General features: G+C 38.9%; 1 long non-coding RNA gene across 3 annotated transcripts; it reads left to right on the top strand.

The window, feature by feature from the left end:
• Positions 1 to 8,753: 8,753 nt before the first annotated feature.
• On the top strand, positions 8,754 to 37,493 carry LOC308192161. 3 transcript variants are annotated; one of them, XR_013948597.1, is made up of 5 exons: positions 8,754 to 10,759; positions 17,629 to 17,720; positions 32,257 to 32,368; positions 36,983 to 37,037; positions 37,221 to 37,493. It is a non-coding gene; the product is annotated as an uncharacterized lncRNA (long non-coding RNA). The 3 variants fall into 3 exon arrangements; XR_013948598.1 differs by lacking the exon at positions 8,754 to 10,759 and adding an exon at positions 12,304 to 14,921; XR_013948599.1 differs by lacking the exon at positions 8,754 to 10,759 and adding an exon at positions 16,679 to 17,190.
• Positions 37,494 to 51,128: the final 13,635 nt, after the last annotated feature.

Here is a 51,128-nt window from a genome sequence, read left to right as displayed (position 1 = left end):
CTACTTCATGATCACTGCAGCCAGTATTGCCATTGATTATCACATACCCAACTAGCTCTTCCTTTTTAGTGAGTAGTATATCCAACAGTAGCTGCCCATCCTACACCTGAGCCAAGAAGTTATCCTCTTCCACAAATCCCCTTGACTGCCTGTGTCCCACCATGTTGCCATTCTGGCAGCTGTGAAGGAGGTTACAGCTCTCCTTGGGATTCAGGGTCTGTGATCCAAACACTTTTGCATGATTGAATTATTGTTACAGTGGAAATACAATGCTGAATTATGAGACTCTAGTGTAGATTATCTCAGATATAAAATTGTATAGATAAATAATCTTAGGATCATAGCATAATTCAGGTGCAAAGGGGCCTCAGGAAGTCCACCTCCATCTCAAAACAATGGCAGCTATGAGATCAGACCAGATTGTTCGGGTCTTTATACATACAGGTTTTGAAAACTCCACTGAGACTGCACAGCTTCACTGGGTTACCCGTACCTGTGCTTGACTGTCCTCACTTTCTTAAGGTTAATAACAAACAACCAAAACAAACAGACAAAGCAGCAGAAGGAACGGATATGCTTATCTTCTTTTTGCGGGTGACAATTTAATAAGTCTACTAGCAAGTGCTCATAAACCTCTTTTTTACAACTAAGAGCTCATGCAAAACCCATTTCATGAGATAGCTGTTGAAAGACAACTGTCTTCAATATATTAGCCTTCTTCATTTTAAGATGCCATCGGAAGAATCTCTGTGTCGGTGGCTTCTTTTAAGAGGTTCCCTCAATCAGATCTATAGTGAGTATTGCCTTTGCAATGCTGCACTGTATAATAAGTATTAAGAAAGTTATAAGTTCAGCCTTATTTTACTCTTATGGTTTGAGGTTACATTGCCACAGATTGATGGAGGCATTGCATCGTATGTAAAATAGAGTATTACCACATCTGTTTTTGTATCAAAGTCATATGTCTTAGAGTATCACCACAGAAATTTCATAGACTAACAGAATGATATTGTTTTGCCATCATATTAGTACCAGTTGTACTGTGACATAACTTCATACCCTCCTTTTCCCACCAGTGTTTCAAGTATGGTATTCATGCAGCAATTTGGGACATACTTTGGTAATGATGTAGGTTTATAAAGACCATAACATGGATGATTCATGCAAAACTTTTTTTTTTCTTTTTTTTTTTCTTTTTTTTTTTCTGGATGTCTTCTGGCAAAACTTCCAAAACCAACCACTAATATAACATAAATATAGAGGATACTTTTCTATTTCTAGAGGCAAATATATTTGAAGTGGGGCTTTATTTTAGTACTTTAAGGACTGCCAGCATTTTGTCATGTCCTACCATCTGGGGTCATATTCACTTGGAAAGAAAAGCGGTGTCCATTTGCAGTCGTGACTATTTGTGCTAGCTCCTACTTTCCCACACATGCAGATGTTTTGTTTTTGTTTTTAACAATGGCCATTTTAGCTCCAAGAAAGGTACGCATTTCTAGCAATAATAAGATCCAAAGAGAGAGCTCACATTTAAATGACTGAAAGTGCTCTGAGAAAGAAGGGGGAAACCCTCTTTGTAACAAAACTCTCCCCAGAGAGGAGAGGTTTGGCAAGCCAGGCAGACAGACTGAGCAGCTTCCTCTGCCTGAGGAATTCAGCCCTTTTAGTGGGAATACATAAATGCCCTCCCTGGACTGGTGCGAACACATGACATACCCCTGTGCCACTGAAAAATAACCAGTCAGGAAGTCCTGGCCTATTCTTCGGGATGTGCTGTACAGAGGATCTTTCCAAAGTAGTTTAATTCTCTTTTTTGCTTCCCATGTGCCTCAGGCTGGGCCTGCCGCTGGTCTTGAGCTCAGCTTTTAGTAAGATGGTGGGGTGAGTGAGAGAGGACATTGCATGCTAACAGCAAGAGGCATGCAGTGCCAGATGAGATGTACCTGACTGAAGTTGTGCCATTCCTTAGGTGCTCTGAAGAGGTCAGTGTCTATGACCTGTATCACCAAAACAAAATGTAAGAGAGAAGGGTGACTCAGATATGTCTCCTAAGAGAGCAAATGTCAGCTTCAGCCATGGCCACCAACAGAGGTACTGATGGGCACCAAAAGAGCTGAAGAGAGTTTGCTTAAAAGCTGTAACCACAAAAAACCTGTGCAAGGTGTCTGAGATGAGGACCTGCCATACACTGTAATGTTTGTGCATGTGCTAAGTGACTTCTCTACAGCAGGCTTTGCTGCTCTTTTGTGGAACACTTCTGTCCTGCAAATCCCCTTGTGCTTGCATAGGACCAAGTGGCAAACTTGCCAGAATGAGAGTCCAGGAACTCAGTGGTTAGGGAAGTCTCCTGAGATATGGATGTTGCTGTTTCAAGCACTGTCCCCTCCTGATTTAGGTAGAGATCTGGAAACTTTGCTATCCTGCAATACAGACAGATTTCCCAAATATCCTTCTGCTACCTTCTCTGGGAGTTTGGTGCCTTCAGACTCTTCTTGTGGAGAGGTAGGCTGTGAAATATATGACCTATGGGTCATATGGGGAATGGGGACCTAAACCTGAGTCTCCCACATCCCAGTGGAAACCTTTGCTGGTGGGCAATCAAGGTTTTTGATCTGTTTCAATGTGGCCCCATAACTGACTTCTTTTTCCACAGATATAAATCAGATATGCCAGAGCCCAAGTAGCCAGGATATTTAAGTTCCTTCTATTGAAAATTAGATTAATCAACACCCTGACTCTCAGCTATCAAATGTAAGCTTTTCCATGTAGATTTTTGTGAATATTGGCTCAACTATGATATAATCTGATTTAGAGTCTAATAAATAGGTTGTGACTGCAAACCTGGAACTGAGAACAAATCCAGGCCCTAATCACCAGGCCGCCATCTGCTCTTTATTTAAGTTACTTCGAAAACAAATGCCTCTTCCATGCTGCCTGCAGTACGTGATCTGTTTAACATAAGTAAAATAAATCAGTTAATAATTTTGCAAGTACCATCAGGACATGCCTATATAAAAATTCATGAGTACATCGTCCTTTGACATAATTTTTTCCCAGTTTCTCTCTGCCCCTCCCCTTGTTTATCAGTGACACCCAGTGCATCCCACGCAGCAGACGTCCTGCTTCACACAAGCACCAAACTCCTAGTGAGCCACTGACCTTCCAGTGAGGGGCTTAAATTTAGTTTTCCTGAGTTGCTTTTGAAAAGAGCACCCCCCCCCCCCCCCCCAGAGCACCCCAATAGCAAGAGGCAGACACCTTCAGAAGTTTATTAAGTTTATTTAGCCTTTAAGAAAGCTGGGCCACTGTCTGGTATTCCTCATTTCCTCAGAAGAACTTTCAGAGGGAATTTGTGTTGACTCCTAACTTAGGATCCTTTGGTAAGATGAGATGAGTCTGGACCCTTTGCAGGGCTTAAGTATCTAAGCTTTTGAGGATTTGAGCCTAATCTCTTTGTACAAGGAGAGAAGTCAAACCTCCCTCTTTTTTGCCTGACAAATTTTTGGATGCTATTTAAAAATAATAATCTCTGATAATGACTCATTTATAGAGATTATTACTTGCCTCTAGTTTTCTTTTAACAGAGATAGAGCTAAGAACAAAACTGGGTTATAATATTTTTATAATACAAACTTGTTTTTTATTGGATTTTTTTAAAGCCAACAAATCCAGAAAGTCTGATGCTACATTTTAATTTGGACTGCATCTATTAACAAAATTAGGTACAAATCAGAGTTTAACATCTTGAATTTATTAACATTTTTGCATTGCTTTTTACTTACTTAAGGGCCTTTTTGGCTAACCATGTAGAACTGAAATGGTGAATTAGTAATCACACAGAAACTTGCAGTATGGCACATGATTGCCCATCATCAGATAAGAAAACCAAAACCACAGAAAGAATATAATTTTTGTGAAGAGATGTTTGTCTTCACAGAAGTGCCTGTTTTGACCTGCTGCTTTGGCAGATAACCATTCATTTAAAACAAAATATAGATGAAATAGGTTCTCTTTAATCTTTCTCTAATGTCTAAACCAGCTGTTGCTACGGGAAATGTATTTCCCGTGTAACTCCTGAATATTACATGATGATCCTAACCCTTCCCTTATGCACACACATTTAGAAAAAAAAAAGTGATGTTTTTTGTGGGTCCTTCTCTTCTGGCCTCTGCTGTATTTGATCTGTTCAACCTGCAGACTTGCTGGATTATTTCTGCAGTGTTTCACTCTATAGATGATATGTCTTTTTAATGAGTCACTGGTTTGTTATCTTATGAATACTCAAATTGCATTTGAAACTACTAAATGCAAAGAAAAGCAAGTTAAATACTAATACCCACTTGGTTAAGCTGTCACACTATTGTTACATTCGCATAGATCCACCAGCCAAATTTCCCAGGTGCAGTTTCTCCATCTCTCACATAACATCAAACAAAATCTCTGCATTAAAATAATGCATACAAATATACTGGTGGTTATTAGGGAAAATAAAAAATATACTGTAAGTTCATCCAAAATAAACTATATTAAAGGTCCGATGTGAGACAGAATTTTGGATGAGCTCTAAACAACTTTTCATCATCATGGTTCTCTGAAGAGAAACACTTTCCAGTGTTGCTCCTCTTTATACATGAGCTAACCTCAGACGTTACCAAGCACCCAAACAACTGGGCTGTTTCAGGCTTGCAGTACATTAATAAATGATGATGTTTATGAAAGATATTGCAGACATTTTTCCAGGGCTGTGGAAAGCCCAATAAAGAAAATGGAAGAAAAAATTAAAAATAATAAAAATAAAATAAAAAGTTAAAAAAAGTCTCTGAGGACTTTTGGTTTTGCGGGGCCAAGGACATGCTAGCCTAATGTTCAAAGACTACTGTGAATTGAAAGGCCACTGCGGATAGTCAGTGATCTTGGTGCTAGGGAAGGGCAGATATCCTCAGAGCGAGCACGCTGGCTGCCTGAACTGGCAGCCCTGAGTTTGTTTGTTTATTTGTTATGGCTGTTGTTCTGAACAGTAGCTCAGCAGAAGGTTGCTACATGCAAATATAATTAGAAGTGCCTGAAAATCCTCTGCTGTCGAGCTGAAGGAGCAGAGGCAACGAGCAAGCAGACACAAAGGATCAGGCCGTGCACCTCGAAGGCCTCCTGTCGGAGGGGACCTCAACCTCTTTGTGCAAGGTCTCATCACTCAGCTTGGAGGAAGAAAACACATTACATCTACTGAATGGGATCGTTTGTGTATGAAAATATCAACATATCATCAACTAATAACCTCAGTTAATTACTGTGATAGGGCATCTCTGATAGGAATCGAGAATGCACAGAGAACACAAACAGCAGAACACACATATGTAAACCTACCCGTTAAATGCTGTCTGTAGTTTTCTACAGCAACAACTTCCTTCTGCGTGCTGTAGCTAATTCCCTTCAGCGCCAATGTGCTCAGGTGTGGGGACAGACGAGCTGGTGAGGAGCTGGTGGAGCTGCAGGTTGATTTTTGATGCGAGGAGGATGCCTTCAATTGCCTCGGAGCCTCCTTCTTTTTCTCCTGGCCTCCTGAAGGGCTGTGTGCTATGGTCCAAGGTCTGTGGCAACCTCATCACAGACTTCTCTGCAGATACCTTGATGCGTAGTTGCATCCTAACAGTTTTTAAAATTGTTCCTGCAAGCTTGAAGGGAGGATTTCAGAGAGACTTTAAGAGGCTTTCACTTGTTTGTTGGTCTATAGCAGTCCAGCTATATTATATGCAAGTACTTTTGATAGCTTGGTTCTTCAATGAATCTGTGCCCAACCAGGGAGAAATCAGAGTTTCCCAGGGGTACCCATACCCCTGGTGGGAGAGATTGCAATGAAACAGAATATCGTTTTTTGTTAAACACTCATGCCAGTGTATGCCCAGAATATGAATTAAGCAGACAGGATAAAATAGTTCAAGCTGTTGGATTTGGCAACTGTGCAGTTTCCAAGAATCTGGTTTACAGAGGGAATAGATACTTATGTCCTTGTACATGGCATCCATTTTGAGCATTGTGTTTGTTCTTCACTGTAATGATAATTTTACAAATGGCCCAAGAACTAAGTTTTTTTTTTTTTTTAAAAAAAAAAAGAGAAGAGAGATTTTATTACTAATTGTATAGCATGTGTGGAGTCTATATGTTTTAGAGTTGTCAACAATTTACATGAAGATCTTTACCCTGCACTTGTTCAGGACATTATCTATAAAGTCATTAAAAGGAAAAGAGCAGTGTGGGGCTGAGGAATGAATAAAAAACATTTTATATGGATTGTCTGGTGTTTGCTGTCCAGGAAACAACCTAGTCAGTATGTAAGAGATACAGGGAGAAGAGAAGCAGTGCAAGGCAGTAGTCATCTATAATCTTGTAAGACAGCTAACACATCACAGGTGACAATATTTTCAATAAGCTCTGATGCAAACAGTCGGCAAAGAAAAAAGAAAGGAGAATGCTATCACAGTATAGGAGAACAGACAGCTGGAGGGATATATAGCTTAAAGAAGTGCATTCTATGTAAAATGTGAAAGTAGGAAACAAATGCCTGAACTGAGACACGTGGTCTTTTAATTCTGTTCCTTTCCTTGATAAAAATATCAGGCTAAATTAAGCTGTGATGTAACTGCAGCAAAGTCAGTGCTGTTACACTGAGGATAAATTACTCCCATAAATCATCAAAATCAATGACAATTGTGTCTGTTCATGCCAGAAATTAATCTGGCTCATTACAAAAGCAATTCTTTGACATCCAAAGCTAAATTTAATTTCTGTTTTCTGTGCAGTGTACTGAACTTGAGCTTTGATGTGCAAAGAAGGGAATCAAAGGGAATCATACCCTTAAGCCCTGTTCTACCAGCTACATGGGCAGGAGTGTGCAGCATCCTCATTCTGCCATCTGTTTCTCTTCAGGTGTGTCCGGTTCCATCGTACCCTCCTATGTGCGCTGGAAGGAAAGGCTTTTGCAGAGCATGGAGGAAGGCATGAGATAAGGAAATTGTGCTTATTATACTGCTTCTCATACCCTGATCATGTGTGCAAATATGTGCATTTACCGCACTTGCATTTCTAGGGTGGTCAAAGAGAATTCCCTGTCCTCAGTGTAATAACAAGGAAGGTGAACGTGTAAATGATGAGGGAATAAAGGAAAGGGGTCTCACACTGTCTCAGGTTCCTCATGACGAATAAGCTATCATGAAAAAAAAATCAGCCCAGCTAAAGTGGGGAACTCTACAACTCGGTAAAGTGTTTTGATAGGTAGGTTACTCTTACTTGGACATTGCCTCATTTTGTTGTGGTGGGATCCACCTCAGAAATGAAAGCAAAGGCCCTTCCTGCTCTTCAGTCCTAGTGAGAGATACCAGATGAACAGGTCTGGAGATGGAAGACACTTCCTTATGCGGGAAATGGGATTTGAAATGTGAGTTTTCTCATATTTACCACCCAACTTTGACTTCAGGCACCTTTGAGAAAAGTCGAACTTGGCACAGCTTTTGTTCTCCTGGTGTGCACAGGGAAGAGGTGGGCATGCTCCCTGTACTCCTTCTCTCCCCACTCATTCTTTGCTTTGCAGAAGGTACTTACACATTTTCATACCTTGTTCTGGACAAGTTTCTCTTTTGTTGAAAGAGAGAGTTTAGGAGCTAATTACCAGTTTCATGTTCTAGGGTTATCCAGTATTTACCTGACATTTGTTTATAATATGGCCTGAAAAGCATCTTCCTCTCATAGCCTTACTCATTCTGCAAAGAGGGATTGACCTTAGAGACAGGATTTTCCTTGTTCCCAAATGATTTAGTACCAATCCAAAATGATTGGAAGAATGATTCCTAAACTTTCTGATGGTGACTCAACTTATAGATGTTACACCTGCTTCTCTTGCTCTGCCACCCCAAATAGTCACATTAATGACTGTTTTTATGTCAGGACTACAACCTCTGCTGCAGTTGCTGTAATTCTAAATGGGGATTCAGCTAGCCCAAAGTCGGGGAGCAAAGGGTTTTTCGTTAGGGTGAGGGGCTGTTCAGCACCCAGCCCCTCCAGGCAGCCAGCAATGGCCAGGCATCTGATTTCCATTTACGGATTTGAAGATTGCCCTCACGTGGTATACACTTGGCAGTAATTGCTGCCAGCTCGAGCCTTCAGATTGCACAGTACTGACACACTGCTGGTGCTGTCTACTTTACACGTAACTTTGAAAAACAAGATTATTGTCTTGGCAGCACAACAAACTGATATAGCCATTGCCTTCTATCAAGGACTGTAGCAGAGACAAACTGAGATTATTTAGGTAACCAATTTTTTGTCTGCATATGTAAGATTCTAGGTTAAATTAATCCATTTTGTTTCTATTAAAAACTGCACTATTTTGAAAGGCTTCATTTACATTCCGGCTGGAGTGAAGGTTTTATTTTCTAGCATTTTCCCCCCATTAATCAGAGCTAGATGCAATTTATACCACCTTCAAAGAGCCTGTAAAAAGATAACGAAAAAATGGTAATCAGATGGCAAAATCCAGAGAGAAAAATTAGACTCAAATTAATTATTTCAGTGTGCATGACTTCTATGGCATTGCCAATGTAAATCTATGCAGTAGATCACCACAACAGTGGGTAAGTTTGAGTTCTTGCTTTATATATGTTTCTATAAAAGCATGGCTATCTGGTTGCACAGTGTCTGGGATAATTGAAAAATGTCTTTAATTCAACATATACAAAATAAGCCAGATTTCTTTGCTGCTATTATTGAGATGTATATAATGAAATCATACATGAAACTTCTCTAATTTACTCTACTGTACAGATCTTCAAGATCTCATTAAGATATTTGTTTGCCATGGCCACTGTTCACTTTCTAGGCAGCCTGTCTTCACGGTGATTAAGATAATGAAAACATAACATTAAAGGTCATGCTCTATAAGGACAGATGAGTTTACAGAATATTAATTATGTTAGGATGAGATAGACACATCTTTAAAAAAACTCCATGTTTTAATTTATATAGACAAAAAGCCTTAGAGCAAAAAGGAAAAATAAAGTGATGTGTTTCTTTATTTATATCAGTTTCAACCCACATTTCTGTAATCTTCAGAAGTACACAATCAAGTCTGCTTCAGTTTCAAATTCTTATGGCAGATTTCCTGTGGGAACCGGTGAGATATAAACACTGAAATGCAAACCAATCAAGAGGCCACTCTTTTTAAAAAAGAATATCATTATGTTTAGTAAACAACCAAAACATATTTTTGTGTGTCCAGGTTTTGCAGAGAGCCTATGGGCCTGAAGCAGCTGTCAGCTATGCTTGGGCTGGCAGAGGTGTAGCAGTCCATGGAGTCAGGTGGGGCATGCTCAGGCCTCCTCTTAATATTCAGTAGCTGCAGAGAGCTCTTGGATCCACACATGTTCTACACTTCTTTATATCTTAAATGTGGGGCAGGAAGGACTGGCTGGTAACTCCCCAGCATTTCTCTCTAACTTAAATTCCAGTTAAAAGGACTTCAGTCAAATCAACTAGAGTGGGGATGCTTCAGATAAAGGCTACAAAATACCCCTGTGAACACAACTATACTTTCTGATATGGATGTTTGGTAGCTGGGTCTGTTCGAGCTTTAGAAAAATGAACTTATTTGAGTTGCTGAAAACATTATTATTATCCTTGAGAAGGAATGTTATCCCTATGTTTATTTAACAGTACTGCAACAGTCAAAACATCATGTTGCATGTATTCTGATATCACTACCCATTGACTTTGGTAATGAAATGATGACAAAGATGTGATAACATTTTCACTTAGATGTATTTTTATTTTCCTGAACGTAGGGAGATTTGGATGCATACAGTCTACAATTCTCGGCATTTTGTCTCCTAACTTCTTCCTAGCTAAAACACATGCAGTGTTGCTATCACAATTTATGTTTTTAATAATTGGAAGCAACAAACAATCCAACACGAGCTGCAAAATCAGCTATCTAAGGTATGTTTTTATATTAGAAAAAACAACAACAAAAAAAAACCACCTGTGTAAAAACCTCCTGTTATGTATGTTGTATGGTGATGGCACCAGCATAAAAATGAAAAGTGTCTTGTCTTGAAAATAACTTTTAATGGATCATTTGAAAGGGGTGAAGTATTTTTAAAAAGCCTATGTGAACCATTATGATGTCAATTTTAGAAATTAATGTGATCGTTACAGTAGCATCCATCAGGTGCTGGAAAATGTCAGGGTCTGACATTGTAAATTACCGGTTTTGTACATCTTTTGATATTAATTTTTAAATTCCTGTTTGGGTGAAGATGGCCCTTTGTAGAGAAGCAAAGCTAAGGTGAAATATGAACTTTAATCTGTGAGGGAAAATCATTTACATGTCTTGGAAGTGTTTTTTTTTTTTTTTTTTTTTTTTTTTTTTTTTTTTAAGGTTTGTTTTACCAACTGTCATGAATGCCCAGGAAATGACCACTGTGGTCCATGTGATGGACACAGAGAAGCAGATGAGCCCAAGACAGTGGCCTCTGTCAGCCCGGACAGCTGGGTAGCTTGTGCCAGCCAAAGCACTGTGGAACACTAGTCCTGTGCGGAGCACCAGTGCTACCAATTGTTTTCAACCTTCCTGCTAGGCTGAGATCTAAGACAGCCCGGGTACACAGAGAGGCAGATGATCCATAGCATGTGGTGTTCATCATTTGGGGCCAAAAAACCCGTCTGTTGGAGGGATGGAAGGGAACACCAAACTTTCCTACGGTGCAATGTAAGTTCTTTTTATTTTTATTTTTATTTTCCCCTTGCTCTTTCATGCACATTTTTCTAATCTGGATTCAAGCCTGATGTCATCTGCCTTCCCTTCCTCAGTGCATATGTGGGTTTTCACATGCGCTCATCACTTCAAGGACAAATCCTTAAACAGCAGGGAATTGGTCCAAATGGCTCATCCATTTTGGCGATGTTGATTTATCATTAGGATCAAAGCAGCTCTCTGCTTCAAGATGTTTCCCCTGCTGCTTCCCCAGCTTCCTAGGGACTTGTTTTTCCTCTCCCTGTTTCTGGATAAGTAGACCCTTCTTTTCTGTTCCTGTGGTATCTTGGTTTCGTTGCTGCAGCTGTGCTGGGTATGGCCTGAAGCCCAGGATCTCAATGGAGCTGTTTTTTCAGTGTTTCTTTTTTTCTTTTTCTTTCTTTTTTTTTTGTCCTGCCTTTTTTTTTTTTTTTTCCTTTGCTTCTACTATCACAGACTGGGTTTCTAAAGCTCTCTTTGTCCTTTTGACTAATATTAACAGAAATGTCTGGCCTATGTGCTATATCAGTGTTTCGAGAGAAAACATTTTCTTCCTCAGAGTGGTCTTACCATCTCCACATGTTTACACCGAATAGCAAAATCTGCTATGGTATATATGATATATATATATATATATGGTATATCTGCTGGGTATAGGTGCTTTTTAAAGAAACGACCAACTTCTTTCAATATCTCTTAGTGCAGCAAATTGCAGACTCTGCAATAGGTGGATCTTTTTCATGCTTGACTTCTTTAAAGCTTACCTCTCTTTTTTTCTCATCTGCAGAAATATTTCTATATCATTTGTGGAATCCAAGGAGACTGTTTTTATGAAGGATTAAAATTCCTAGCTAGCACACAGCAACTGTGTGACAGGAAACGAGCCTGGAGTGCTTTGTCTAGGTCTGCATCTGTGTGAAGACTTATCATGGATGGGTAGAATTAGGACTTCCTTGTGCAGAGGCATGGGCATCAGCCACCTTTAGAGCAACCATCTCCCATTAAGCTACAGTCCCTACAGAGCTCACTGTCTGCCCTTTGAGCAGTTTCTCAATGCTTTCCTGAGAAAGATCAACATAGGAAGCACATGAGATGTGTTTATGTCCCTTGTAAAAGGAAGACAGGATCGTTTTTGCCTCAGCTGCCAGAAGACCTTCTGCAATTTCTATGCACAGTTTTGTTTACAGGCATGGAGTCACCTAATGAAATGCCAATGGCAAAGCCTTTGGGTCTGACTGAGATTTGGGGAGCACATGTACTGCAGAAAGCAGCCTTGTACACACCTGCTCTGCAATTGTAAAGTTCTCTTTACATGCTGTCAAGGGGTTTCTCTCAAAGGGCAATTACATATATCCTACAAGTCCAAGTTAAAATACTTCTGTGAACTTGCCTTATGTTTTCTTGCTCTCTCTCTCTCTCAGCTACCTCGATAGGTTACTGTCAGAGAAATTAGTACAACACAGATGCTTAGCACTTCTAACAGATATGTCATTGCTGGAAATGAGTGCTATTTGATATCCTGTTCATGTCTCTTAGAGCTCAGATCATTTTTCTCTGAGCACGTAAAGATCTTGTCATTTACATTTCCCAGTCAGGTACAGAAGGTGAATGAGGCAGCACAGCCTGTGATGTGAGGGAAGGAGCACAGTCATGGATAACACTTTCTGTGCTGTCACTTGGGGAGCAAAAATAAAGTTCCTTCACTTAAGAGGCCAAAATATAGTTCCTCCAGACTTCACATGTTGGCAACAGTCAAAGCAGGACTGCTTCTGCAAGGACACTCTCTGGTGGGACATGAGTGAAGATGCCTCTAATGAACCCAATGCACAAATATTATGAAACCTTCTCATTCATTCACAGGTTGAGAGAGAAAAATGCTCCATATGGCACGACTACAATGAAAACAGGTTGCATATCAGTCAGTTCCTCCTCTAACTGCTTCTCATTCACTCGGTGACTTGCTTCCGACCAGCTGAACATGTAACTTACTTCATAGAATTTGGTCACCATATATGCAAAACTCATTTTTGAATCAAAACAGGAATTTCTCCAACTGTATATAGGTGGCTTATGTAGGAATAAATACTAGGATTCTATGGTCATACTGTTGTTTTCTTTCTGTAATTTATTTTATCCTTTTTCTAGTAGGTTATTTAACTGACAAAGGAATATGAATTCTGGGTTCTTGTGTCTTGACTTTATTCTGGTTATTACAGAAACATTAATACCGCTTATATCCCCCAAAGAGGAAAAACAAAATAAGTCTCAGCAATGCATTTCTAGCAAGTTCTGTGGTCTTTAAAAAGAGAGAAACAAACAGGAACAGTTACAATGCAAAAACTGTTAGAAGAATTTAAATGAAGACATCTGAATTCCTGGTATGCAGAATATGGGGAATTAAGTGCATAGCTGAAATGGATATTCCCTGACACTCAAATATCTTCTTAGGCAGTACTTTGACTAAACACACAAAAATCTTCACCCTGTAATGGCACTATGCAATATTCTCCTCTGCTACTAATTTATTTTGTCATGTTCTATGGTATGGACAAATTAAACAGCACGTCTCAGATGTCTCAAACAATTAGATTTATCTTGGTCCTTCTTGCTATCTGTCTTGCTCTTCTGTCTGACAGTATCAGTTCAACGCTCGTGAGAAGCATCCTGGAGTGGGAGTACCGTGAGCTAACCAAATCTTATGGGGTGGGAGTTGAAGCCTCCTCATGCTGTGGGTTTTCAAGAGGAAACAATGACAGTAAGGGAGGTTTTGTTGGGGCTGCAAGGACACCAGAGCATCAGACAAGACATCTGATGCCTGGGACAAAACCTCATGTATTTTCACAGGCCTGGAAGGACACCACAGTGCTCACCCGAAGAACTGCAGCCAGAGGCAGCCTTCCAAGCCTGGTGTCAGTACAAGTTGCAATAAGTGACATTTCTTTACCATTATGCACAGAGATAATCCATCCTGGAACTGTCTTCCTGCTAACCCCCTGTTAGCCCAGCCTTTCAGCACAAATCAGCAAACGTGGCCCAGATACTGCTGCTCCTTCTCCGAGATAGAAGGATGATCATAAACTACTGAGGAAATAGTTGTGTTCTCACATCAAAGTGCAAGGATTGCTTTTTATTGTTTGTTTGTTTTAGTTAAATCTAGCTCTGCATATGTGTTGGCCTTTGTGTCTCTGAAGAGACCATCGGCAAGCCCCTGCTGCAATGTGCAGGCACACCACAGACAGGTAGAAATCTTGTTATTACTTGAAAAAATGCTCACTTTAAAAAATGAATTTATAAAAGACACACCACATTAAAAGATAATTAACAGTGGTCTTAATGTATTGACTGAGTTGGGGTCCCTTTACTTTTACATGTCTCATCTAAGCCAGCTTGAGGAAGACCCTTGGTGTAGCCAAAGCCCTCTTCCCTATAGGTGTGCAGCAAAACCTTCCTAACCCATGGGCTGAAGGAAAAAGAGAAGAAAAAAGAACAACTTCAGGGCTCCTCACTGGGGAGATGCTGTTACCCCTTGCCACAGGACTTTGGCTAACTAGAATCTAGGTTTTTCTAACCAGTGGTCACTGTTGACTCAGCAAGTGTATTTGATGTCACTAACCTATATCCATAGGCACCTGGGGAAGATGCTCGGAGGCTGTGTTGTATTGCAGAGCTAATGTGCGTAGCAGGGGTGCTTGCTTCATCCACCCAGGGATCTTATGAACAGTCTGGCACTGTGAGCACCTTTCTTCTGTGTACTCCATGCATGCCCCGGGACGCAGGTGTAGTGGGATCCTATATACCGCCACCGTCTGTTTTTGGGCCAGGTCTGCAGGGAGCAGTGTGGGATCATCTCTGCCTTGTAGCACAGGCACAGCCTGGAAGTGCTGTTGCCTGGAAGCCACGCAGACTTTGCATGTTGCAGCGTGGGACCAGCCGGCGTGTTATCAGTACACAGATGTTCGGGGTACTCAAAGCTAGGCAACTGCTGCAGCAGGGACAGTGCTGGCTGGCTGTCCCAGACCATCGTGATGGTCTGACAATGGGTCTGAAGGCCACTGTGCACCCCACAGCTTCAGTGTCTGCACACAGGCGTGGAAAGAAGCTATTTTTGTTCCTACAGTCAACAGTGCTGCTCCAAAAGGTCAGTAAACACCAGTGTGGCTCAGGGCCAGTGGAGTCAGCAGGGATTCAGATAAAACAAGACAGGTTTTGAACAAGATATTGTATTTCATTGCTGTGTAACGATCCATGGCTGCATACATGAGGATAGCATGGGTTGTCAGCCAGCCTCATGCCTGATTCATTGCCAGCTCAGGAAACACAGAGCTCAGCCTTGTGAGACAGTCTTTGTCCAGTCCCATGTCCCCTGGGCCACATAAACAGAGATAAAAGTGAGCACTGGCCAGCAAGGTGCAAAGCCGAGAGGCACGGAGGAGCTCCCACACCATGCCATAGGCTGGTGTTTCTCCTGATAGTTTCTGACCTGGTAGACAAGGACACAGAAATGATTTACTGGATAAAGCTACATAGCAAGCTTTCCCAGTGAAAGCACCTGGGCGATTGCTCAGAGGCATATTCTTTTTAATAAAAACAGTCTTTACAACTTGAATACTGCTGATGGCAAAGTTAAATGAGGTCATTATTGCCACTTCAGTTGTGTAAGTTAGAAATGAACACCAAGAACATTTTTCCATACATGAATCATGGAAGTTTGTTTTCAAGGAACTGCAAAAGGACTCAGAGGTCTAGATTCAGTTCCTAAACATGCGGCAGATTTGCTGCAACATGTGAGTCGTGTCCCCTTGTATGTCGGTTCTCCTTTTCTGTGCGAAAATAGACCAATAAAACCTAGACTTTGTTTTGTACTTAGCTTAAATTAATTTTCTTGACTTTCCTTATGGTATTTTTAACACTTCAAAATAGTATTGCAAAGATTTAGAAGTCAAATCTTGCCTTGACTCTGAACAATTCGAATTTAGTCAATAATTGGCCACTATGATAGAGACTTAATCTTGAACAGAAATATCAGTAAAACTACCCCTAAAGATGAAACTTTGAAACAGACCAGTACTACATCCAGCCTAGATGTCAACTTCAAAAGAGCAACTGGTATCACTTGCACAGCTTCCTCTCCCAGTCCCTGTCTTTGAGGGAAACGCAGAGCAGTATATTTCTGTAGAAAAACTGAACAAAGAAATTACTCTGAATTAAAAAAATAAAATATTAATAAACTAAAAAAATGACTTAAACTAAGTTAAATGAAAATGGTGAGTACAAGGGGAAAAGATATAGAAGTTGAAAAATGTTTGCTTTAGAAGTTATATATAAACAGCTCACAGACAGCACACTCATGTTAGAAGAAACTTAGCAGTGGTCCAAATACATTGACTAACAGTAAACACTGAAACTGGTAGATAGTGTCAAAGAAAAAAACTGGGATTGCTGATTAATTTTTCTCAGCAGAGAAAAATTCAGAGACTTCTGAAAAGTCTGAGGGGTGTAGATATGAAACTGCCTTTGAGGAGCAGAGAAATCCCTGTGAATATGAAGCAATTAAAGAATGTGTTTATGAGAAAAGTACAAAACTGTGAAAAGTAGAAGGGGCAGTGAAATACTTAAGGATGAAAACAACCTTCCAGATTTTGAGGACAAAATTTGAAGCCAACTCAGTTGTAGAGGCCAAACTTGCCACCCAGCCTTCTTTCCTGCTGGGGATGGTAGGACTGGCTGTGAGCCTGTGGGAGACCCAGCACAGTGCATTGACCCATCTGCTTCCATGATGCCCAAATCACCACTGATGGACAGTGTTTTTTTCTACAAAATTCCTTCTTTCTCTCTGTCTGCCTGGAAAATAGGTAGCTGTTTTTTTGGGGGGCTGGTGCAGAGCGGTCATAGTGATCTGGGCTCATGGCAAGGGGTTGGCCCTGGACCTAATCAGTTTGGCTCTTGGGTGCCTGGAAGGTGGAGAATGGCTGCAGGAAACCAGGGACAGGGATGCAGCACTGCCTGACAGTGGGACAGAGAAGGAGCCTCCTGTTCTTCAGGATAGATGAAAAAATAAACAAACATTCAGAGTTTTCCCTAGCTGAAATGAGAACAGAGTCTTTCAGAAGAGCAGGGGCTGTCCAAGACTAATTAGAGATTGGGTCAGACAGCATTTGTAGGGAATGTAATGCAAAGCCACACTAGGATTCTCCTGTTTGGGGAAAGGAAAATGTGTGTGTGCATGTGTGTTAAGAGCAGAAGCAGACAGGGAACGGGGAGAGAAACAAACAGAAAACCAGGCATCTGTGTGAGAGAAAGAGAAAACATTCAGACGAATGTGCAAGTTGGAGGAAGAACAGTAGCTGGAAATAGTGATTGCCTCCCCCTTTCTGATTTTTGCTGTTTTCAGAGAAACTAGGCTTTGTGTATGTCTCTCCCTCTCTTTTTTTTTTGTTTGTTTTGTTTTTGTTTAATTTCAATGATAAAACATCATAGAAGATGCTGACAGCATCAGTTCATTAATGAAAAAAAAAATAAATCCCAGAATATCTATACTGACACCTTTCCAAATCCTTCAACAACTGTAGAGACCCAGGGTCTGGTTGCCAATATTTTATTATACGTTATAATAAGGGAAAGAAAAGTGATCCCATTATGTCAAGGTGGAGAGTATCAGTGGGTGGGTACTTGGAAAAATATGATTCTAATACTAGCTTGAAAAATCAGCACATTTGCTCTATAAGTAGTTAGACAATGAAGATGAGATCATGTGGAATGGGATGCTGGATCCAATGGTGACATTAAAACTAATATTTTTAAGTAAGATTTTGCTATATTTTTATCTCAATTTCCTTTATTTTCAGGAATACACTCAGTTTAAAAAAAGGGAAAATAGAGGAGTATCAGCATACGGAAGACTCAGAGTACCTGTTGGCTTATGAAAACAGAAAGAAAGGTAAGTCTTTCTGTCAGACCCATTTTTCAACAGTATTTATTTGCCCTGCAGTGTAACATGATGCCTATAAATTACATAGGTAAGGGAAGCCACTGTCCCAGTAAGCTCATACTCCAACTATACTCATGCTAAGCACCACCAAGGAGCTGAAAATAGGCAGTCTTCAAAGGCTTTAGAGAGGAACCTGAAGGCAGAGGGAGCATTTGTCAGATGAGTAAAAGGAAGGGTATTTAAATGTACTGAAAAGCAGAATAGAGGGTGAAGGTTGCCAGTGAGAGAAGGCACTTTCTAAAGAAAAAAGGGAGCAGAGAGTCACCAGACTCAAATAAGACAAAGGAGCAGGGGGATGCCAGTGTCATGCCCTTGGTGGCAGACAGGCAGGGAATGGGTTCAAGGAATGGTGATATCTGAAGGACTGTGCAGCGCTGAAGGTCCAGCCTGCTGCATTTTGGCTGCAGGGGGTGGTTTTATATAGAAGAATGTTGTCCTGGTTTCAGTTAGGACAGAGTTAATTTCCTAACTGAAACCAGGACAAATGTATTCAGGGAATTAACACAAAGGATGACTAAGGAGTGGGTGTGAACCCAAGGAAGTGATGTTTCAAGCTCACATTTTAGACACTGTCGGCTCCAGTGTTTACTAGTTGGCCACTCTTTTTATCTTTCTATCTATCTATCATCCATCTAAAGGAGTTTGCATCAGTCATAGCCTGTTACCCAGAGACTGGCCTTACCATTAGTTTTTGAGGGAATTGTAGAATTTACCCTCATGCAGATCTCTAGTTCGAGGCCTGCATGTCATCAAAATTATGCTGAAACCCTGTTTTGAAGAATTTGCTCATTCAAAAGTCTTCAGGCTCAGGGGCCTGCTATTTGCAGCTTGTTTGTGCTTTCTGTCTGGATGACACCTCAAGCCATAAAGTATGTTTAAACAAGTTCCCTGACCCACATCATATTTATAGTCACATTTGCGGGATTCTCTGTTTCTGTCACCAAAACTGCATTCCTATGGGTGTTTACGGGCCATGTACAGAAGGGATGGTACTCTTGTCAACCCAGATCAGCGTGAATTCAAGATAACTGCCTGCCCCTTCTTGGCATGCTTTATTTTCCCACAGTTCAGCCCAGTTCTGGTGTACGAGCACAGTACTGTGGGGTCTGGCCGCTGGCTCTCGGGGAAAGCATTGGGCTAAATATTTGCTGACAGAATAATTGTAGTCACTTTTTTTAATCATGGAAAAATCCTCCCCCCAGCTCCCAGCTTGATGCTGGGTGTTCTTAAAGTGATTTTTCAAATGTCTGTTGTTGTGACTTCAGACACACCCAGCAATTTGTGCATTGAATGGTCTCTATCGAGGGTTCATTTAGCATCAAAGTGATGTGAGCAGTGCTGCATATGTTTAGCTGCTAGCTGATTGTTTGACTAGTTCCAGCTTGTGAGCACAGGATAAATGCAGAGTTTATGAGCATCTCTTATGATCTGCTCAATTTATCTTTAAAAAGTGTGTGTGGTATGTGCACCCTGTGTCCAGTTCTACTTTTAGTTTTGGTTTTCTGCTCTAAGTTAGTAACCTCTGTGTTCTGAAACTCTAATTTTCTCTCTGCTTCTCTCTTTTCCCTTTCTGAGTGCCCTCTCCAGAAGTTATAATTTTCCTGCAGCTTGTGCAATTGCACGGTTTAGAGATTAATGAATTGTGCTACATTTGAGTCTTACCTCTTGCACTGGAATTACATTACAAACCAGCAGGATATATTTGCTACTTCTCTGCAAGCATCTTGTGAACAATCATGATCCTGCTGTGAGAGCATCTAGGGTGACTGGAGAGAAAGGTCTCCTCTTCAATTTATTTGTGAAGAACCAGGTTCCTTAAAGTAAGGTTTGTGCTCCACCCCAGAATGCGGTCACTGGTGAGGAGGAGGGGTTAATCAAACAATTTGTTAAATATATTCACATCAAAGTCTCATACAGGGGTTTATTTCCCCGGGAAGCCCTTTTTCTTTTTTTTTTTTTTCTTTTTTTTTTTTTTTTTTCAGTGAAGCAGGCTGCAGTGTATTTGCCAAACCACTCGTCCAAAGCTAACAGGAATGAGCATGGAGTTAAATCAAAGAAACAGATGTGGCTGGGTAAAGCAGGTTTCCTTTCATGTGCCAAAAAATAGGAGCATGTTCATCTGTTTTGTAGTCCGCCAATAGTGTTTTGTTTGGCTTGGTGAAAAACAGCAGTCAGACAAGCACTGTTCATAGGCATTTGTAGTCTGTGCCACTGATCGAATGCAGGGCTCTGTTCCTGAGAGCCCACTTACACGTTCAAACATCCAAGGTCCAGACTTTGTCCACTACTATCATGTCTGTAGGTCAACAGCATCCTCTCTGGCTTCCTTGGATTATGAAAGGGAGATTCCAGCAGCTTCAGAAGATATTAATGTCAGTGGCTGCACAGCGTGGAGGTGCCGACATACCATAGGCAAGATTTAAAAGGCAAAGGCCCCAGCCATACCTGTTTCTGCCGTTTCTGTTCCTCTTTTCCTGAAAACACAGTTCAGCTGGGATTTTTAAAATAACAATAATAAAAAGCTGGGATTGTTAAAATTGGATGTACAACAAGGGAAACCCATCCGATCCATATTTTTATGTGATGGCTGTCTCACTAATATGTGCAGCTCCCATTTTTGTTGGGTTTAATTCAGAACTGGCAGGGCTGGCTTGTCCCTATGGAACCACAGAGCCTGCCCACTGAATTCCTCTAAACCCTCCAAAACAAAGATACAGTAAATCATCTTTTTCCTTTGAGTATAAATCCAGCTGTTTTCTGCAGCACTGCTTTCTAAAAGGCTTGATTTCCACCAAAAAAGAATAACGGATCAATTTTGTTGATACAAGTGTTGAATCAGTGCAGTAGAGCATGCTTACGAGCCTCTTCTTTCCCTTTCTTCACTAATAACAATGCCAAATGACCAAAAAAAAAGAAAGTGCATTAATGCCTAGATTTTGGACAGGGAGTTTTAAGGAAAAGTATTTTAGTTTGGTACTATTTGGTATCCAACAGGGCAAGCTCTATACCTGAAGTTTGCTGTTACAAACCAGATTTCAACATTGCATTATCTCACATTTTCAAAAATTTCGTCAGAAAGACAAGGATGATTACCTGGACATCACATGGAGTACATGCTAGTTACAATACGGTTCTGCTATACTGTATTTTTTTGTATTATGAAGTTTTGAGGAACTGATTTGTGTTCTTCTGAGTAAACTCAGCAGAGCTGATGGGCCTTTTGAAGTCACTCAGGATTTTTCAGATGAACTGCTAGTTCACATCAACTTTGCGTAGGTTATACAGAAGAGGATGAAAGATAGAAGTAAAAATAAATCACTCATTTCCAGCTGTCATTGGTCAGCAATGAAGAACCAATTTGATTTCCCACTTCAGAAAATATAAAATATGAGACCCTCCAAATATTCATTTTGATACTTCAATCTGTTTATGGAGCTACAACGTTCTTCTTTTTACACATTTCCAATATAATCTGAACCCTTTTATTTCCACAACATTAAAAAAAAAAAAAAAGTCAGCAGAACAGTAGTCCAATTCAGAACAAAGTAGTTGTTTTCAAGGTCTGCATGCATACTTTAAATTGTTAAATATACTTACAGTTTTCCAGTCCAGCAAGCATAGGCGTGTCCTCCTCGTCCTGCCTGTTAAATTTAGTCAGATGCTCTGAAAAGGGGAGCAGATTGTTCACCACTGGCAGGTAGAGTCAGGAAATAAAAATATTGACTCAAGACATTTGCAGGACAATTAAACAGCTAATGAAAGGACTGAGGTACCTGAAACCACAGTGGTCAGGAAAGGACTGAGCACCTCAGTTTGGCAGTCCCCTGGCTCCTACTTCTGATACTGACATGCTTTGGCTGTGGATTTAATAATGGTATGGTGGCAAAGCACTGTGAGTAACAGGCAAATGCTTCTTGAAGCATTTCTCATCCAAAACAGACATTTTATCCTCTATTTTTATTCTTCCAGACAGGATGTTAACATTGCATTGCCTTTCCTTTGGACAATTTGTGGCAGAGGAGCTGAACAGCGAGTTATCCAGGCAGAGCCTGGTCCCCCTGCACAGTAGTTTCCCTGACTGCCAACCAATTCTTCCGTGGGAAACGTGGGAAGAAGTCTGGATGCAGAGGGCAGGATTAGTCTCTCCCAGGGGCCTCCTGGAAAGCAGTAGCTCCTCACTACCATCATTTTCCCAAACCAGCCAGAATAAGCAAGTGGAGCACTGCACCTTTTCCAGTGCTGCAGCCCTGGCATGCCTCATGGATGGTGGCTGGGGGTGGGAGAAGCAGAGTCACAAATCTGCCTCCTGGGCTTCTGTGGGCACAGCCCATGCCAGTGAGTGCTGGCCAGCAGGAGGGAACTGCAGCACTGGCCAAGCAGCTGCAGAGGAGCACAGGGAAGGGTCCTTCATCCCACTCGTGAGAACATTAATCAGCTCATTTCACTTTGCCATCCGGGCAGCAGTAATTAACATCCTGAGTCACCTGTTGGTCCTGGCAGCTCACGATTTTCTGATGGATATGTTGAGCTTCAAAGACCCTCAAATAGCAGCTTGCAACTACAGCATGACTTGGGTTTTCATTTAACTGAAAATTGTTATGTTTGTTGAACAGTTCTGGCTTGGTTCAGCTAGAATCCCAGTAAGTACAGGTGTCTTCATGTTTCAGAAGGACAAGCTGAATTTGAAGCATCCATGTAGGATATAGGCATAAAGGAGGGTGAGGATCCCCATTCTTAAATTCATAATGTCACTACATTTCTTGAGAGGACTAAGAAACCCATTCTTATTTATTTATTTATTTACTTTTTTTAACATATAAAGGAGAGAGATTCAAATATTATAGGCTATGGTCAGATTAGGAGGAAAAAGAGAACTTCAGGGCAACTAAATTCATCCAAAGACTCAGGATTTCTGCTTTTCCTGGGGTTAACTGATATAGGGACATTAGCTTCTGGGCTCCAAGGTTCTGTACCATGCACGGATTCCCAAATCCATCAATGACTAGCACAGAAAAACTGTGTTTTGGAAGAACTGGAAGAAGATACAATCAGGTGGGGATCATCTAGTACCCAGATTGCAATAACTCTGTCAAGACAGGGGTGGTATGACATGCCTGAAGAAAAGCAAATACAGAACAGCAAATAGACATATTTAAGAAAGCTGAGTGCTGGGCAGCAGGAGAAGTGATTCAGCTAATCCCATGAGTGGAACTGCCAGAGTTTACCTTGTTCAGCAAAGGCTAACAGGGAATACGTCAGTCCTGTGTAAATATATCAGGAGGATAAACATCAGGAAGGGAAAAGAGCTAGTTAAGTTAAAGGACAATATTGGCTCAGAAGGAAATGGTTATAAACTGGACATGAATAAATTGAAACTGGAAGACAGAAACAATTTTCTCACTATCACAGTGAGGCTCTGGAGAAGCCTGCTGGTAGGAGAAGTAGACATTAACTATTTCTCGCAGAATAGAGCCCATGAAAAGCAATATATGACACGACAGCCTATGGTAGCAGAAGGTGGGATTAATGTGCAGGACTGATGTGTTCCTAAGTGATGAGGAGTAATCACTGGAAAAAGCCTATTATCTCAGATGGAGACTGTCTTGCCCACAGCTCTTTGCTGTGAATGTTAATGCGGTGCTTACAGAGTTCTCCCTCCGACTAGAGCCCTAATTCACTCCTACTGCCATCGCCTCCCATTGAAGACTGCCCTGCAGCCCTAGCAGAAGCTGGCCTAGACAGCTTGACCCTGATTTACAAGAGAGGCTGAACCCAGGAGGGCATTAAAGTTTATTTCTGGCAGAAAGTGAATGCTCAGTGGTTTTTTTTTTTTGGGTCAGGGAACTGAGAGGGAGAATATTTCTGACCTGATCACACCTACTATACTCTGGATACTTATGGGATTGCCTGGAATTGTGCTAACATCCTTTTCATGAGACGCATGATAATTTAGTGACCTGACAGAAGATTAAGCATTATGTGACATAACTCACCAGGCTTTGTCACTTTGTGCTGCAAGGGAACCTGAGCAGTCCTGCAGGGCTTTCTAGTCCTGTTGAATGAAAAGAGCAAAGCTTACAGCAGGGTTTTCTCCTCACTTCTGTTGCTTGAAACTGTATTTCAAAACTGGAATGGCTTTAGCCAGACATTTCCTATTGATTCAGGAAAAATATCTTTCTCTCATATATTTATTTGATGAAAGATTTATTTGATAGAAAGTTCCTATAGATAAGTTTATATGTTTATATGTTTATAAGCCATGTTCAGAACAGGGGTTTATTGCCAACTGTTAGTTCTAAAAAAGGCAGTTTCCAGGGGGTTTCTTCTGTATCATAAACACAGTAAATGGTTAGCATGAGTATTGATGAATCTGCTACTTACCAGCAGAATATGCTATTTTGCATAAGGAAAAGAGCTTGCTAAGGATGACTAGGAGCAAGGGCAGTCTGTCTTAGAACCAGGACATCTCACATGGTTGTTCTAACCCTGTTTTCTATCACCTCTCATTGCAGGGGGCGAAACTTCCTAGTTTGGCCTATTTATTTTGTCTGGATATTAATCCTCATGTTGTGTGTGTAAAGAAGCATGTTGGTGACTGCTTTATGTCTGGAAGCAGGAAGTCTGATTACATTTGTAAATCATCCTTGCTACTGCAAAAGTGCCAGCTGCAGACATGTTTTGTTGCTTTTTTAATTAATCAGCATGGCTAGTGGAAGAGGCCCAAAGTAAGAGACCAGTGTTTATTTGCTTCGACATCTAGGATTCTCTTAAAATGGTTTTAGATATTAAGTGAAGAAATACAGAAATTGGGAGTGTTTGGATCTTGTATTACTTTCTTGTAATGTGTGAGTTTTATGTTATCAGACAGATAAACAATTTGTAGTGTTGGAAATTACTTCACTGATGACCCATACATAACAGTGATTTTGAGATACTAACCAGTTTCTGATGAAAATAAAAAGAATTGTTTTTGTTTTGGTTTGGATTATATCTTTTTCTGAGATCACTGAAGAGAAATAAAAATATGCTTTATCCATAATGACATGTAATTTTTTTTTTTGAGGGGGTGAATAAATAGCTTAACCGTTAATAATGAAAGAAAAGATAAAGACAACTTTAGAAAAATGTTTGAACCTACTCTAGTATTAAGTAGAGACTTGACAGCAGCTTTACATTTTTCTTTTAGAAGAGAACCTTCATGCATCATTCATAACTAGCATAAATATCTATTCAGTATGCTGCTTCTTCACATATTACCTTCAGTCTTTATCAGAATCATAGATGACTCAACTCATTCATATATTTCAGGAAAACCACAGAACTGCTCTTTTGTACTGAAAATAAAAGAGGAAAATAACTTTCAATGTCAAAGAAATAGTGTTTGCAGTGGTAAGCAGGTCTACTGGGCTGGGTGGAAGAGTTACAATAGTCTTATTGAATTCATCTCCTGAACAAAGCATTCCTACAACATTTTCTTTAAAGTAGAAATTTCCTTTCAGCATAGGTACATGCATGTGATATACTTAACCACATAGGGTCACTTACAAAACAGCCTGGATCTCCATATCCCTTTTTTTTTTTTTTTTTTTTTTAATCATTTTCTGGCTCATCCATTTGTCCCTGAAAGTTTGACAATGTAAAAGATTGAACTTCAAAAATGTTCTTGTGAGAATTATTGGGCAGAAGTTGCCTAAAAAACCAGCCATGTGACAAGTGAAAAAGCTAGCTAGGTAGAGCTGGGAAGAGGTAGGCTATACACAAAGTACCTGTAGGTACAACACCAAGCAGAGCTGGGTTTGGTGATGAGTGTCTCAGATCATCCACCTACCAGAGACCCTGATCTCTTACAGAGCTAGAGGACAGAAGTGTCCACGACACCCAGGTCATCCATGCCTTGTAGGCTGTCCAGATTTAGCTTCAGTTGTCCATGTTTTAATGCTATTTTTTGATTTGATCTTTCAGTTATATTCAAGTAAGATCAGGTTTTGGCTATTACTCCTAACTTATTAAACTTAGGACAGGAAGTGTTTACTCAAATAAAACCATCACTTAGGTCAAAGAATGAGTTAAGAAATACATGTTTCAGAATTAGGTTAGTGAAAAAATGTCTGCATCCTTTGCTGTGCCTTTGAACAAGTTGTTTTCAGTCATGTATTGCCTTCAGTTTTGTATGAGCTCTTGGGAGTTCTGCTGTAAGATTTCTTCCTTGGCCTTGTATCTCCATAATCAGGAAAGACTATGAGACTCACCTCTTGCTCATGAACACTTACTGAATCATATCACTTTGTCACATTGTACTGCAAGGAAAATGTGCTTTCATGTTAGAGGATTTCTTCAGCAGAGATTAATTTGGTCCCCTGCAAGCTGTCTTGGCAGATAACAGCGAGGTCACTCGTCTGCACTCTTTTCTACCCAAAGTAGTGGTATTTAACAAAAAAGAAAAGAGGACAAGTAAGTTACCATAAAAATGGCTGTTTCTAAACCTCGATCCCAAGAATTCTGGTTTTGGAGCTTCTGTTTTCTCTGATCTTACCTTTGTGAAGAAAGGAATATCCAACCCTAAATGAAAACATGGCCTGGACTATGAAATGCCAAACACAGCAAAAGAAATGTTTTCCTTTTCTCTGCCTCTTCCTCCAATAACAGCCCCCCATTCAACAGTGTGATTGGTTACATTTCAGAGTGCTATTCAACTATGAAAGGGATCTCAGTATTTTAAAATGGATGAAAATTTTCCACTGAAATAACATTTATGGACACTTATCGACTTTTACTGTTTGCTTTGGTTCAGCTTTAATTCAGGCAGCCCTGTACAGCTCAGTTCACCTGATAACAACAACAACAAAAAAAGAAAAAAAAAAGAGAGAGAGAGAAAAAGTGAAAATTTCCTAAATCTAGGATGTAATAAATACAACAAATGCTTTTTTGACACATGTATGTTGTTTAATATTTTATAAAGACATGAAAAAACATCCTCTGATGTTGTAGACTGATGTATATTCTCCACAACACTACTCCAATGGCTCACCCTACCTCAATTACAGAATAAAGTTTGCTATAGTAAACTAGATTTTGAATTTTGTTCCGTGAAGTTATCTCATCTACAGATTCCTGTGAGCCCTCAAGCTAAACAACCTGACAAATAGCAGCTATAGAATATGTGCAGCAAAATCCTGAAGTAGTTCCACATGCATTTAAAGACCGTGGCTTCTAAAGCAGTTGTTCTCACAAGAGGAAGAACTTTGCACGCATTTGTAAAGTCGTAGCAAACTACAGACTATGCACAGTGCTGCAACATCCATTCAAATAACCTAATACAGACATTAAACAACTGCTTTGCACAATACGTAACATAGTGATTAATAGCAATTAATGTAAAACAGATTATTAGGCTATAGTATTTTTGATTTATATGGAATGAAGTGAAGCTGTCAAGGAAAACACTGCTGACTACTTCATATCTCAGAACATATGGTAAAACTGCAGTGTAGATTTAAATTGAAGGAGAATTTTCTGGAGGACAGGTTGCATTTTAACTGCTGGAGGGAGCTAAAGAAAGAACTGCAGAGGTTGCTTTTTAGATAGATGAACAGTGTAGGAAAAAATCTGGAAAAAGAGGCCATGTAGGTTGTTTGCATATCACTCTAAAATCAAACCCTGTTATTATAGTTTATTTTATTCCACTTGTAGCTGGAAGTGGATCATGGCCTCCTGTAGATGGCAGAACTTCAGCACAGTGTCTAATGGCAAGGTGAATGAAAACAATATTTCACAGGGTGACTAATTCTCCCTGTTTTAAGATTAAATGAATGATCCTCTGGAGATATCTATCTTTCTCCTCTGATTATTGGTAAAACCTTCTGATGTCATATTTTTCTTATCTGTTTATATAACTCCAGGCACAACTGAATTCTGGTAATAGTTCAGGCTCCAAAAAAAAAATGGAAAAAAGCTGCTGCATGAGTGAGGTGGTGATAAGGCTGCCTGTCATCTGACTGAATTAACCTGGAGCTATGAGACATCGCATTAGCACCAGAACAGTCTGTACAGGAGCAGCGGGAAGCCCAGCACTATGCACACATTGTCTCCAAGCCTCATATACACCATGCCCGCTCTGTCCTGAGACACTTGGCAGGGACCTCTGGGCAGCTTGTGGAAGGCAGCTGCTGGGACTTGCTGAGTGACATCCCCCCAGCATGGCTCAGGGGAGCCAGAAACATACATCAAGCTCCCCCAAAAGAGGTTTGAACTGAAATATATATTTTTTTCTGTCCATGTATCAAGTAGAATTCAACCTCTAGTTTCTATGCACATTCTCTGGCACTCCTAATGTCTGCTTGTGGGTTTCATCTTTGTCTGGAGACGGGAACATGCTTATCCTTTTCCAATTCAGCAACAATATATGTTAAATTAGGAGCACTGTAATCATCCACCCTCCTGCCTTGTGCCAATAGCCTTTGACTAACCAACACATGGCTTCCTTCAGTGGCTCTTCAGTCACTGCACTGTTCAGACATGTAGAACAAATAATCTTTTATACTAAAATGAAGTTCAGTCAGAAAGTTAGATTAGAAAAGACTTGGATTAGATCACAAGCAGAGGTATCAGCAGAAGCTACTTCTCTTCTGATGTCTGTTCCTGTGAACTGGGAGAGTATCCTCAGACTTACTTCATTTCAAAAGAAGTGGGGTCAAATAAAGTGTCAGTGTGTGGTGGAGATGGTGGTTTGCTGGATTCTGTAGTAAGATAATGTGTTACTCAGGACACTGCGAGTAATAATGAGTTTGAATGTCTGGTTAAAACTCAGAACAAAAGAGCTCTAGTGAATTTAGGGTCCTCTTTCTGACAATGGCCAGTACTCAGTAACTAGTGAAAGCAAGGTATACAGTGATTCTTCAGTCTTTGTAGCTCAATTTGGACATTTTTTTGAAGAACTGACTAGAGTTATTACTATTATTATTATTCACTGTTGTTAGCAGTAAGATCCAGTGGCATTAGATACGTTAATGAAGAAGGGTGCAAGACAAACATGGTAGAATCAGACTCGTACCCTTGAATATGCCATTTTGTAGCCTCATGAACTGTTTTTAAATATGCTTTGAGTTTAGGTGACTGACCACAGATTTTGGGCAAAAATTTCTCTCTCCAGAAGATACACCTAAGCTGAGGCAGAGGAATAAGCTTGCTTAAGTCATGTAAGAATTGTATACAAGCCACTTCAAGTAATGTCATGAATCCTTTATTCAAAGGACTTAACTGAAAGCATCTCTGTAATGGCTAGAACAGGACTTGCCTGGACAAGGCTGAAGACTTTAAATTCTTTAGTTGTCTTCCTTACAATTAAGAAGAAAAAGATAAAGACAAGGAGAAAGGTATTATTCACCTGCAAATCTCTTTATCCCAGTTCACAAAGATGTACTGCTTCGAATCACACACGGCACCAATGTGTTCTTCAACAAATAAATAGAAATAGTTCTCTACTACAGGCTGGTCTCTGTTTTGTACAGACAGGTTATGGACTTACAGCTGCTTTATTTGAACAGAGAAAAATATATATACTTTTTGGAGGGAGGACAATGAATTTCCACAATGCTTCCAGTTGATGGAGTGATAAAAACAGCTGCCAATGTCTTATATCTTTTTGATTTTTTTTCATCAACAACCTTGCACAGGAGCTGCTGGTTTTTTTAATGGTGACAATTTACATTCACTTCACACTAGCTTAACAAAGCTATAAATGTGAAGCCATTTGCTAGCGTGGGAAATCAACCTCTTAACCTGTCCTACAAAACCATTGTGTTTTTTTTTTCTTTCAAAGAAAATTACAAGAAGAAACACATCTGCCTTGAAACCTCATAAAATGCTCATTTTGTCAAGATCAAGAAAGTATTTGACAGCTGTATATTTGCTTAAAATGTCACTCAGTAGAACATAAGTGTAGTCTAAAGGTGTTCCAGGCTTTCACAAAGGGGAAGAATTAAAAAGCTAGGGAGAAGGTTCAGAAGGAGAGAGACTGTTTGAATTTTTCCTGTTGATAAAATTGCTAAAATTTTAAAACATCGTAACACAGTTGTTTATATATTACCGTAGAAGACCTACATTGACTTTCAGATGAGAAGAAAATTTAGGGAAAAATGTCTATTTCAGCTGGCCTTGTACTGACATGCATCACAAATCAAGTAAGACACCTACACATAAATATACTTACATATATATATACACACAACTATATTCTGTTAAGTACTCTGCCCTTATATAACCTGTGATCTGCATGCAAAGAGAATGAAGAACACCAATAAACCATCATCATGCCAATTTTACATCCATTTTGAGCTGTGCAAAGCTGTCAAAAATCAAGTTTCTAACTTGTGCTGAATTCACAAATTAAAATTTAATATTTTTCCAGCTACCAGAACTGCAAAGCCCATTTAGGAAATGAGATGAAAACATATGAGCTACTTCTTATTATCTTCACTGGTGATGATAAATAACCTGTAATGAGAACTTTGACTGACAATTTTTTCAATAATATATGAGGCGGAATAACATACCAATTGCTCTTTCCTAAGTATATTGGATTTGCATTATTAACAGTGATAAAATTGTTTTTATCCATAAAAGTAAGATGGGTTGGGTGAAAGCAAACATGAATATGAAACAGAATTTTTCCTCCAGTGCATATGTGTTCAGATAGGGACAAAACCAAAGGGGCTAATGTGCTTAGGCTGCTTTGACTTTGGTATAAATCAAATTGGAATTAGAACCAGGAAATCAATATGTTGAGGTAAAGGATTAAAAAGCTGTGGATCACCAAGTGACAAAATAGCCTGGACAACTCCAAAGAGATGAAAAAGATCTGAATGTGAATATGTAGATAAGTTAAATATATAAAATATTTTAGGATATTTGTGTGTGTCTAGGAGTAGACAAATTACTTTTAAAATTTATGGAAGAACAGAGCTGGAAGCTCTCCATTAACATACCATGGGATATTGTGGGAGTTTTGAAAAATTAGGAAAAAAAGTTAATAATATGTCCTTATGTAAGGTAGATAAATGATATCACCCATATAAATAGAGAATGGACAACTTTAAATTTACCCTTGATGGACCTCTAGAAACAATAAAGCAATAAAATAATAAAGAATAAAAGCAATAAAGCAATAAGAATAAAGAATAAAGTAATAAAAAATTAAAGAGACAGCATGGATAATTAATTTCTGATTTTTTTTTTTGGAGATAAAAGTTTTTATGAGGTGATTGAAAAAGTAGTGGATAAAATGTGCTTAAAATATAAGCTCATCATTTTCCTTTATTAACTTGTGTGATCGTTTTGCTGCTGGGAAGATTTGTGGTCTCTGTCTATTCCAGTTTTGAGGTAAAGCATCTCAGCCTAAAGTTTAGGATATCTGAGAGAACTTTACAAAAGTGAAAAGAGTATGTAAAGTGTGAAGTGGTTATGGCAGCTAAGCTGATGGGTGGTAACTTAAACTGTGTTCAGTCACAGTCAAGCACATATCCCTAACGGCGGGGGGGCTCCTGAAAGAGGTTTAATTGAACCACAAATGATATTCTTCCCAAAAGCTTAGCAACACATGAAATGAATCAAAGGAATCACAAAGGTGGCTTTTGTTTCGTTAGAGGTTTGCATCTCATGGGCTCCTCTGAACAACATGCGTTTTGGCAGTGCCAAAGCAGGCTGAGGCAGATGTCTCAGATGTCTCAGGTGAGAGCTGCAGCACTGGGTGGCAGATGGATGGCAGCAGTCCTGTGACCATAGCAGTAAAAGCTCTGAACTCCCTGCTCTGAAACGCCCTGTGGAGCTGCCCTCGCGATAGCATCTCAGCTCCTTTCCCGGGGGTAAATGGCTGCAGGGCAGTCAGTCCAGGACTGCCTCCAGCATCTTCTGCAGCCACGTGGCTGACTGGTGGGTACAAAGATGTTTGCTGTTCCTCAGGGGTATGTCTGGGGGCTGAGTTAGCAAGCATATCACTGGATGGTGATGTATGGAGAAGGTAATATTCGTTGGTGTTGCTTGACTGAATCCCAAGGCTGAGTTTGATGTGAAGGCACCTGGGCTAACCTCACTGGTAGCAGACTACATTCCCAGAAGGTAGCTCAGAGCACACCTGCTACTGGAAATGCCTCAAACGTTACAAGATATGGCATCATGGTGGCATACTTCTGATCTGATAACCCCTGTAGGAGCTCATGGGAGGAGGAAAATTCTGCTGGTGTGCATAACAGCTGGGAAATGGAGGAAAATGGCTTCTCTGTACCACGACAACAGTGTTTTTGTGAAACATCTTTACATCTAGCTGTGAGCATAGTGAGAGTTGTGGATCTCTCTGTGTGGCCTCCTGAGAGGCAGAGGTAGCCTTGGAAGGCACAGTATGCTGCTACTACATACATTATACTAGTTCGCAAGCAGGAATGATCTGATGTCATCTCACTGGAAAACTTGGCTTGCTCCTACAAATGCACAGCTAGTTGGAGTGCCTGCTGCAGATGTTTGGCTACAACACCCATCCTGGGTGCATCCGTACCCAGCACACCATGGAAGAAGGGACCCAAGGAAGCGCAAAAGTCCTGAAGATGGTAAGTAGAGGAGCCCCATTTCATGAATGTTGTCATGATACTTATATCCAGAAACAATTTCAGGGGTGTAATTGAATTCCCTTAATTTCCTCATGCCCGTGCCTGCTGTGCAAGTACCTTCTGAAGTCTGATGTGGGCAGAGAGAGAACCTGCTGGGCCATGTGTGAATGTTTGCTGGGACTAGACGGTGAAGGTAGATGCAGGGTGAATGGAAAAAGTATACAAGGGAATAGCAGAGAGCAGAGGGCAGGAGATAAGATACAGCCCTACAAGCTGTTGTTTCTGTGGATGTGCAGTGACACTGTGTGTTCCTTGGGTATCTGGTGCTATTTTGATAGTGGTGACATACTATTTAACCCATACAAGAGTGATGTACTGGGCTATATATACAAATGCAGCTTTATAAAAATCAGTCTCAGGCCTTTATCTCCTTAGTATTGTTTACAGGATGCCTTTCAGGGAGAAGGATGATGGTGGTGGGCTAGTTTCCCCCTCAATGGCCAGAATGATAATTTCTGTTGTGCCTCATGTTGTCACTTCCAGATCTGCAGAACTGTTATTCTCCCCCCACCTTAGAATTTGAGGCAAATTAAAGCAAAGACAGTTTCACAGCCCAGATGTCTTTTGCTTTGCTAGTGTACAGCTGGGAGTGCATTCTTGTTGCACAGCAGCCCAGTGTGATGTTTTAGTATGTACTGTGCTACACATCCCACTGCGGTTTTGCTGGAGGACAGTCTTGAATAGAAGAAGCAAAATGTAGCGAAGTCTGCAATTTCACTAAATATGGTGACATATGAAAAACATGTCTATTTCTTTATTCTAAATTCCCTGAGGACAGAAATTTGCGGTTCTCTGCAGACTGTAGGGCAGAAATGAACTAAATTGTGTTCAGAACCAACCAAAGAGTGCTCCAGAATGAAATGGACTGAACCAAAATGATAGTACACATGGACCTGTTATGTGTTTTTCTATTGTCCGCCCTTCACAAAAGGTATAGAGACATTAAGCAGGGCACAGAGTATGGACCCTGAGTTATCCTGAGTTTGAAAAAGATGCTTGAATATTAAAGCTCTGAAGAAGCTGTTTTTTCTAAAATACTGTGAGAGATAATGTGATCACAATTTAGAAAAAGCTACACAGGGAAGTATTTTCTGAAAATAGAAAACTATTTAATTCCATAGCAGAAGGCTTATCATGCTCCTTAGGCTAGAGACTGAAGGTAGACTTGGAAGTAAAGGTGATTAAATTATCAAAAATTATATCTTGAAAAATGATGGATTCTCTGCTTTTAAATCAACATATCTGTCCTGGTCTAAATAGAGAATTATCTTTTTTTTTTTTTTTTTTTTTTCCCTATAAGGTATATTATAGTTGAAGGGGTAATTAGGGTCATTGTAGAAATAGTTGATCTAGGTTCTTTGTTCTTTTTCAGATGACAGATGAGATTAGATTATAATTGCTTTGTTTCTTTTGGTCCTTAACAGTGAAAGTAGTTTTTAACTTGATGGAATAATCAGGAAATTTCTGCTTTCACATGAACCAATAGGTGTTATTTTCTGCTGCATACTTTTTAATACAAAAATGGTAACAGAAAAATAACAACATCCCATTGTTATTGTAGATCAAATATAAACAGTGATATGATTTAAAGGTATAAAGAGTTTTGCACACATGAATGAGGAGATTACTAAAAAATAAAACAGAAGATGAAAAATGACAAGTGCAAACTGAACAGTCTTTGATATCTTTAGAATAATTTTAAGTAACTCAGCTGTTAAATAAAATATGCAGTTTTAAAATATGCTACTTTACAGAAACAGAGATTGTAATGAAAAGAAATCACAGCAAAAATAATTTGGCACCGGACTTTGCAGGGAAGAGTAGTAAATATTTTCCTAAGTCTGTGCTTTTTCTGGGATGAGGGATTCAAAATTGTGTGGGCAACAGCAAAAATACTTATGAACATTGTAAGATTGTAAATTTGACATGGCATTCTGTCCAGAGAAAATATTTCCAAGATCTCAAGGAAATGGATACAGAAATAGGAGAAGTTTTCACAGATATTTTCATGAGTTCACTCAGTTCAGGAGACATTCCTGAGGACTGGTCACAAGAACAGACTAACCTGCAAAGAACATAGAAATACAGGAAATAGGACAAAGACTAGTTGATATCATGTATAAGAGAAGTGTAAAGAAGTATTTTAAAGAGGGCAAATGGAGAAACATTTGTAAAAGCAGTGTCTGCAGCGGCTCTGACAACTTCATTTTCAGGAAAAGGAAGCTATGCTTCATTAACTGGACAGAACCATTTGAAGTTCATTATTGCTAAGACAGACAAAAGGTGAGAAAGAACATGCTCTGTATCTAAGATTTTGAGCAGAAGGACTACCATGTAACCCATGAGGCTGGCTTGTAAATATATGAACCGTGGACGTATAAACTGCTGACATATAAAACTGTGGAACAGAATAGACAGCAAACCAGACAGGAAGTTTGGCAAAACTAGGGGGTAGCCTCACACTGACTTCACAAGATGTATGAAACAAAATAAAATAAAGTAATAAAAAATAATATAAAGTAATAATAAAATAAAATTAAAAAACAAAACAAAACAACAACAAAAAAAAGCCCTTCAACTCACCCACCCTGGAAATGACCAGAGCAAGCAAACTGAGAACCAAATATTGTACTGCATGCAACTGGGGACAAACACCACTTACTCTGAGTAGTCTATACAAGAGGGAGATCTCATGAGGTGACCAGTCTGGTCTTTACAGCGTTTCACAGGGAACTTGGTATATTCACAACCTAGATATCTGGCCCAAGTAAATAAGTAATATTAAGATTGAAATCAAGATCCATAACTTAACAGCTGAGCCTAGTGAAGCCCCAGACCAGGACTGTGAGATTCTGCTTGTGGATGTTAAAAGTTATGAATATGAACCTCAATCACTATCTGTCCAGAAGCATAGTTGCTGCTTAGTATCAGGAAAATCCTTTCATCAGGAATGGAATATGTGCTTGAAATCTACATTCCCTGAGACTGTATGCATTTTAGGAACATAAAACAGCCAGGGTGCTGTGGAGGCTCACCCGTCTCTGTTATTTTTCCTTCCAGGCATGTTATAGTCAAATTTCTTTCTTGGGTATGTCTAGCATGTTGCACAATGAAGCTCAAGACTTGTTTTGCTTTTTTCAGCTTTAGTGGTCTCTACAGCTCTAGAGAATATTTGGGAGGAACAGTCAGTTACAAATGTTGTTGAATCTGGATGTTTTATTATTTTGTGTTCTGGCAAAACTATGAGAAAATCTCCCCCAGATGGATGCCTATGTTTCATCTCTATGAACCCATCTGGCATCCAGACATACCTGCAATGGTCTGGAAAGGTGGAAAAAATCAGTCTTCAGGAGATTTGAGCCCCCTGAAAATTTGGCTCAATATGTGGTGCAAAGTGGTAGTCTGCTGTACACCAAGTTCTCCCACTCTTTTCCTTCAAACCTTAAACATATAAGGAATTGGTTACATGGCTTACTAGAAAATGTGGTATGGATAAATACATTTCTAATTTGATTTGTCTGTATATAGTAAGGATTGTAATAATATAGCATTATCCTGTATTATATAGCATGCTCTCAACTGCACCCAGGGAGATCCACCCTGGGTGGAGAGCATAGAGCTTGGCTGAGCACAGTGGTTTTAAAAAATGAAGTAATACATGCTTGGGACCTCTAGTTTATCAGTAACCAAGAGTCACAAAACCAAGTACCTCTTAACCTCTCAGTGAATGAAGTTGTCATGAGTACATTTCTGGACCAGAATGGGTTCCTACTGGAACACGATGGACTGTGGGAGACTTTTGTACTCTTTTTATAGTTAGGAGTTAATTAGATACCATCATTGTAAAACCTTCTCTTGTATGTTATTTTGGCTAAGTTTTCTTTTGCAAAATATTTTTTATAAGCCTGGTGGCAGTGGAAAGATATTTTTATTTCTATCCTGAAAGAAAAAATAAATTTGTTTCTGCACTAACTATTCTTTCTTCTCTCTGGGAGTAGTCAAAAAATAATATATTACGGGATGGACTATACATTATGCAGGTGTATCTACTTTTACTGAAACTCATGCAATGCACTGTCTTTTAGTTGGTAAAGAAACAGAACTTAGATGATAAGTCTATGAGTAAGCAAGAGCAAGGATCAGCCTCTGGAATCAGCCATTACCAGATTTGCTTTTCTTTTCTGAAAACTTTCATGCCATATTTGCAAGGCACTTGTGGAGCAAAACAGACTAAACTAGCAGAGGTGGAGCGTCCAAATCTCCAGTTCAAATAAAGTCAGCTGGGGTCTAAATCTGCAACAGTGTCAGTGTGCCATGACAGACATAAGTAACATGTACCTATGAAACAAAGGAAACAAGCCTTTTCAACTTATATTCAGACAGAAAAAACAAAGCCAAATTATGTGCCTCTTGTATTTGGTCTTCCTCTATGAAAATTACATGCAGATTTTGCCATACTAACAGGATCCAGCCAAGTTAGCTTCTGTAGACTTGCTTTTTGAATGTATTTTTATTTATTTATTTATTCATTCATTCATTTATTCTTTACTATAGGAACATGCTGGTCCCTGGAGGAGTATTACAGATGAACTTTGCAAGGGAACTGAAGGTAGTTGGATCTAATTTTGGCCTCATGACAGACAAAGACTAGAGGAGTGGGAGGTGGGAGAAAAGATGGAGATGTTTGGGTGACTCCTGTGCTCTGGCATGAGTTCATAGGAGCAAGAAAACTACCCTTACCTTCTCTGTACTTTTTTTTTTTTTTTTTGTGGTTCATAATTCTTCAATCAAGAAATCAAGAACAGCAGTCCTGAATTGGGTGACGGAGGGACAAGATATGGACATTGTTTTGAGGAAATCTGAGTGGAGGAGTGGCTTGTGATGTAACTTTTTCCATGGTATAGCAAGGGAAGAAATGTTCCTCTTCTGAATTGGTGTTCTGTGTTGTTTCTACACGTGAAATGATAGCACATCCTGCTGACAGGAATGCCTTCCCAAGATGTGAAAAGGTGGCCTCAGGATAAATACGTACTAGATCATTAAATTTTTCTCTGTTTTAAAGGTTTTCTTGGAGTTTAATATTAGTAGTGTATTTTTTTTTTTTTAATTAGATTTTAGAATGGACTTCAAAACCATAAACAGATGAGAATTCCTGTGGCAAGAAGTGCTCAAGGTTAAGGAATTCCCTACTCCCATTTTCTGGCAAACATACAAAAGTACATCCAAAACCAAATTTGATTTGCATAATATTTGTACTCAGAATTTCTCAAAGGAATAAACAAATTGCAAATTAGTTGGTAATGGAAATAAAATGAAAATAACCAAACTCCTATGTTCCTCTGGTAAAGGATAGATCTGCAAATAAAGTTTTACATTTTTTTCTGCTTGTTTTTTTACTTTTTAATTTGACCATTATGTGATAAAGAACTACAGCCAAGCTGAGTGTAGGCTTTCATAAAAAGGGAATAAGAGCAGATCATGATATTCAGGAAATTCTTGTACACTGTAGCAGTCCAGTGTAAACTGAATGGGCTTTAGCAAATGGAAAGATGTTTTATTAGTAGTAATTAAGAAGTAAACAGGTAGAGTCCATAGATTCCTGTCTGAAATTGTTTGGGAAATGTGCATTTTTAAAATCAAAATAGATAGGCCATTTCAGCTTTATCCTGAATTCTCAGGTTCAAAATAAGTTTTGCTGTATTTTATTCATTTTTTTTATAATTTCATGTTATTCTCATGATTTTCCTCACATTTTCCCACATTTTTTCCTTTCCTTTTGTCCTATTTCAATCTACTACAGGGGAAAAATGTAAATGATAACACGCATAAGTCATCAGTGAAGTTCTGGTATAAATGGCAGACATCCTATTGACTCCAGTGTGTGCTATATTCACTTATGTCAGAACTCAGTTTATTTCATGAGTTAAGAAACTGGTGCAGCAGGCAAAGAATTCTGGCATCACCTTCTGAAAACAAAACAAAACATTATCCTTCCTACTGTGATTTTATTCTGTTCACTTCTGACATTACATCTCAAGCTTTCCCCTGTTTATTGTAAATGAAGAAAGCTACCCCTGAGCTTTGGGCCTAAAGTGCTAAACTTCCCCAGATAGGATGAAATTTGTGTTTTCCAAATCCCAGTCAAAAACAAACAAACAAACAAAAAAAAAACCCTAATCTCAGATGATAAAAAAACTTTTTTTTTTTTTTTTTCCTCTGTATGTCACAACTGGTTAGAAATGAACTCTACTGGAGTAGGAACAAATAGAGTAGCATTTTTTAGGGAATTGAAATGGCTTGAAAAAAAATAGTGTCTACTCCACAATTATCCACTTCCAGTGTCATAATGTGCAAATAAGGCCAAATATGCCTGTAAACTGTCTCTTTCATTTTCTCAAACTGTCCCTTTTTCCTCTTACATGAAGGTCAGGCAGAGAAAGATGTGTCATGCTGGTTGTTGAACAGGCTGCTTCAAAAGCCCAGAATGGTCTTGTAGTGTGGAAGAAAATGTTTAAAGAACAAGCACGAGTGCAAAACACACTGGTCTGTAGCCTACATTAATCTCACGTGAGCCCAGGATTTGGAAAATGAAGCAGAAAGCCACAACTGTTTTCCTCTATACTCACTGATGCTTACCACCAGCAATTGAATAAAGAAGTGGGTGTTTTATTGGCCATAGACAAAAGAAGAAATGACATTTTAATCAAGAGTCTTCTAGACTTAATAAATATAATATAATTCCATTTATTTCATTCTCAAACCATTATATTTTAAAAACAAGTTAAAAGCTATCTTAAATCAATAATTATAAAACACTGTCTGAATCATGGGACTGTCAGCAACAATTTGTCTTGTGAATTCTCTCAGTCTGTGACTAAGTAATTACTTCTAATTCCAGTTCAGGCTCCACACTCCTTGATAAATATATAACTCAAGGACCAGAAGATTGTTTCAGCATTCAGTCAATAGCTATCTAATACATGTGCATAATCTGCTTTAAATGGCAAGTGTGAGGGAGAGGAGCACATCTGTGTGCACACGTACAAACAGAGGGCTGGGTTAAGAAAATATGTTCTGTGGGAATGTAACTCTTCCACTTTACACTGATAGGTACCAAATGACAAAGGTAATTAAAGATGTTAAAGACATTAAAAAAATAAGGTGGTACTGTCAGACCATTCCTTTCAGTTTCCTTCATTCTGCTTTGACTATTTCTATCCCTCCTCTCCTTTAGTGCTCAAACAGATAAGTGGCTTCTGTGTGGAAAAGATTACTGCAAGAATTCTTTGCAAAAATGAGGAAACACTTCTTGCTCTTATCCTTTTGATTGTGATTTTAAACATTGCCTCAGTCATATTCAAAAGCAAAAAAATGATACATTTAAATATGTAAAGATTTTAACCTGTAACAACTAACGCCTTTCTCCCCTCCACCAGAAGTGAAATTCAGGAAGCACAGAAATGCCTAACACAAAGAGTTGTAGTATGATTGGGATCTGTAAATGGGAATACCAATAGGTATGGGGGAGACAAGACCTTCAGGGAGAATAACTACCAGCAGACCAGCTGATTTTTTATCTATTTTTTCCATCAGAAGATATTGCTTCTCCCAACAAGCTTGGCTTCTTGTTGAAAACTGAAGGGAAATGGATGAACTGATACTCCACTAAGCACTTCTTTAGAAGAATAAACCTAGCTGCTAGAACTACCAGTGATGTAGCCAAAATGATTCCTTCATTAAAAAACAATACTGCCTTTCTTTATGATGTATTAATTTAGACTTTGCTATTTACTGTGGTGGTAAATCACCACATTTGGGTTTCACTAGAGGCCCATGTGGGTATGAAAAGGAAACTGTGAGAAGCAGTTCCAGCTCCCACCCATTGCTCAGCCCATGTCCCCACTAGAGGAAGGTGGGTAAGGACAGAAGCTGTGATGGGTCCCTCAATGATATGTTTTGGGGTCCCCCAGAGCCCTCTGGCTCCAGCCACTCCAGTACTCCTCAGGGCTTCACCATTGGCACTCAGAGGGATTAGAGGCATACCTGTCCCCAGGGGGGATCATCAGAGCATCTCCAGCCTCTCCACGCTCACACCCATCTGATCAGAGATCAGCAGATGACAGAAAACTACCACTGTGAGTGGTCTGCAAGGCCTCTCAGTTTTTTCCTGCCACTGCAAACCTCCCTGGGGCAATATATATTCAAAATGAAAGGAATATAAAGGTAAGTTTTGTCTTTCACTAAAGTGAGCTTTACCAGACCTTGAAACCAGGAGCTTTTGGTTCAAAACTCTGGCATACATTTCCCTCTCATAAACAGAACTACATAAATTCTTAGAAAGGATCTTAAGTGTTGGCTCGAATTTTTAGGGAGGTTGTCATTTTCTATTTACCTAATCACATTTATTTTTTAAATTTCTGTTATTAAATAGACTTTTTTTTTTTTTTTAAATCTGTTATTAAATTGACAAAACACATGAAGTCAGTTTTACTCTAGTTTCACTACTCAAGATATTTCAGTTGTGAGTTAGTGCAGGCATAGATAAAAATGAAGTATTTAGTTCAAATTTCCAGAGATTCTCTCCTTTGTTAGCAACAGATAGCTTTGCAAGAAATCACTCTAAAACTAATAAATAGGGATATCATCCCACCTTTCATGAGATACTGCTTTGCTTTTTACTGTGGAATTATCTCACTGATTCCACTTCTCCTTTCTATTCCTATAATCCTGGTTACCTAAGTTTTCTCTTTAAATAGAGACATAATAGCAGTTAGATTTATCCTGTTGCTGCTTTTATTATTGAAAAACACACTCTGAGCAAAAGCGGTGCTCTATCCATACCATACAGTGGTCTAACTGCTGGGATAAATTCCAGAGCTATATTTTCCTGTTTTTTTGGGGAAAACAAACAAACAAACTAACAAAAAACCCACCAACTAAATGAAGCTTAAGGAAACTCAGCTGCAGAACATATCAGCTTATAAGAGGATTGAATTTAGCCCGTTGTGCTTAGTTTCTGGAAAACCAAACTAACCAAACCTAACAACTCCCCTCCTTCCAGAACTCAGTGAACAGTGCTTCAGGCTGGTGCTGGTTGTGCTTGCTTGGTGTCTTATTTATGTGGGCTGCTCTTTTCTTTGGGAAATATTCCAGCTGCCATGCTGTGATCACAACTACCGCTGCTATTCCTCCATGCACTACACTCAAAAGTTCCATTTCCAATAGTTAATTAATTATTCACTCAAGGGAAAAAAAAATAATAAGAAAGATCTTGGGCAAAATGACATCGATGGTGGTGTTGGGGGTAGGAAAGGTCAGAATGCATAAGAGCATGGAAGTACCTGAACTATGTGGTTGCTTTACTTGTGGTGTTGTGATATACCTTGGTTCAGCTGAAGCAGAATGAACTGGTATCAAACACTGGAGCTACTTGTTTGATCTTTGGGTCAATGATGCTGAAATCAAAGCTGGTTACCTTTTTCAACTCAAGGAATCAGTGATGGTTTAGATTTTTAAACTGAAAAATCCTATTATTTGATAAGTTTTCTTCCAACCCAATTTGGTCTACAGTTTTTGTTTTTTCAAATCTCTGCAGCAGCTAGGATTTTGGGGAGCTATTTATAAACTTTATTGGACACTCCAAAACCCTCCAGTTTGCTCAGCCAGCTCCAGTAAAAAACATGAAGACACAGAGGTCTGTCAGATCTTGTGGTTTCCTTCACATCGCGTTGGAAATATTAGTTGTAAATAAGAGCGTTGTACACTGCTACTGATTGTTAATGAGGTAAATGTGGGAGAATGTAACCACGGTTGCCAGGCTATCATGGATAAGGATGCACTGTTTTTACAGGCTTTTCATAAAGGAAAATGAGACAGGATATTTCATAAAATAGTTAATCGTTCCTCAGCCATGCTGAGGGGCTCTTTGGATTTCTGTTGAAAGCTTTCTTTTTTCTTTTCAATTTTTTTTAATCTGAAATTGATCTTAAATGGTGATCCTAACTGAAAATGAGTAGACGAAAATACTTAAACTGCAGTACTTCATGTGGCAATTAGAGTACAACTACATCTCCAACATTTTTGTAAGCTTTTGCGAAACAAAAAAGAGTCTAGCAATCTTGCCCCTGAGAGCATCTGGATGCTGGGGTTCGTCAGCGTACTCTGCTGCCCTTCTCACTACTTCCGAGTCTGGCCTTCTGGTGGAATCCAGAGTGCACCAAAGCAAGAGGGTCCACTCAGATCTTGTCCTGAAATGAAGTCAGTACCTAATATGATACTATCTATAAGTCTAATATTTGTACGTCATATCTAATATCTATATGTCATGGACTTTAGAGCTGGGAGTATTTAACAGTTGCATGATTTAGATGTACCTTGAGAGCCTGCTTAGACCATCTGACCCAGAAGACCCTTTAGAGCTTAGGCTGTTGCTGAGCTATGAATGGAGAAACAGTACTACCAGGTCTACTGTTTTTGCATGATTTTTAATGAAGAAAGGAGACAATTTATGGGTGTCAATAAACTTGGAAGTTCATTTTGCCTCACATTTTAAGGACAAAGATGAAGCAAGATAGAAACCATTTTTTAACTTAGTGAATGAAGTAAAACATTTATGTTTAAAAAGTAATTAAAATTTGGGATTAATCCATTGTCCAGAGCATCCCTCAGAACTAAGATTTTAAAAATTAATGGATTAGTGGAAACAGAGCAATATTGCACTAGGCAGAATAATCAATAAATAAAAAGACCAGATGAAATATTTTTGGAGTCATTCCCACAAAAGATCAAAAAACCATGAGAAACTCCTGGGAACCCCCACAGAATATCAGCTAACATCTTCTCACATTATAAGACCAAAGGGCTTTTTGGAATTGTGAAGATTTGACTAAGCTGTGGGTTTAACCACTGTCTTCTCTCATTAACAGATCAGGGGAAATAAAAATACTTAGAAACAAGAAAAAAAATCTGAAAAATTGTAACAAAATGTGGACTTTTTGGAAGCACCAGGATTTCTAGACTGCATCACTCCTTCTAGCTATTCAATCTTTCAGATATTTTTTCTGCCAGCCAGTACCTGTGGGTGACCCAATGTGAATGTGCCATCAGGCAATGGGGAGGAAGAAGTCTGGTCAGAATTTTTTTTTTGTGTGTGTGTATTTTCAAACCCTCTATAGGAACTACACTGAAAGGTGGAAAAAAATGTTGCATTTACTGCATATATTTACTTCCTAAATATACTTGTCCATCATAACGTTTTGCATTTGGGGAACACATCAGTGGCTGTTCTAGATGTACTAAGCAGAGGCAACATTAAGGCAGCTAAAGACAGAACATTTCACAGATTTAGGATGTGCTTTTCACAGTAGGTTTTCAATAGTTTAACTGCATTTTGCCCTGATCTTGTTGACAGTAGCACAGGAAGAAGGGAAGATATTTAACCAATGTACCTATCACCTGAGTTGCTTTGTTTTACCCCGTTCCCTGTTTTCTCCTTCATGGAACATAATTTGTTTTAATTTTAAACCCCTGGGCAATCAACGTGCTGTCAAAGCTACAATGGCCAGATGTGTTGTAATTGTCTGTTTCCTATATTTGTGAAGAGCTCTCAATCAAAAAAGTGCATATTTTTTATTTGAAAGATTTCCTCAAATCCCCCTTATATCACAGTGACTGTAGATCACTGTTCTTTCTCAGCCAAATACTGATGATCACTGTTACTATTTAGATCAACATCCAAACTTAGTAAATGTGCCTTTCTCTTCTTTCGTTGGGTGGTCTAATCACAGACTGCATGTGGCCCTCAGCTAGAAATGTTTCTGAGCTACTTGCAAAGTAGGAAATGCCTAATATTTATGTGGGAGTTATGTTATTCTGCCCTGCAGTTGTGACGTAAATAACTTATCCATGGAATCAAGCTTATAACACTGCCTACTCTACAGCTGATTTTGTCCAGGATCTTCCCAAGAACCTTGGACTACTTGGCTTCTTCAGGCTTAGGTCTGTTGGTCTTTTGGTCTGTTTAACCAAACTTTAGGCACAGAATCCCTATGAAAAAGAGCTGGATTTTTATGTATATAACTTCAGCCCATCCAAACTAGATTGAATGAATCCAGCCACACACTACCATTGTGCTTTCCAAGTTACCAGTCTATAAAATTCATGCTCTGTTGCAAAGGAAAATGAATTATTTTCATAATATCAGTAAAAATAATTATTAATTATATTACAAGCTAATACCACCTCATGTTTTTTGCATGTTAAATGATATATATTCCTTTTTCAGACACAATGGATTTTATTCCCACCAATGCACTTGTGAGCAATTTGTACCAAATCCTTAATGGTGGAGGGAGAATATAGTATTTCTTGACTACTTGACAGTCAAGCCATTTATAATGAAATGAAAACATCCTTTGAGAAGCTAAAAGCATTTGATTTATTAATTAATCTGAATGCTCTTCTCTCAAACTGTCTGCAGTTCTGTTTGAGGAAATAGTCTGCTAGGTCATATTGGATTACATGCTTATATCCGTATTTAATTGCATTTGGAGGAAACATGATAACAGCAAGAGAAAAAATAACATTGTTTGATTATGTGAGCTAGTCAGTATTTGACCGCCTCCTCCAGAAATGCATACTTTTATATGATTTAGTTTGGAAAGAGCTAGAGACATGTGACACACTACAAAAAGAACACTTATTCTCTTTAGTACTGCCTAAATTTGTTACATTTGGTATTAAAGAAAGCAGGAATCAATGTTCAAGGAATAAGTGATAAACATGAATTAAAGTGATCTGTTAATAGCTAATGAAGGAAAAAAGGACAGAGACCTAAATGTTCAGCTAACATATACACATACTTTTTCATTCACCTTTTATGTGACTCCTATTATTTTTCCTGTAAATTATGAGGTTTTAATCCTCCCAGTTGCCAAATTCTTCTTCCAGTGCACTGAAAGCTCTGTATCTCTTTATTATAAAGTTGTCAATTTGATCATTTAGTGTAGGGAACAGTGCAAGTCATCCTAAAGCAGATACACAGTACCAGCTGTAAAGGGAGCATAGCGCTTCAAGCTCAGGTGGGGACGTATAAATTGGTAGACAAGTGTGTTGTACCTTGTTCTGGGATTTGTTCTTATTAAAGTGTAGATCCCAGGTTCTCTTTGATATTGTCAGAATTGTTACTACAATTACTGACTAAAACATAAACTAGAGAGAATTTGGATGACTGTGCCAAATTTGTTCACTTTTGCAAATAGATTGGGAAACAGCATATATGTATAATATATATATATTACTTTTGGCTACCATAGTTCTAATGTGTGTCTTAATCTATTTATTTTTTTTTTTAATTCTACAGGTTCTTTATAGTACTTTATCAATTATTCCTTTAAGGACATGACAACAGGCCCATGCTCAGACAGTTTAAGATAGTTATTTTTCATTTCACAGACCTTTTGTTTGGTGTTTCTGAGAAAAAGTGGTATTTCAGGAACACCATAACTTTTATACATTTGATCTTACAACTTCAGATAAGGAAGAATTTTTACATAATCTTGGAATGCCTAATTGAACTGTGGACACAGAAGAAGAGATCCTGCTGGCTTTTCCAGGAGAGTTCCCATTAAATTAATGGAGGTGTTCCTTCTTTCAAAGCTATGAAACCAGAATAACACAAAAGAAATTTTGGATTGGCTGTCATAAAAGATGTGGCACAATAGGAATGCAGAGCGACAAAAGAAGAATCTTCCAGGTGCTCATAATGACAAAAATCAAAACCAAAATTAATACTGACACTCCTGGGCAATTTTGGAGACTTTTTTTCAGGGGATGCAGTGATAGGACAAGGGCTAATGGTTTTAAACTAAAAGAGGGGAGATTTATATTAGATATTAAGAAGAACTTTACTATGAGAGTGGTTACATACCGGAACAGGTTGTGGATGCCCCACCTCTGGAAGTGTTCAAGGCCAGGTTGGATGGGGCTTTTATCAACCTGATCTACTAGAAGATGTCCCTGTCTGTGGCAGGAGGGTCAGGCTGGATGATGTTTAAGGTCCTTTCCAACCCAAACCACTGTGCGATTCTGTGATTGTTTGACTGCATACAGCAGCACTGAATTAAAATAGACAAATAAATAAATAAATAAAATACTTCTAGTGTATTATTCTGTTCATTGCATATTACAGGTAGGTGGAAAAAGACAGACTCCAGCATATTTAGAAAATAATAGTATCTGCAATTAAACTTTTTTATTATCCCACCAGCATACCCCTACTATTTGATGATGATGATGATGATGATGTCCTTAGTGAGAACCGGTAGTTTAATCTACCTTGTCCAAATACACAGAAGAGGTATGGAAGGACTGTCCTAACAAGCACAAGGAGACTTTAATTTCAGTGCCTGTTCAGCATGCTATGTGCCCTCAGAAACTGTCTGAAACTAACTCAGTTAATTCTAACTGTGGCTATGGTTCCACTGGTGGGGACAATTGTCCACTAGGAACCAGACTGAGACCACAATTTCTTTCCAGATGAACTGCTAAAGGAATGCCAAACGGTAGCAAGTTCCAGTCCCTAGCAGATTGAGCCAGCTTTGAATGTAGACAAAAATAATAAAAGATCTATATCCGAGTACTGATTGTCCTAGCCAAACACAATTTCTCTCATTTTTACATTAGCTGAAAAAATATAATATATATATATTAATTTCAAACAAATATATTATAGGCCTAGTAAAATTAAGAACAATAAATCTGTTGTACTCTGGCAGTTTCTTTTTTTATGACCCCTGTATAATTTTCTGCTCCTCTCTTCAGGGTAATTGTAGTAGGAGCTGTGATTTTCTGTTGAGTTGCACAGGGAGAACTGAGGCACTTCACAGCATTACTATGGGCACTTTGTTCAGTTTCACAGTAAAAACTGGCTTTGGTAGGATATAGAAGGACACAACTTCTACCTGTTGTTAAGGCTGAATACATAAGACTTACCTCCAGGTCACCTCCTTCACATGACAATTTGTGTGCTCTCGTATATCTAAATATATCTTTATATCTGCAGGGTAAATCTCATCTTTTTGTTTGTTTCTGGAGTGGTTGTGGAGGAAAATGAGAAAATGGGAGGAAAAGGGAATAGTCAGTGGAGTGAGTTTGTTGCCAGTGCAAAACAGTGAAGTTTCTCATGAAATGTGAGAACAGACATGCCCATGAGAAATAACACGTTTAAACATGGGACCTGTACAGGCTAAGAAACAGTATAGAAATACAGAGCTGAATGGCGCCTGGCAACTGTTGTCTCCACATACTATCATGTTGCATAATCTCTGATGGTGTTCCAGCTTCATTTTTTTTTTCTTTGAACCCTAACCCTAACACCATCACCCCCCAACCGTTCAGCTCTTCTTGAATGGTTCAGTTGGCTGGTTCTTATGTTTGCGTGTACAGGCTGTCTAAAAGACCAAAATAGACTAATTCTAGAGCCACCATGGAGTGTGGTAAGGCCCAGAAAGATGGTCTTCTTCTTGGTGCCTGGTAGAAAATCTAGAGGGATTTTGAAGAGCAAACCTTCTATACCTTCTGCAAGGCTTCTGGTGATCACTGCTATTTGCTCGAGTTATTTTGTTCTCCTTTTTATCCTTCTTGGTTAACAAATGACCTGCAAGTAAAGGCATATGTATTGATTTATAATGAGAGATTTTTTAACACTTCTGGGAGATGAATCTGGTCACCAGTTTGCATGATTCCTTTGTTTCTTAAATACAGAAATGTTTAAGAATACAACACAGTAAATAAGGAAACACAAATCATCTTGTTGTTCCTCAAATTCCGGCTCACATCTCTGTTCTTTAGGTTTCTTTGTTTTTAAAAGTGTATTATCCACATCTCCCTTTAATTTCTAATCCTCTCTCCCCCGCATATTAACACTAAGGCCCTAGTGCTGACTTTGGCAGTCTGCTCTGTGTTCTGTCCCTCTGATTTTCCACCACTTATGGGCTAAAGCTAACCATAGAAATTATGCAAGCCTGTCCCTGAATACTTCCCTCATTGCTGTGAATAAATACCATTTGTCTTTCTCTGTTCCATCTGAATGCTTTAGAAACGTTGTGTAGCCAGGCACAGTTATATACAAAATCTTTTCAAAAGTTTTCGACTAAAATAATTTTAATTTTGGCATTTTAAAATTTTATTTTTTGCTGCATTCTCTTGCTTACAAACCTTATATTCAGTAAGCTCAGTGAATTATCCAACAAAAGTGAGTGAGGGAGAGTACGAATTAAGAATAGAAAGTGAATACAGGTATTTTTGAAGTAGAGTGGACCTTCTATTTTTTTCCTAACAGGGAATGATATTGCTACTCTCCTATTTTGTAGGTTTAAGTAAAACAGTGCTTTGTACATGCTCAGGTGAATGTTGCTACTCTGCTTTCCTGAACTTAGCAACCACAAATAATTGGAATTAGACTTATCAATATATTTCCCCAGATATTTATCATTGTTTGAGGACACTGCAGTTACCTTTAAAAGTGCAGTGTTCATCAAAATGTTAAACTGAACACAAAGGAAATAGAAACTGACATTAGTCAGAAAACTGGATACTCAAGAAAACTTTCTTTTAATGTTATCCAAAAGATATCTTTCAGCAATACCTTTCTATATTTGTTATACAGGAGCCACACAGAAGGAAAATGATGATCTGCCCTAAGTTTTCAATAGAGTAAAATACAAGGAGAGAAATTCCTAAATGTATATTTTTCTCAGCCTTGTCTTATAAACCTCAGCCTTGCTGTCTTAATTGTGTCATGGAGAGTTCTTCATCGCTACATCACTTGAGCATTTCCTAATGAGGATAAGAGGCTGCAAATTTATATTGAACATGTTATTGGAGAGTAATGGCATTAAACCACTGATCTGAGTTAGGCACAGGTATGTATTTTAGGGTATGCCTGCTTTGATCATGAAGAAATTTACAAGTTAGTACTGGAGAAGCAACAAGCAAAACAGGTTGCAGAATAGTTGCCTGAAAACAGTAGAGCCTATCATGCTTGATAACCCATGTCTTGCGAAAACAGCACACGTGGAAATATGTTTGGGATGTTTAACACAGCATTGCACTGATGTAGACATGCTCTTGGAAATTAAGATTTCTAGGTTCCATTGCTTTTTCCTTTCAGTGCCTAATCCTACTGGAAGCCTTAAATCCCCATGTATGCTATAGCATGCCATTCACATTTTTGGAATTACTGGCTGCTCAGTGGTTTAATAATTATTAAAATTTTTAATAAGTATTAACATTTTTCTCACCAGCACAACAAATATAATACAGGAAATTTAGATTAAAAAAGAAAAAAAAGGATCACTAGAGATTTACATATTGTCCTATAGATAATATTGACACATTTCAATGTAACAAAATGTGCTTTAAATCCACTGTATAATGTTTAGAATATATTTTGGCATCCTTGCCTTCTATTTTTTATTCAGTTCAGCTTTAGTAGCTTTATTAAGTATTCTGTGAAAGCCCTTAGATTAGCTATATTTCTTCTCCACAATTCTCAGGAGAAAAAATGAACAACTAAGAAGTCCTAAATATTATGAACCAGTTGTAAAGCAGAGTCTGCAAATTGGGCACTGTGTTTCACTGGGGAAAGGCAAGTGTGATAATTCCCTGCATGGAGAACATAAAATCACTTGTCTCATTGAGACTTCAGTTTTTGAGAGGACCATCATAACAAGTACAGCATCAATGTTTGACCAACTCAATATTTAAAAAAAACTTGCAAGTTGGTCACTGAGTAGTTGAACAGACAGACACTTCTTTTTACTCACATTGTGCCTTATTTATATTCTTATTGACAACAACACAGGAAATTATATGTCATTGGATGCTAATTCACACAGTTTAATCTGAGAACTGTTCTGCCCTGAAAATACTGTTAAAGTCAATAGGTGCTGTTGTGTCAATGTGTATGAAAACAACACCCATACAGTAACTTTTGGCATTCAATTTTAAAAATTCATGCTCAAGCTTACTGAGTTACAGTAACCCATCAGTTCACTATAGATTTTAATCTCATAAATAAGCTTTAGCCCATAAGTAATGTTATAGATGCACTATGTGATTTGTTGCTTCATAAACAAATCAAAATATGCACATTTCTAATTGGTGTAGTCCCATTTTGCAGCCTGAATCCATTATTTACTGAAATCTTCTGGAAGACACTAGTGGACTTGAAAGGGAATAGGATCACAGATGCAGATCTGTAGACTTTGTTCATGGATTACTCATTTAATGAGTAATCTTTGTCATCTGTTAGATGAATGGTAAGTATCTGGATCAAAGAGAGGACAAATGAAAATGGTATTGCAGAAGGATAGGTAGTATCTCCTGACGTCCTCATTCAGTATCCAAATGTTCAGATCGGTCTAGAGAGGTTTGAAAACTTGTATGGAAACCTTATCTACCTTAGAAATGCACTTTATTGCTCAGTGAGCAGCGGAGAATTTTACAGTTTTTAAATTAATTTTATTATTTTTCTAGGTAATTCTTTCTATATACTAGGGTTTTAAAACATATCATAGAATCATAGAATGATTTTGGTTGGAAGGGACCTTAAAGATCATCTAATTCCAATCCCCCTGCCATGGGCAGGGACACCTAGCAGATCAGGTTGCTCAAAGCCCCATACAACCTGGCCTTAACA

This window comes from Anser brachyrhynchus (genome assembly GCF_964034855.1).
Source record: "Anser brachyrhynchus genome assembly, chromosome: 3".
Lineage (NCBI taxonomy): Eukaryota > Metazoa > Chordata > Aves > Anseriformes > Anatidae > Anser > Anser brachyrhynchus.
Note: the sequence above shows the minus strand (reverse complement) of the source record. Positions and strands in the feature narration are given on the sequence as shown.